The sequence below is a fragment of the Triticum urartu genome, chromosome 7A (assembly GCF_056163025.1).
Source record: "Triticum urartu cultivar PI428250 chromosome 7A, HENAU_Tu73, whole genome shotgun sequence".
In the NCBI taxonomy this organism is placed as follows: Eukaryota; Viridiplantae; Streptophyta; class Magnoliopsida; order Poales; family Poaceae; genus Triticum; species Triticum urartu.
In genome coordinates, this window is record NC_141879.1 from 355,704,360 (window position 1) to 355,776,448 (window position 72,089).

The following is a 72,089-nucleotide window of genomic DNA, read 5'->3' on the forward strand; positions in this document are numbered from 1 at the left end:
ATATCATAAGATCCAACTATAATAGCAAAGCTCGTGGTACATCAAGATCGTGCCAAATCAAGAACACGAGAGAGAGAGAGAGAGAGAGAGAGAGAGATCAAACACATAGCTACTGGTACATACCCTCATCCTCGAGGGTGAACTACTCCCTCCTCGTCATGGAGAGCGCCGGGATGATGAAGATGGCCATCGGTGATGGTTTCCCCCTTCGGCAGGGTGTCGGAACAGGGTCCCTATTGTTTTTTCGTGGTTATAGAGGCTTGCGGCGGCGGAACTCCCGATCTAGGTTCTGTTCTAGAGGTTTGGGGATATATAAGAGGTGTTGCCGTCGAGAACAAATCAGGGGGTCCACGAGTCAACCACAAGGTCGGAGGGAGCGCCTGATACGTCTCCAACGTATCTATAATTTTTGATTGCTCCATGCTATATTATCTACTGTTTTGGACATTACTGGGCCTTATTATACACTTTTATATTATTGTTGGGACTAACCTATTAACCGGAGGCCCAGCCCAGAATTTCTTTTTTTGCCTGTTTTAGGGTTTCGAAGAAAAGGAATATCAAACAGAGTCCAAACGGAATGAAACCTTCGGGAACGTGATTTTCTCAACGAACAAGACCCGGGAGAGTTGGACCCTACGTCAAGAAAGAAAAGAGGAGGCCACGAGGTAGCGGGCGTGCCTACCCCCCCCCCCCCCCCCCCGCCAGGCGCGCCCTCCACCCTCGTGGGCCCCCTGTTGCTCCACCGACGTACTCCTTCCTCCTATATATCCACGTACCCCCAAACGATCAGAACAGGAGCCAAAACCCTAATTCCACCGCCGTAACTTTTTGTATCCACGAGATCCCATCTCGGGGCCTGTTCCGGAGCTCCGCCGGAGGGGGCATCGATCACGGAGGGCTTCTACATCAACACCATAGCCCCTTCGATGAAGTGTGAGTAGTTTACCTCAGACCTACGGGTCCATAGTTAGTAGCTAGATGGCTTCTTCTCTCTTTTTGGATCTCAATACAATGTTCTCCCCCTCTCTTGTGGAGATCTATTCGATGTAATCTTCTTTTTGTGGTGTGTTTGTTGAGACCGATGAATTGTGGGTTTATGATCAAGTCTATCTATGAATAATATTTGAATCTTCTCTGAATTCTTTTATGTATGATTGGTTATCTTTGCAAGTCTCTTCGAATTATCAGTTTGGTTTGGCCTACTAGATTGATCTTTCTTGCAATGGGAGAAGTGCTTAGCTTTGGGTTCAATCTTGTGGTGTCCTTTCCCGGTGACAGTAAGGGCAGCAAGGCACATATTGTATTGTTGCCATCGAGGATAACAAGATGGGGTTTTCTTCATATTGCATGAGTCTGTCCCTCTAAATCATGTCATCTTTCTTAAGGCGTTACTCTGTTTTAACTTAATACTCTAGATGCATGCTGGATAGCGGTCGATGAGTTGAGTAATAGTAGTAGATGCAGGCAGGAGTCGGTCTACTTGTCTCGGACGTGATGCCTATATACATGATCATACCTAGATATTCTCATAACTATGGTCAATTCTGTCAATTGGTCAACAGTAATTTGTTCACCCACCGTAGAATACTTATGCTCTTGAGAGAAGCCACTAGTGAAACCTATGGCCCCCGGGTCTATCTTTATCATATTGATCTCCTACTACTTAGTTATTTCCTTTGCCTTTATTTTACTTTGCATCTTTATCATAAAAATACCAAAAATATTATCTTATCATATCTATCAGATCTCACTCTCGTAAGTGGCCCTATAGGGATTGACAACCCCTATTTGCGTTGGTTGCGAGGATTTATTTGTTTTGTGCAGGTGCTAGGGACTCACGCGTAGCCTCCTACTGGATTGATACCTTGGTTCTCAAAAACTGAGGCGAAATACTTACGCTACTTTGTTGCATCATCCCTTCCTCTTCAGGGAAAACCAACGAAGTGCTCAAGAGGTAGCAAAAAGGATTTCTGGCGCCATTGCTGGGGAGGTCTACGCAAAAGTCAACATACCAAGTACACATCCCATACCCTTATCTCCAGCATTACATTATTTGCCATTTTCCTCTTGTTTTCCTCTCCCCCACTTCACCCTTGCCTTTTTATTCGCCCTATCTCTCCCTATCCTCCCTCTCTATTTGCCTCTTTTGTTCACTTGCTTTTTGTTTCCTTGTGTGTTAGTTTGCTTGCTTGTCACGATGGCTCAAGATAATACTAAATTGTGTGACTTCACCAATACCAACAACAATGGTTTTATTACCACTCCGATTGCTCCTCTTACCGATGCTGAATCTTGTGAAATTAATGCTGCTTTGTTGAATCTTGTCATGAAAGATCTGTTTTCCGACCTTCCTAGTGAAGATGCCGCTACCCATCTAAATAGCTTCCTTGATTTGTGTGACATGCAAAAGAAGAAAGATGTGGATAATGATATTGTTAAATTGAAGCTATTTCCTTTTTCGCTTAGAGATCGTGCTAAAGCTTGGTTTTCGTATTTGCCTAAAAATAGTATTGATTCATGGAACAAGTGCAAAGATGCTTTTATCTCTAAGTATTTTCCTCCCGCTAAGATCATCTCTCTTAGAGACGATATTATGAATTTTAAGCAACTTGATCATGAACATGTTGCACAAGCTTGGGAGAGAATGAAATTAATGATACGTAATTGCCCTACTCATGGTTCAAATTTGTGGATGATTATACAAATTTTTATGCCGGATTGAATTTTGCTTCTAGAAATCATTTAGATTCGGCCGCGGGAGGCACTTTTATGGAAATCACTTTAGGAGAAGCTACTAAACTTCTAGATAATATTATGGTTAATTATTCTCAATGGCATACTGAAAGATCTACTAATAGAAGGTGCATGCGATAGAAGAAATTAATGTTTTGAGTGGAAAGATGGATGAACTTATGAAATTATTTGCTAATAAGAGTGTTTCTTATGATCGTAATGATATGCCCTTGTCTACTTTGATAATAATAATGACTCTATGGATGTGAATTTTGTTGGTAGGAACAATTTTGGTAACAACGCGTATAGAGGAAATTTCAATCCTAGGCCTTACCCTAGTAATCCCTCTAATAATTATGGTAATTCCTACAAAAATTCTTATGGAAATTATAATAAGATTCCCTCTGATTTTGAATCTAATATTAAAGAATTTATTACTTCGCAAAATAATTTTAATGCTATGATTGAAGAAAAATTGCTTAAGATTGATGATTTGGCTAGGAACGTTGATAGAATTGCTCTTGATGTTGATTCTTTGAAACCTAGATCTATTCCACCTAAGCATGATATCAATGAGTCTCTCAAATCCATGAGAATTTCCATTGATGAGTGCAAAGAAAGAACCGCTAAGATGCGTGCTAAGAAAGATGCCTTTATAAGAGTGTGTTCTTCTAGTTGCTATGAAAATAAAGATGAAGATCTAGAAGTTATTTATGTGTCCCCTATTAAATCTTTGTGTTTCAATATGAATCTTGATAATGATGGGACTGAACATGATCCACCTTTACCTAGAAGGCGTTCCAAGAATTCGGAATTTGTTGATCTTGATGCTAAATTTGATAAAAGTGGGATTGAAGAAATTAAAACCCTAGATGTTGCTAAACCCACTATTATGGATTTAAAGGAATTTAACTATGAAAATTGCTCTTTGATTGATCGTATTTCCTTGTTGCAATCCGTGCTAAATTCCCCTCATGCTTATAGTCAAAATAAAGCGTTTACTGAACATATCGTTGATGCCTTGATGCAATCTTATGAAGAAAAACTAGAATTGGAAGTTTCTATCCCTAGAAAACTTTATGATGAGTGGGAACCAACTATTAAAATTAAAATGAAAGATCATGAATGCTATGCTTTATGTGATTTGGGTGCTAGTGTTTCCACGATTCCAAAGACTTTGTGTGATTTGTTAGGTTTCCGTAATTTTGATGATTGCTCTCTAAACTTGCACCTTGCGGATTCCACTATTAAGAAACCTATGGGAAGAATTAATGATGTTCTTATTGCTGCAAATAGGAATTATGTGCCCGTAGATTTTATTTTTCTTGACATAGATTGCAATCCTTCATGACCTATTATTCTTGGTAGACCTTTCCTTAGAACGATTGGTGCAATTATTGATATGAAGGAAGGAAATATTAGATTCCAATTTCCATTAAGTAAAGGAATGTAACACTTTCATAGAAATAAGATTAAATTACCTTATGAATCTATTATGAGAGCCACTTATGGATTGCCTACCAAAGATGGCAATACCTAGATCTATTCGTGATTATTATGCCTAGCTAGGGGCGTTAAACGATAGCGCTTGTTGGGAGGCAACCCAATTTTATTTTTATTCCTTGCTTTTTTCTCCTATTTAGTAATAAATAATTTATATAGCCTCTGTATTGGTTGTGTTTTTTTGTATTTAATTAGTTTTTGTGCCAAGTAGAACCGTTGGGAAGACTTGGGGAAAGTCTTGTTGAACTTGCTGTAAAAAACAGAAACTTTAGCGCTCACGAGAACTGCTGTCATTTTTATTTGGAGAGTGATATTTAGTTAATTATTTTTGCAGATGATTAATAGATAAATTGCTCACGTCCAGCAATTTATTTTAGAATTTTTGGGGTTCCATATCTTGCGCTAGCTACAGATTACTACAGACTGTTCTGTTTTTGATAGATTCTGTTTTTCGTGTGTTGTTTGCTTATTTTGATGAATCTATGGCTAGTAAAATAGTTTATAAACCATAGAGAAGTTGGAATAAAGTAGGTATAACACCAATATAAATAAAGAATGAGTTCATTACAGTACCTTGAAGTGATCTTTTGTTTTCATTCGCTAACGGAGCTCATGAGATTCTCTACTTTAAGTTTTGTGTTCTGAAGTTTTCAAGTTTTCGGTAAAGATTTGATGGATTATGGAACAAGGAGTGGCAAGAGGCTAAGCTTGGGGATGCCCATGGCACCCCCAAGATAATCTAAGGACACCTAAAAGCCAAAGCTTGGGGATGCCCCGGAAGGCATCCCCTCTTTCGTCTACTTCTATCGGTAACTTTACTTGGAGCTATATTTTTATTCGCCACATGATATGTGTTTTGCTTGGAGCGTGTTGTATTATTTGAGTCTTTGATTGTTAGTTTACCACAATAATCCTTGCTGTACACACCTTTTGAGAGAGCCATACATGATTTGGAATTTGTTAGAATACTCTATGTGCTTCGCTTATATCTTTTGAGTTATATAATTTTGCTCTAGTACTTCACTTATATCTTTTAGAGCACGGTGGTGGATTTGTTTTATAGAAACTATTGATCTCTCATGCTTCACTTAGATTATTTTGAGAGTATTAATAGCATGGTAATTTCCTTAAAATCATAATATGCTAGGTATTCAAGATTAGTAAAATTTTCTTAAGAGTGTTTTGAATACTAAGAGAAGTTTGATGCTTGATGATTGTTTTGATATATGGAGGTAATAATATCAAAGTCGTGCTAGTTGAGTAGTTGTGAAATTGAGAAATGCTTGTGATGAAGTTTGCAAGTCCCGTAGCATGCACGTATGGTAAATGTTATGCAACAAATTTGAAACATGAGGTGTTATTTGATTGTCTTCCTCATGAGTGGCGGTCGGGGATGAGCGATGGTCTTTTCCTACCAATCTATCCCCCTAGGAGCATGCGCGTAGTACCGAGGTTTTTGATGACTTGTAGATTATTGCAATAAGTATGTGAGTTCTTTATGACTAATTTTGAGTCCATGGATTATACGCACTCTCACCCTTCCATCCTTGCTAGCCTCTTCGGTACCGTGCATTGCCCTTTCGCACATTGAGAGTTGGCGCAAACTTCACCGGTGCATCCAAACCCCGTGATATGATACGCTCTTTCACACATAAACCCCCTTATATCTTCCTCAAAATAGCCACCATACCGACCTATTATGGCATTTCCATAGCCATTCTGAGATATATTTCCATGCAACTTTCGACCATTCCGTTCATCATGACACATTCATCATTGTCATATTGCTTAGCATGATCATGTAGTTGACATAGTATTTGTGGCAAAGCCACCATTCATAATCCTTTCATACATGTCACTCTTGGTCCATTGCATATCCTGGTACACCGCCGGAGGCATTCATATAGAGTCATACTTTGTTCTAGTATCAAGTTGTAATCATTGAGTTGTAAATAAATAGAAGTGTGATGATCATCATTTTATAGAGCATTGTCCCAAGTGAGGAATATAAAAAAAAGAGAAAGGCCATAAAAAAGAGAAAGGCCATAAAAAATAAAAAATAGAAAGGCCATAAAAAAAGAAAAGGCCCAAAAAATGAGAGAAAAAGAGAGAAGGGACAATGTTACTCTCCTTTGCCACACTTGTGCTTCAAAGTAGCACCATAATCTTCATGTTAGGGAGTCTCTTGTTTTGTCACTTTCATATACTAGTGGGAATTTTCATTAGAGAGTCTCTTGTTTTGTCACTTTCATATACGAGAGAGTCTCTTGTTTTGCCTCCTCAAGTGCCCTAGGTCTTCGTAAGCAAGTTGGATGCACACCCACTAGTTTCTTTTGTTGTGCTTTCATACATTTATAGCTCTAGTGCATCTGTTGCATGGCAATCCCTACTCCTTGCATTAACATCAACCGGTGGGCATCTCCATAGCCCATTGATTAGCCTCGTTGATGTGAGACTTTCTCCTGTTTTGTCTTCTCCACATAACCCCCCTCATTATATTCTATTCCACCTATAGTGCTATGTCCATGGCTCGCGCTCATATATTGCGTGAAAGTTTATAGGTTTGAGATTAATAAAGTATGAAACAATTGCTTGGCTTGTCATCGGGGTTGAGCATGATGAGAGCATTCTTGTGTGACGAAAATGAAACATGACTAAACCATATGATTTTGTAGGGATGAACTTTCTTTGGCCATGTTATTTTGAGAAGACATAATTGCTTTGTTAGTATGCTTGAAGTATTATTATTTTTATGTCAATATGAACTTTTGTCTTGAATCTTTCGGATATGAATATTCATGCCACAATTAAGAAGAATTACATTAAAATTATGCCAAGTAGCACTCCGCATCAAAAATTCTGTTTTTATCATTTACCTACTCGAGGACGAGCAGGAATTAAGCTTGGGGATGCTTGATACGTCTCCAACGTATCTATAATTTTTGATTGCTCCATGCTATATTATCTACTGTTTTGGACATTATTGGGCTTTATTATCCACTTTTATATTATTTTTGGGACTAACCTATTAACCGGAGGCCCAGCCCAGAATTGCTTTTTTTTGCTTGTTTTAGGGTTTCGAAGAAAAGGAATATCAAACGGAGTCCAAACGGAATGAAACCTTCGGGAACGTGATTTTCTCAACGAACAAGACCCGGGAGACTTGGACCCTACGTCAAGAAAGAAAAGAGGAGGCCACGAGGTAGGGGGCGCGCCTACCCCCCAGGCGCGCCCTCGACCCTCGTGGGCCCCTGTTGCTCCATCAACGTACTCCTTCCTCCTATATATATCCACGTACCTCCAAACGATCAGAACAGGAGCCAAAACCCTAATTCCACAGCCGTAACTTTCTGTATCCATGAGATCCCATCTTGGGGCCTATTCCGGAGCTCCGCCGAAGGGGGCATCGATCACGGAGGGCTTCTACATCAACACCATAGCCCCTCTAATGAAGTGTGAGTAGTTTACCTCAGACCTACGGGTCCATAGTTAGTAGCTAGATGGCTTCTTCTCTCTTTTTGGATCTCAATACAATGTTCTCACCCTCTCTTGTGGAGATCTATTGTAGCAACCCGACCTCAAACGGTCAAGTCTCTGTGCTTAAGTGTCATCCCTGGATCGGTAATGCAGACACACACAGTACTCGAGGATTTATAACAGAGTAGAAATCACACACTTCTTACATCGAATGTCTCCAAAGAGAACTTATTACAATAAATATGGCTTAAGGCCATCTAATACGATAACAACGGAAAGCTTGGAAGATAAAGTGAGTCCATCAACTCCAACGACATAGCTGAGCTGCACGGCAATGACCTAACGAACCTTACTCCTCGTCTGAAAAGTCTGCAACATAATACGTTGCAGCCCAAAATGGGTCAGCACATGGAATATGCTGGCAAAATAACACAGTAGAGCAAGAACAGAATAATGCTATCACTACATGGATATTTGGCTGGTGGAAAGCTCTATGGTTATAGTTTTTGCGAAAAGCCAATTTTTCCCTACAACAAAGGAATAGAATTTATTTTAACTATCATGGTAGTTGAAACATCATTGAGAAGGTTCCTCCAACTCAATCCCAATTAAGGTAATTATCAACCCAACAATATTAATTTAGAGTTATGAGATACATAAGATACTCCAAGTACTAGATACTCAAGATTTGTCCATAACCGGGGACACGGCTAACCATGATTAGTTTTTACACTCTGCAGAGGTTTGCGCACTTTTCCCCACGAGACTCGATCTCCTTCATTGGATTTCTCGCACTACATGGTGTTTGAGAAACGAATGACCGAGACAAAGTCTTTCAGAAACATTAACTCTCTACTCTGGGTAGACCATACCAAACCTACAATCCCACTACCTGCTGATCCACCTCTTCAAGAGCTTCACGTAACTTACTCAACTATGATAGAGCCCATAATAGCTTGTGGTTGCACATGGAAGTTTCTGGCATGAATAATCTCAGTTACCTTTGAGCCTGGGTGGCGGTCCATAGGAAGATCAGACGGGTACTCCGGGATTTCCAAAAATACAGGCAACACTGGGTACTCTAGGTGCCTCAATCCACCCAGATATGTATTTAAGTTGCCACCTTAAGTTGAACCATTAATTAACAATCTCACATCTGTCATGGATTTCACTAACCCAAACCACGTCTACGAGCATAGCACAGCAATATAAGCAACACGTAGAAGTAACTCCTAAGGGTTTGAATATAACAGGGTAATAGGTTCTATCTCATCAACTACTTCCCAACCCACATGTTAATGACATCCTAACCATGCAATGTTTGAGGATTGGAACTAATGCATAAAAACTGGGTGATAAAGGGGTATGATCAAAGTGTTACTTGCCTTGCTGATGATCCGCATAACCTAGAGACTCCAAATAACACGCTTCACACTCTGGGAATTCTATCGCAAACAAACAATATCATACATAAGCAATCAAGCTAAGAAACACGGGTAAAACTAAAATAAAAGGATTTAACCAGAAAGTTCAACTTAAGAACTCCGGTTTGCAAAAAGAATCAAATCGAACGGAGCAACAAAACTCAAACGGCGAAAGAAACAAGATCCGTTTACTAATCTAGACCTAGGTCAAATTTTACAGTAGCAAAAACTTGTGCAAGTTGGTTAAGAGGAAAGAGGGTCTCGAGACGAAGATCTCGGCGCTTGAATCGCCTGATTCAGACTAACGAGTGAAAAGATAAACTAGAACAAAAATCGGATCAGAAATCACGATCAGAAATAATCGCGGATTAATCCGATAAAAAAAAACTGACGAACAGGCTAACGAACGAGCGTTCTTTATGTGTAACTAACGAGCAAAAACCGTTCCTTAAAATGAATGTACGGACGAACGTCCGCTAAAAAGAAAAACCGGGAAAAACCGGCGAACCAAAGAAAAGAACGAACTAGGGTTTTCTTTAAAAAAACCGGGTCAGTTTTTCTTTCAAAAAAAAAACGGCGGCTACCTCGTCGGTCCGGCGAGACGCGGCGACGACGGCAGAGCGAGGCGCGGCAGCGGCGCGGCAGTGGCGAGGCGACGCAGCACGGGCGGCGAGGTGCTGCAGCGGGCGGGGCGGCGCAGCGCGGGCGGGGCTGCGAGCGGTGGGTGGTGGTGGCGGGGTGAGGTGGGTATATAAGGAGGGGGTGGTGCCTTGGGGGAGGGGCAAGGCGGCGGCGGAGGAGTCCGGCTCGGACTCGTGTCCGAGTCGGCGCCGGCGCCAGCGCGGTCTCCGCGCAGGAGACGGCAGCGGGGAGGTGGGCCGGCGGCTGGGCTTCGACCCAGCTAGGCCTTGGCGCGTTTTTTTTAATAATTCTACCGAAACTCAGAAAAATCCTAGAAAATAAAATAAAATTTTAAAAATGCCAAAACAAATTTTCCCCGTCTAAATAAAATATTTAGAACGAGATGAACATTTTCTTGGCCCTAAAATGCAATTTTGAAAAACGTGCAATTTTTCTAATGCAAACAAAATGGCAATAAAATCCAAATAAAAACAAAAATTGATTTTAATATTTTTCCTCCAGTATTTCATTTATTTTGGAGAAGTCATATTATATCCTCTCATATATATTAATATGAAATATTTTCAGAGAGAAAAATAATTAAAACCAAAACCCTCGTTTTCAAAATTTGATAAAATCAAATTTGAAAACCGTGGAAATCCCCAACTCTCTCCGAGGGTCCTTGAGTTGCTTAGGATTTCGAGGATCACGAGACGAAATGCAATAAAATATGATATGCAAGAATGATCGATGTATAACATTCCAAATTGAAAATTTGGGATGTTACAAACCTACCCCCCTTGAGATGAATCTCGCCCTCGAGATTCGGGTTGGCTAGGAAATAGGTGTGGGTGGTCTTTACAAAGATCATCCTCTCGTTCCCATGTGGCTTCGTCCTCGGTATGGTGGCTCCACTAAACCTCGCAAAACTTGATGACCTTGCCATGGGTGACTCGACTAGCAAACTCCAAAATCTTGACTAGCTTCTCCTCATAAGTCAAGTCATTGTCCAACTGAATCGCCTCCAAGGGTACGGTATCTCTTAGTGGTATGTCGGCCATCTCAGCATGGCACTTCTTCAACTGGGAAACGTGAAACACATCGTGAACTCCTGACAGTCCTTCAGGTAACTCCAACTTGTAGGCAACTTCTCCCATCCGTTCCAAAACACGATATGGTCCTACAAATCTCGGGGCTAACTTTCCCTTAACTCCAAAACGTTTCACTCCTCGCAAAGGTGATACTTGCAGATATGCTCGATCTCCAATTTCATAGGTTACCTCCTTGCGTTTCAAATCTGCATAACTCTTCTGCCTGGACTGAGCTATCTTTAGTCTTTCCCGAATTAGTTTAACCTTCTCCTCAGACTCTTTGATCAAGTCTGGTCCAAACAACTGTCAGTCTCCAATTTCATCCCACATCAATGGTGTTCTGCACCTTCGTCCATACAGGGCTTCGAACGGTGCCATCTTCAAACTGGCTTGGTAACTATTGTTGTATGAGAACTCTGCGTATGGCAGATTGTCATCCCAACTAGATCCGTAATCTAGCGCACAGGCTCTCAACATGTCCTCCAGAATCTGATTGACTCTCTCGGTCTGTCCATCTGTCTACGGGTGAAATGCTGTACTGAACTCTAATCTTGTTCCCAAAGTCTGGTGCAGCTGATGCCAAAACTTTGAAGTAAAATGTGTTCCTCTATCCGATACGATGGTCCTCGGAACTCCATGCAGGCATATGCTCCTGGTCATATATATCTTGGCCAACTTTGTACTAGTATAAGTTGTTTTCACTGGGATAAAGTGTGCCACTTTGGTCAAACGGTCAACTACTACCCATATTGAATCATATCCTGATTTGGTCCTAGGCAATCCGGTGATAAAATCCATGCCAAGTTTATCCCACTTCCATTTGGGTATCGGCATAGGTTGTAACAATCCTGCTGGCTTTTGATGCTCTGCCTTCACTCTCTGATATACATCACATATGGCCACATACTCGGCGATATCCTTCTTCATCCCTGTCCACCAGAAACGTTCCTTCAAATCCAAGTACATCTTGGTGTTTCCGGGGTGTATCGAGTATGGTGAGTCATGTGCCTCCTGAAGTATTAACTTCCTGATCTCTATGTTATTGGGCACATAAACACGGTCCTCAAACCACAAGATGTCGTGCTCATCCTCACGAAAACCTTTGGCCTTTCCTTCGCTCATTTTCTCCTTTATCTCGGCAATCTCTTTGTCATCCTTCTGAGCTTCTCGAATTTTTCCCAACAATGTAGACTGCACCTCCATTGTTGCAACAAAACCTCTAGGAACAATCTCCAATTGAAGTTCTCGGGGATCCTCTGCTAACTCCTTCGGCAATCCTGTGCTTATCAGGATATTAGCATAGCTCTTCCGGCTCAAAGTGTCGGCTACAACATTGGCCTTTCCTGGATGAAAGTGCAGCTTCATGTCATAATCCTATATAAGCTCCAACCATCTCCTCTGCCTAAGGTTCAGCTCCTTCTGGGTGAAAATGTACTTCAAACTCTTATGATACGTGTACACATCGCAATGGTTTCCAATAAGGTAATGTCTCCAAGTCTTCAATGCATGCACTACGGCTGCTAACTCCAGATCATGCGTGGCATAATTCAACTCGTGTGGTTTTAGTTGTCGTGAGGCATACGAAACAACTCTTCCGTCCTGCATAAGCACACTTCCAAGTCCTAGGCGAGAGGCGTCGCGATACACTTGAAAATCCTTACGTATATCTGGCAGTGTCAGCACTGGGGCTGTAGTCAAACGTTTCTTCAGCTCCTGGAAACTTGCCTCGCAATCTTCCGTCCATTTAAACTTGGTATCCTTCTTCAATAATTTCGTAATGGGCTTTGCAGTCTTTGAAAAATTCTCAATGAATCTACGGTAGTACCTGCGAGCCCAAGAAAACTGCGGATCTCGCTAACTGAAGTGGGTGCCAACCATTCAGTGACTGACTAGACCTTGGTGGGGTCTACTGCTATACCTTCTCCTGATATAACATGTCCAAGTAATCCGACTTCCTTCAACCAAAACTCGCATTTGCTGAACTTGGCATACAACTGGTGTTCCCTGAGTTTCTCGAGAACTAAACACAAATGCTCCTTGTGTTCCTCTTCATTCTTCGAATATACCACTATATCATCAATGAACACCACAACAAACTGATCCAAATATTCCATGAACACCTTGTTCATCATGCTCATGAAATAGGCAGGGGCGTTAGTCAGTCCAAATGACATGACCGTATATTCGTATAGCTCGTACCGTGTGGTGAAGGCTGTCTTTGGTATATCCTTCTCTCGTATCTTCAACTGATGATATCCTGATCGCAGATCGATCTTCAAAAACACCTTAGCTCCTTGCAGCTGGTCAAACAGATCATTGATCATCGGCAATGGGTACTTGTTCTTAATCGTCACTTCATTCAATGCCCGATAGTCAACAACCATTCTTAGGGATTTATCTTTCTTTTCAACCAATAGCACTGGGGCTCCCCATGGTGATGAACTCCGTCGAATGTAACCTTTCTCCAATAACTCCTTGATATGTTTCTTAATCTCCTCGAGATCATTTGCGGACATCCTATAGGGTCTCTTGGATATTGGCCCTATGCCTGGCAATAGCTCTATCAAAAACTCAATATCTCGATCCGGTGGCATGCCTGGTAACTCCTCTGGGAAAACATCTGGGTAATCCTTTACTACAGGCACTTCTTCCTGAACAACTCCCGTGAGGGTATTTACTTGGCTACTTCATGGCGCATGCCTAGATATATACTTGATCCTTTTTCCCTCCGGGGTGGTGAGATAAATTGACTTACTAACACAGTCAATGTTTCCTCCGTACTTTGACATCCAGTCCATTCCTAATATCACATCCAATCCTTGTGACTCCAAGATAATTAGGTCGGACGGAAAAACATGGCTACCAATGGTTAAGGGTATCTGGTCGCACCATCGACTAGCCATATACTCTGCTCCAGGTGAACTTACTAACAGAGGGGTCCTAAGGGTTTGGGTCGGTAGTTTAAACTTATCCACGAATTCCCTTGATATGTATGAATGCGATGCACCAGTATCAAAAAGAACAAGATAGGTAAATGACTTAACCAAAAACTTACCTATAACCGCGTATGGCTGCTCTTCAACCTCCTCCACGTTAATTTGATTCACTTGTCCTTTGTTGAATGGATTGGGCTTCTTCCCAGCGCTCCCATTTCTGTTACCATTCTTCCCTTCAGGGCACTCCGTGGCATAGTGTCCAGTCTTCCCGCACTTGAAACACGTAACGTGGCTTAGGTCCCTCTTGGTGGGTGTGGCTAGATTTGGGCGGTTCTGATTGTTGCTTGCTCCATTCCCATTCCTAGGGCCAGTATGATTATGGTTACTCCCTCCATTATGGGTGTGGCCTCCATGGTTATGAACAAGTCCTCCCGAGTCCGGGGTTAGGCGAGGCTTCTGCTGAGCTCCTGAGTTATACCTCCCTTGTCCATACTTCCTCTTACGGCTCTCAATCTGCTGTTGCTTCCTTTCAATCATAAGAGCTTTATCTACCAACTCCTGGTAGTTGGTGAATGTTGCCACCATCAACTGCATACTCATCTCATCATTCAGCCCTTCCATAAAGTTCTCCTGCTTTGCGGCATCTGTGGCCACATCATCAGGGGCATAACGGGATAACTTGCTAAACTCATCTGCGTACTGAGCCACAGTACGGTTCCCCTGGCGTAAGTTGCAAAACTCACGCTTCTTGAAATTCATGGCTCCAATTGAGACATGGGCTGTATGGAAGGCTTGCTGAAACTGGTCCCATATCACTGTGGCTATAGGGTAGGTGACAGTGTAATTCTCCCACCATGATGCTGCTGGTCCATCCAACTGATGTGCGGCAAAACGCACCTTCTCAGCATCAGTACATCCTGCAATGGTTAACTCCCTTCCAATCATGCGGAGCCAATCATCTGCGACTATAGGCTCGGTGCTACTGGAAAGCACCAGCGGCTGCAACCTCAGAAAATGGGCTAAGTTGTCAACTGGTGGTGGTGGTGGTGGATTGTTGTTGTTGTTGTTGTTGCCTCGGTTCTGAACTAACAACTGCATCAGGGTATTCTGCTGCTGGATCAACTGAGTGAGCTCCGGTGGGAATGCAAATCCAGGGTCACGTCTCGGAGGCATCTGATGGGTTTAGAGGGAAGAGATTAGAACAGAATGAGGTCTAATGAGAAAGCACTACCCATAGGCACATGAGACAAACACAAACATTTCACTCAATCAATCAAGCAAGGCATACAATCGGTCTAACTGTTGTAAAAGTGCTTGGACTATACTATTTACATGGTGGAATACTACTCCTGATGTGGTGGTCTACTAAAAATATTCCTCGGTTGCAGACTCCATGATATCTTCTCCAGCTTCGTCTTTAAAGTCATCATCGCTCAGGTCCGAGTCGGTGCCGCCGATGATGATGTAGTCCTCCCGGCGAATCTCCTTGGGTTCTTCGTCTTCTTCTACTGGTGTGCGGTCTCCATGAATATTCCGATCTTCTTAATCAGGTCGTCATTCTTCTCCACTAGTAGACCCGACCTCAGACCTACGGGTCCATAGTTAGTAGCTAGATGGCTTCTTCTCTCTTTTTGGATCTCAATAAAATGTTCTCCCCCTCTCTTGTGGAGATCTATTGTAGCGACCCGACCTCAAACGGTTAAGTCTATGTGCTTCAGTGTCATCCCTGGATCGGTAATGCTGACACACACAGTACTCGAGGATTTATAACAGAGTAGCAATCACACACTTATTACATCGAATGTCTCCAAAGAGAACTTATTACAATAAATATGGCTTAAGGCCATCTAATACGATAACAGCGGAAAGCTTGGAAGATAAAGTGAGTCCATCAACTCCAACGGCATAGCTGAGCTGCACGGCAACGACCTAACGAACCTTACTCCTCGTCTGAAAAGTCTGCAACATAATACGCTGCAGCCCGAAACGGGTCAGCACATGGAATATGCTGGCAAAATAACACAGTAGAGCAAGAACAGAATAATGCTATCACTACATGCATATTTGGCTGGTGGAAAGCTCTATGGTTATAGTTTTTGCGAAAAGCCAATTTTTTCCTACAACAAAGGAATATAATTTATTTTAACTATCATGGTAGTTGAAACATCATTGAGAAGGTTCCTTCAACTCAATCCCAATTAAGGTAATTATCAACCCAACAATATTAATTTAGAGTGATGAGATACATAAGATACTCCAAGTACTAGATACTCAAGATTTATCCATAACCGGGGACACGACTAACCATGATTAGTTTTTACACTCTGGAGAGGTTTGCACACTTTTCCCCACAAGACTCGATCTCCTTCATTGGATTTCTCGCACTACATGGTGTTTGAGAAACGAATGACCGAGACAAAGTCTTTCAGAAACATTAACTCTCTACTCCGGGCAGACCATACCAAACCTACAATCCCACTACCTGCCGATCCACCTCTTCAAGAGCTTCACGTAACTTACTCAACTATGCTAGAGCCCATAATAGCTTGTGGTTGCACACGGAAGTTTCTGGCATGAATAATCTCAGTTACCTTTGAGCCTGGGTGGCGGTCCATAGGAAGATCACACGGGTACTCCGGGATTTCCAAAAATACAGGCAACACTGGGTACTCCAGGTGCCTCAATCCACCCAGATGTGTATTTAAGTAGGCACATTAAGTTGAACCATTAATTAACAATCTCACATCTGTCATGGATTTCACTCACCCAAACCACGTCTACGAGCATAGCACAGCAATATAAGCAACACGTAGAAGTAACTCCCAAGGGTTTGAATATAACAGGGTAATAGGTTCTATCTCATCAACTACTTCCCAACCCACATGTTAATGACATCCTAACCATGCAATGTTTGAGGATTGGAACTAATGCATAAAAACTGGGTGATAAAGGGGTATGATCAAAGTGTTACTTGCCTTGCTGACGATCCGCGTAACCTAAAGACTCCAAATAACACGCTTCGCACTCCGGGAATTCTATCGCAAACAAACAATAGCATACATAAGCAATCAAGCTAAGAAACATGGGTAAAAATCAAATAAAAGTATTTAACCAGAAAGTTCAATTTAAGAACTCCGGTTTGCAAAAAGAATCAAATCGAACAGAGCAACGAAACTCAAACGGCGAAAGAAACAGGATCCGTTTACTAATCTAGACCTAGGTCAAATTTTACAGTAGCAAAAACTTGTGCAAGTTGGTTAAGCGGAAAGAGGGTCTCGAGACGAAGATCTAGGCACTTGAATCGCCTGATTCCGACTATCGAGCGAAAAGATAAACTAGAACGAAAATCGGATCAGAAATCGCAATCAGAAATAATCGCGGATTAATCCGATAAAAGAAAATTGACGAACAGGCTAACGAACGAGCGTTCGTTGTCTGTAACTAACGAGCGAAAACTGTTCGCTAAAACGAACGTACGGATGAACGTCCGCTAAAAAGAAAAACCGGGAAAACCGGCGAACCGAAGAAAAAAACGAACTAGGGTTTTCTTTAAAAAAGACCAGATTGGTTTTCGTTTAAAAAAACCAGTGGCTACCTCGTCGGTCCGGCGAGACGCGGCGGCGATGGCAGGGCGAGGCGTGGCAGCGGGCGGGGAGGTTTCCCCCGGTGAGCGCCGGGATGACGAAGATGGCTACCGGTGATGGTTTCCCCCTCCGGCAGGGTGTCGGAACAGGGTCCCGATTGTTTTTTCGTGGTTACAGAGGCTTGCGGCGGCGGAACTCCCGATCTAGGTTCTGTTCTGGAGGTTTGGGGATATATAAGAGGTGTTGCCGTCGAGAACAATTCAGGGGTCCACGAGTCAACCACAAGGTCGGAGGGAGCGCCTGATACGTCTCCAACATATATATAATTTTTGATTGCTCCATGCTATATTATCTTCTGTTTTGGACATTATTGGGCTTTATTATCCACTTTTATATTACTTTTGGGACTAACCTATTAACCGGAGGCCCGGCCCAGAATTGCTTTTTTTTTGCCTGTTTTAGGGTTTCGAAGAAAAGGAATATCAAACGGAGTCCAAACGGAATGAAACCTTCGGGAACGTGATTTTCTCAACGAACAAGACCCGGGAGACGTGGACCCTACGTCAAGAAAGAAAAGAGGAGGTCACGAGGTAGGGGGTGCGCCTACCCCCCCAGGGGCGCCCTCCACCCTCGTGGGCCCCCTGTTGCTCCACCGACGTACTCCTTCCTCCTATATATATCCACGTACCCCCAAACGATCAGAACAGGAGCCAAAACCCTAATTCTACCGCCGTAACTTTCTGTATCCATGAGATCCCATCTTGGGGCCTGTTCCGGAGCTCCGCCGGAGGGGGCATCGATCACGGAGGGCTTCTACATCAACACCATAGCCCCTCCGATGAAGTGTGAGTAGTTTACCTCAGACCTACGAGTCCATTGTTAGTAGCTAGATGGCTTCTTCTCTCTTTTTGGATCTCAATACAATGTTCTCGCCTCTCTTGTGGAGGTCTATTCGATGTAATCTTCTTTTTGCGGTGTGTTTGTTGAGATCGATGAATTGTGGGTTTATGATCAAGTCTATCTATGAATAATATTTGAATCTTCTCTGAATTCTTTTATGTATGATTTGTTATCTTTGCAAGTCTCTTCGAATTATCAGTTTGGTTTGGCCTACTAGATTGATCTTTCTTGCAATGGGAGAAGTGCTTAGCTTTGGGTTCAGTATTGCGGTGTCCTTTCCCGGTGAGAGTAATGGCAGCTAGGCATGTATTGTATTGTTGCCATCGAGGATAACAAGATGGGGTTTTCTTCATATTGCATGAGTCTATCCCTCTAAATCATGTCATCTTTCTTAAGGCGTTACTCTGTTTTAACTTAGTACTCTAGATGCATGTTGGACAGCGGTCAATGAGTGGAGTAATAGTAGTAGATGCAGGCAGGAGTCGGTCTACTTGTATCGAACGTGATGCCTATATACATGATCATACCTAGATATTCTCAATTCTGTCAATTGCTCAGCAGTAATTTGTTCACCCACCGTAGAATAGTTATGCTCTTGAGAGAAGCCACTAGTGAAACCTATGGCCCCCGGGTCTATCTTTATCATATTGATCTCCTACTACCTAGTTATTTCCTTTGCTATTTACTTTGCCTTTATTTTACTTTGCATCTTTATCATAAAAATACCAAAAATATTATCTTATCATATCTATGAGATCTCACTCTCGTAAGTGGCCCTATAGGGATTGAAAACCCCTATTTGTGTTGGTTGCGAGGATTTATTTGTTTTGTGCAGGTGCTAGGGACTCGCGCGTAGCCTCCTACTGGATTGATTCCTTGGTTCTCAAAAACTGAGGGAAATACTGACGCTGCTTTGCTGCATCATCCCTTCCTCTTCGGGGAAAACCAAGGCAGTGCTCAAGAGGTAGCAGCGCTCTCCACCTTTGTGGAGGCCTCGTGGCTCTTCTGGCCCAACTCTTTTGCTTCGGGGGCTTCTTCTGGTCCAAAAACAATGTCGTGAAGTTTCAGGTCAATTGGACTCCGTTTGATATTCCTTTTCTAGGAAACTCAAAAACAAGGAAAAAACTAAAACTGACATTGGGCTCTAGGTTAATAGGTTAGTCGCAAAAATCATATAAAATGGCATATAAATGCATATAAAACATCCAAGATTGATAATATAATAGCATGGAACAATTAAAAATTATAGATAAGTTGGAGATGTATCAAGCATCCCCAAGCTTAATTCCTGCTCGTCCTCGAGTAGGTAAATAATAAAAACAGAATTTTTGATGTGGAATGCTACCTAACGTATTTATCCATGTAATTTTCTTTATTGTCGCAAGAATGTTCAGCTCCGTAAGATTCAAACCAAAAGTTTAATATTGACATAAAAACAATAATACTTCAAGCATAATAACAAGACAATTATGTCTTCTCAAAATAACATGGCCAAAGTAAGTTATCCCTACAAAATCATATAGTCTGGCTATGCTCCATCTTCATCACACAAAATATTCAAATCATGCACAACCCTGATGACAAGACAAACAATTGTTTCATACATTTGATGTTCTCAAACCTTTTCAACTTTATGCAATACATGAGCGTGAGCCATGGACATAGCACTATAGGTGGAATAGAAGGTGTTTGTGGAGAAGATAAAAAGAAGGAGATAGTCTAACATCAACTAGGCATATCAACGGGCTATGGAGATGCCCACCAATAGATATTGATGTGAGTGAGTAGGGATTGCCATGCAATGGACACTAGAGCTATAGGTCTATGAAAGTTCAAAAAGAAACTAAGTGGGTGTGCATCCAACTTGCTTGCTCACGAAGACCTAGAACATTTGAGGAAGGCCATCATTGGAATATACAAGCCAAGTTCTATAATGAAAAATTCCCACTATTATATGAAAGTGACAACATAGGAGACTCTTATCATGAAGATCATGGTGCTACTTTGAAGCATAAGTGTGGTAAAAGGATAGTAGCATTGCCCCTTCTCTTTTTTTGGCCTTCTCTTTTTTCGGCCTTCTCTTTTTTGGGCCTCTTTTTTTATTTTTCATCGGGAGTCTCATCCCGACTTGTGGGGGAATCATAGTCTCCGTCATCCTTTCCTCACTGGGACAATGCTCTAATAATGAAGATCATCACACTTTTATTTACTTACAACTCAGGAATTACAACTCGATACTTAGAACAAAATATGACTCTATATGAATGTCTCCGGCAGAGTACCGGTATGTGCAATGAATCAAGAGTGACATGTATGGAAGAGTTATGAATGGTGGCTTTGCCACAAATACAATGTCAACTACATGATCATGCAAAGCAATATGACAATGATGGAGTGTGTCATAATAAATGGAACAGTGGAAAGTTGCATGGCAATATATCTCGGAATGGCTATGGAAATGCCATAATAGGTAGGTATGGTGGCTGTTTTGAGGAACGTATATGGTGGGTGTATGGCACTAGTGAAAGTTTCGTGACACTAGAGAGGCTAGCAGTGGTGAAAGGGTGAGAGTGCGTATAATCCATGGACTCAACATTAGTCATAAAGAACTCACATACTTATTGCAAAAATCTATTAGTCATCGAAACAAAGTACTACGTGCATGCTCCTAGGAGGATAGATTGGTAGGAAAAGACCATCACCCGTCCCCGACCGCCACTCATAAGGAAAACAATCAATAAATAAATCATGCTCTGACTTCATCACATAACAGTTCACCATACGTGCATGCTACGGGAAACACAAACGTTAACACAAGTATTTCTCAAATTGACAACTACTCACTAGCATGACTCTAATATCACCATCTTCATATCTCAAAACAATCATAAGGAATCAAACTTCTCATAGTATTCAATGCACTTTATATGAAAGTTTTTATTATATCCCTCTTGGATGCCCATCATATTAGGACTAATTTCATAACCTAAGCAAATTACCATGCTGTTTAAGAACTCACAAAATAATATAAGTGAAGCATGAGAGTTCATCAATTTCTTCAAAATAAAACCATCTCAGTGCTCTAAAAATATATAAGTGAAGCACTAGAGCAAATGACAAACTACTCCAAAAGATATAAGCGAAGCACAATGAGTAGTTGAATAATTATGTAACTATGTGAAGACTCCTTCTCATAAATAAAATTTCAGATTTTAAGTACTCTATTCAAACAGCAAGCAAATACTAATAAAATAAAATGAAGTTCCAAGCAAAACACATATCATGTGGTAAATAAAAATATAGCTCCAAGTAAAGTTACCGACGAACGAAGATGAAAGAGGGGATGCCATATGGGGCATCCCCAAGCTTAGTTGCTTGGATCTTCCTTGAATATTAACTTGGGGTACCTTGGGCATCCCAAAGCTTAGGCTCTTGCCACTCCTTATTCCGTAGTCCATCGAACCTTTCCCCAAAACTTGAAAACTTCACAACACAAAACTCAACAGAAAATCTCATAAGCTCCATTAGTATAAGAAAATAAATCACCACTTTTGGTACTGTTGTGAATTGATTCTTTATTTATATTGGTGTATTATCTACTGTATTCCAACTTCTCCATGTTTCATACCCTCCGATACTACTCACAGATTTATCAAAATAAGCAAACAACACATAGAAAACAGAATCTGTCAAAAACAGAATAGTCTGTAGTAATCTGTAACTCACGAATACTTCTGTAACTCCAAAAATCCTGAGAAATTAGGAAGTCCTAGGGAATTTGTTTATTAATCTTCTTCAAAAATAATCAGTATTTTATCACGCTTCTGTTAAAAATGAGATTTTCTTTCCTGAGCGCAAAAGTTTCTGTTTTTCAGCAAGTTCAAATCAACTATCACCATAGATCATCCCAAAGGTCTTACTTGGCACTTTATTGAAACAAAAGCTATAAAACATGATTACTACAGTAGCCTAATCATGTAAACACACAAAAACAGTAGGTATAAATGTTGGGTTGACTCCCAACAAGCGCTTTTCTTTAATGCCTTTTTAGCTAGGCATTAGGATTTCAATGATGCTCACATAAAAGAAAGGAATTGAAACATAATGGGAGCATCATGAAGCATATTACAAGCACATTTAAGCCTAACCCACTTCCTATGCATAGGGATTTTATGAGCAAACAATTCATGGGAACAAGAATCATTGAGCATAGGAAGGCAAAACAAGTGCAACTTCAACATTTTCAACACATAGAGAAGAAACTTGATATTATTGCAACTCCTACAAGCATATATTCCTCCCTCATGATAATTTTCAGTAGCATCATGTATGAATTCAATAATATAACTATCACATAAAGCATTATTTTCATGATCTACAAGCATAGAAATTTTACTACTCTCCACATAAGCTAAATTCTTCTCATTCGGAATAGTGGGAGTATCATATGAAACTTGAATACTATAAATTGTTTCTACATTAAAAGAATAATGTTCAGAAAAAGGGTAATAATAAGTATGAAAAGCTTTATAAATATAATCATCACTACTTTTTATAACATAAGTGACATCACAATAATCATCATAAGTAGCAACTTTGTTCTCATCATAATCAGTTGAAACCTCTTCCAAGATAGTGGAATCATTACTAAATAAACTCATGACCTCTCCAAATCCACTTTTATCATTAAAATAAGATTCAACACCCTCCAAAATAGTGGGAACACTACTTCCTAAAGTTGACACTCTTTGAAACCCACTTTCATAAATATTGCTATCATCAAAAATAGGAGGCATGCTATCATCATAATAAATTTGCTCATCAAAACTTGGAGGACTAAAAATATCATCTTCATTAAACATAGCATCCCCAAGCTTGGGCCTTTGCATATCACTAGCATCATGGATATTCAAAGAATGCATACTAACAACATTGCAATCATGCTCATCATTCAAAGAATAGGAAGCATTATTCTTCTAACACTTTGGCACAATTTTCCTTTCCATCATTTTCATGAAAGACATTAAAAACATGAAGCATATGAGGCAACCTCAATTCCATTTTTTGTAGTTTTCTTTTATAGACTAAACTAGTGATAAAACAAGAAACTAAAAGATTCGATTGCAAGATCTAAAGATATACCTTCAAGCGCCAACCTCCCCGGCAACGGCGCCAGAAAAGAGCTTGATGTCTACTACGCAATCTTCTTCTTGTAGACTCGTGTTGGGCCTCCAAGCGCAGAGTTATGTAGAACAGTAGCAAATTTCCCTCAAGTGGATGACCTAAGGTTTATCAATCCGTGGGAGGCATAGGATGAAGATGGTCTCTCTCAAACAACCCTGCAACTAAATAACAAAGAGTCTCTTGTGTCCCCAACACACCCAATACAATGGTAAATTGTATAGGTGCACTAGTTCGGCGAAGAGATGGTGAGACAAGCGTAATATGGATGGTAGATATAGGTTTTTGTAATCTGAAACTATAAAACAACAAGGTAACTAATGATAAAAGTGAGCAAAAACGGTATTGCAATGCTTAGAAAGAAGGCCTAGGGTTCATACTTTCACTAGTGCAAGTTCTCTCAACAATGATAACATAATTAGATCATATAACAATCCCTCAACATGCAACAAAGAGTCACTCCAAAGTCACTAATAGCGGACAACAAACGAAGAGATTGTTGTAGGGTATGAAACCACCTCAAAGTTATTCTTTCTGATCGATCTATTGGGCTATTCCTATAAGTGTCACAAACAGCCCTAGAGTTCGTACTAAAATAACACCTTAAGACACACATCAACCAAAACCCTAATGTCACCTGGATACTCCAATGTCACCACAAGTATCCACGGGTTTGATTATATGATATGCATCACACAGTCTCAGATTCATCTATTCAAACCAACACAAAGAACTTCAAAGAGTGCCCAAAAGTTTCTGTCGGAGAGTCAAGACGAAAACGTGTGCCAACCCCTATGCATAAGTTCACAAGGTCATAGAACACGCAAGTTGATCACCAAAACGTACATCAAGTAGATCATGTGAATATCCCATTGTCACCCTAGATAAGCACATGCAAGACATACATCAAGTGTTCCGAAATCCTTAGACTCAATCCGATAAGATAACTTCAAACGGAAAACTTGATCCATCACAAGAAGGTAGAGGGGGAGAAATATCATAAGATCCAACTATAATAGCAAAGCTCGCGGTACATCAAGATCGTGCCAAATCAAGAAAACGAGAGAGAGAGAGAGAGAGAGAGAGAGATCAAACACATAGCTACTGGTACATACCCTCATCGCCGAGGGTGAACTACTCCCTCCTCGTCATGGAGAGCGCCAGGATGATGAAGATGGCCACCGGTGATGGTTTCCCCCTCCGTCAGGGTGTCAGAACAGGGTCCCAATTGGTTTTTCGTGGCTGTAGAGGCTTACGGCGGCGAAACTCCCGGTCTAGGTTCTGTTCTGGAGGTTTGGGATATATAATAGGTGTTGGCGTCGAGAACAAGTCAGGGGGGTCCACGAGTCAACCACACGGTCGGAGGTAGGGCGCGCCGTCCACCACTGTGGAGGCCTTGTGGCACTTCTGGCCCAATACTTTTGCTTCGGGAGCTTCTTTTGGTCCAAAAACAATCATCGTGAAGTCTCTGGTCAATTGGACTCCGTTTAATATTCCTTTTTTGTTAAACTCAAAAACAAGGAAAAAACAAAAACTGGCACTGGGCTCTAGGTTAATAGGTTAGTCCCAAAATCATATAAATGCATAAAAATCCAAGATTGATAATATAGTAGCATGGAATAATAAAAAATTATAGATACGTTGGAGACGTATCAAGCATCCCCAATCTTACTTCATGCCCGTCCTCGAGTAGGTAAATGATAAAAACAGAATTTTTGATGTGGAATGCTACCTAACATATTTGTCCATGTAATTTTCTTTATTGTGGCAAGAATGCTCAGATCCATAAGAAACAAAAGTTTAATATTGGCATAAAAACAATAATACTTCAAGCATACTAACAAGGCAATTATGTCTTCTCAAACCTTATAGTCGAAGTGCTCCATCTTCATCACACAAAATATTCAAATCATGCACAACCCTGATGACAAGCCAAGCAATTGTTTCATACTTTTGATGTTCTCAAACCTTTTCAACTTTCACGCAATACATGAGCGTGAGCCATGGACGTAGCACTATAGGTGGAATAGAAAGTGATTGTGGAGAAGACAAAAAGAAGGAGATAGTCTCATATCAACTAGTCATATCAACGGGCCATGGAGATGCCCATCAATAGATATTGATGTGAGTGAGTAGGAATTGCCATGCAGTGGATGCACTGGAGATATAAGTCTATGAAAGCTCAAAAAGAAACTAAGTGGGTGTGCATCCAACTTGCGTGCTCACGAAGACCTAGGGTATTTGAGAAAGCCCATCATTTGAATATACAAGCCAAGTTCTATAATGAAAAATTCCCACTAGTATGTGAAAGTGACAACATAGGAGACTCTCTATCATGAAGATCATGGTGCTACTTTGAAGCACAAGTGTGGTAATAGGATAGTGCCATGGGTCTTGATGACCGATGTGCTGTGCGGCTTGATGAGGCCGCCCTGTACTTCGGCTGCTAGGGCCGTGGTGTGCTCCTCAGTATGGAGGGAGCGCTGATATCGCCATTTACTATAATGACGCCATGAGATCCAGGCATTTTTAGCTTTAGATAGGCATAGTGCGGGACTGCGTTAAAGCAGGCGAAAGAAGTTCGTCCGAGTAGTGCATGATAACCACTGCGAAAAGGGACGATGTCGAAGATCAATTCTTCGCTTCGAAAGTTGTCTAGAGAGTCGAATACTACTTCCAGTGTTAAGGAGCTCGTGTAGTGGGCCTCCACGCCGGGTATCACTCCTTTATAGGTAGTGTTGCTAGACTTGATTCTTGACGGGTCGATACCCATCTTATGGACAGTATCCTAGTAGATCAAGTTGAGGCTACTGCCTCTATCCATAAGGACTCTAGTAAGATGGTACCCATTGATGATAGGATCGAGTACTAGGGCCGCCAAACCTCCGTGACGGATACTAGTTGGGTGGTCCCTGCGATGAAAGTTGACCGGACAAGACAGCCATGGATTAAATTTTGGGGAGATAGGTTGTACGGCGTAGACGTCCCATGCGCGTTTGCGCTCCCTTTCGGGGATGTGAGTGACATAGATCATGTTCACCGTTTTCACTTTGGGGGGGGGGGGAATTGTTTCTGTCCCCCAGTGTTCGGTGGGCGAGGTTCGTCATCGTCCTCGCTTTGAGGTACTTTCCCCTTATGCTCGGCATTTAACTTACCGGCCTGCTTGAAAACCCAGCAATTTCTGTTGGTGTGGTTGGCAGGCTTGTCAGGGGTGCCATGAATCTAGCAAGGTCTCTCTAGTATTTTGTCCAAGTTGGATGGACCGTCCCTATTGCCTTTGAACGGTTTCTTCCGCTGACCAGTTTTGGAGCCACTGAATCCGGCGTTTACTGTCATGTCCTCTGTTTCTTTGTTATTGTTCTGACGCTTGTTTTTGTTGCGTCGTGGCCTGCCATTGTTGTCCCTGGCCTTAGAAGTGTCGGGGTCGCTGGTACTGTTACTTCTACGAGCCAACCAGCTATCTTCGCCCACACAGAAGCGGGTCATAAGTGCTGTAAGAGCCACCATAGTTTCCGGCTTTTCCTGATCGAGGTGTCGAGCGAGCAATTCATCACGGACGCTATGCTTAAATGCCGCTAAGGCTTCGGCATCCGGATAGTCCTTGATTTGGTTCTTTTCAATTAAGAACCGATTCCAAAGTTTGCGAGCTGACTCTCCGGGTTGCTGGGTTATGTGACTCATGTCGTCAGCATCCGGTGACCGGACATAAGTGCCCTGAAAGTTGGCCCAAAAAGCAACCTCTAAGTCTTCCCAACTTCCAATGGAGTTCTCTGGGAGGCTGTTCAACCAGTATCGTGCTGGTCCTTTCAGCTTTAGATGGAGGTATTTAATGGCGTGGAGATCATCTCCGTGAGCCATGTGAATGTGGAGAAGAAAATCTTCAATCCATACGGCGGGATCCGCCGTTCCATCTTACTGCTCGATGTTCACGGGTTTAAACCCTTCCAGAAATTGGTGCTGCATTACCTCATCGGTAAAGCACATGGGGTGTGTGGCGCCTCTGTATCGGGCGACATCGTGGCAAAGTTCGGACAACATCTGTGTTCGGTGCTGACCCCGGAGTTGATTGTATCTGTCGTTCCAGGCTTGATAGCCGTCATCTCACGTGGGCGCATGTCCTCTTGATCCACAGATTGATCTTGTCTGGCCGGCTCTATTGGTCAGGTCCTGACATAGGTCATATGTGTAGCCCGGAGTCGATGTCTCCTTGCCTCTATGGTGAGGGGGCGCGGGCCGGTGTTTGGCATAATTAGCAGTTTTGTCCCGTCCACATGGTGGTCTGTCCTGTTGATCAGCCTGATTCCATTTTGACAGTATTGGTGCAAGGGCCTCGTCGTCAAATTATGGCAATAGCATGCGCTTTGGGTAACTCTTTGTCGGGCGCTCAAAGCCATATCCTTCTTCGGCGGCTAGGACCTTAGTCCATCTATCATTGAGTGTGTCCTGTTCGGCTTTAATCTGCCGCTGTTTCTTTTTCAGGCTTCGCGCGGTGGCGATGAGCTATTGCTTGAAGCATTCTTGTTCGAGGGGTTCCTCTGGGACGATGAAATCTTCGTCATCGAGGCTGACATCCTCTTCGAAGACAGGTAAGTAGTTACTATCTTCCGAATCTTTGTGATCGGTGAGTTCTTCGGGGCTGAATTGACCCTCTTCCCTTTCATCCTGCTCGAACGCAGGTTGTATGGGGTTTTCGGGGTCTTTGGCATTATCCAGAGTGTCATTGTCTCCGGTGCCGGTGTTGCTTTCCCTTTCTCGACATGATCCTGAGCGGCGCCACTGACGACGACATTTTGGTGGTTCATCGACGGGCTTATCCTCATTTCGATCCTGAGTTCCATCGTCGTCCTTCTTCTCAGGGGTGTCCACCATGTATACATCGTAAGTAGAAGTGGCCGTCCCACGCCTGGTGATGGGCGGGTTTTGACCTGGTTCGGTTTCGACATCGTCATCCACATCATCGATGTCTTCAGAAGCGTAGTCTAGCATGTCGGTTAAATCCTCGATAGTGGCTATTAAGTGGGTGGTGGGTGGGAGGTAAAATTCCCTAGTTTCAGCCCCCAGCTCGAACTGGGCGTAGTTCGAAGGTGACACCTCCGAGATGGCGAGAGATTGCATTAAGTCCGGCACCTCGTTTAAGTGCGAGAGTTGGACGTGTGTCTGAGGATCTGCGGAACTAGGTTGGGCAATAATCGCTAGACCGAGCTCGAAGGACGCAGACCTCGAGAGTACGGAGTTGGTTCCCAGCGGCGAGTCCGGCTTCCCGATGATGGGGAGAGTCCTGTTTGATTCTGGGTCCACCGACGGCGTAGTCGCCTCTGGGTCTCCAGCTAGAAGCTCCATGATGGGAGAGAGTCTGGCGGGGTTCACCTTCCCGTTTTCGGACGAAGTAGTCTGGCCCACATCTTAGGCCGAGGCGGACACAAGCATCGACCCCTGGATGGGATCTGGTAGTAGATCTGACGGGCCTCCTTTGTGCAGGTGTGGAGCGGCGGTCGAAGCCGTGAACCCCTCGAAGATCAGGTCTCCTCAGATATCAGTGACGTAGCTCAAAATTCCAAACCTGACTCGGTGACCGGGGGCGTAGCTGTCGACCTGCTGAAGGTGACCAGTCGAGTTGGCACGTAGCATGAAGCTGCCAAACATGAAAAGCTGACCTGGGAGGAAGGTCTCCCCGCAGACAGCACCATCGTTGATGAAGAGGCGAGCCATCGATTCTTCTGTTGACAACACAATGGAACTCTCAATGAAAGCACCAATGTTGGTGTCAAAACCGGTGGATCTCGGGTAGGGGTCCCAAGATGTGTGTTTGAGGACCGATGGTAACAAGGGACACAATGTTTTACCCAGGTCTGGTCCCTCTTAAAGGAGGTAAAACCCTATGTCCTGCTAGATTATATTTGATGGGTATACGGGTTACAAGAGTTGATCGCCCTCGAGATCATAATGGCTAAACCCTAGCCGATCGCAATGGTTATTCTGATAGCCCCTATGGACTAAACCCTCCGTTTTATATACACACACCGGAGGGGTCTAGGGTTGTAAAGAGTCGGTTTACAGAGGAAGGAAACAATACACCCAGACACCAAACTTGCCATCCACGCATATAGGAGTCCTACCCGGACACGGGGGATAGTCTTCTGCTTTATCTTCACGGCCCATCAGTCCAGCCCATATCAAATAGACTGGACACCTGAGGACCCCCTAATCCAGGACTCCCTTGGTCACCGCAGAAATCGAACGAAGCTTCTCCGACAAGGTCGGCAACCCACGGCCGAAGAGTTGGCAATCGCCGAGAGTGTTTGAGCAGTCGTCCGTTCCTCCGCCGCATACCTTGCCACGACGGAGCCCGTCCAAGCCCAGATCGTGGCCGCCCATGCCCAGCTCGTGGTGGCCTTTTCCAAAGAGATGGCGGGCGTGGATGGCGAGATGCTTGCCGAGTATGGTGTGATGGATGCCGTGGAGCCCCTTCCCCAGGAGACCGCCGGGCACGAGCTGGACATTGAGGAGGCGGCGGAGATCGACGAGCACCAGCTGTAGTAGTACTCTTTGTTTTGTTTAATTAAGAGTGACAGTCTTTAATTTGTTAGAGTAATGTTTAGGTCAGCTAGCTCTGTTTAATTGCTGAACTTGCTCGATTAAGAAGTGTGGGTGTGTTGTAGTCTCCTTTGTGTACCCAAATTATGCAATGACGTGGATGACCACTATAACCAGGAAAATTCTAACCAAAAATTTTGGCGTTCAAACTCATCACACATGGGTTGAGCTATCTGAATCGTTTGTGATGTTCACATATCGTACACAGTTCTGAATAAGGGACCATGTCCGATGACACTTTGCGCACTAGTTTTTTCGCTGAACCGGTTCAAAATTTTTGGCTTCCGCGGAAATATCTACCTCCCCGTCCCTCCCCCTTACCAAAAGCCACATTTTCCTTGTTTCTGCCTTCCTTTCCAAGTTGAAACCTTCACTCCTTGCTTGCAGCGCTGCCTCCTCGCTAGCGACCCTCCTTCACATTATTCGGCCTCGTCTATCCAGGCAAGTAATCCACACCTGATACGCCTCTATCGTATCTATAATTTATGACGTATTCATGTCGTTATATTATCATTCTTGGATGTTTTACAATCATTTTATCACAACTTTATATCAGTTTTTGGGACTAACCTATTGACACAGTGCCCAGTGCCAGTTGTTTTTTACATCACAGAAAATCAATACCAAATTGAGTCCAAACGCAGTGAAACTCTTTGGAAATTTTTTTCTGGACCAGAAGACATCTGTTGGGCCAAAGAAGTACCGGAGGGGAGCTTCGAGGAGAGCACAACACACCAGGGCGCGCCTGGGAGCCCAGGCGCGCCCAGGTGGGTTGTGCCCACCTCGCTGGCCTCCCACACCGCCTCTTCGCCCTATAAATTGCCAAATATTCTAAAACCCACGAAGATAACCCTAGATCAGAATATCCACCGTTGCAAGCCTCTATAGCCACGAAAAACCAATCGGGAGCCCGTTCCGGCACCTTGCCGGAGGGGGAGATCATCACCGAAGGCCATCTTCATATCCCTATGATCTCCATAATGAGGAGGGAGTAGTCCACCCTCAGGGTTGAGGGTTTGTCCCAGTAGCTATGTGTTCATTCTCTCTCTCTCTCTCTCTCGTGTTCTTGAGATGGCACGATCTTGATGTATCGGGCTTTGTTAATATAGTTGTATCATATGGTGTTTTCCCCTCTCTATCTTGTTGTGATGAATTGAGTTTTCCCTTTGAGAATTCGTTTTACCGGATTGAATACTTTTATGGATTTGAGAGCACTTGATATATGTCTTGCATAAGAATACCCGTGGTGACAATGGGGTACTATATTGATTCACCTGAGATATGTTTTGGCACTCAACTCGCGGATTCCCAAGGTGACATTAGGGTAATCTATGCCTAGGGGTTGATGCATGTTCTCGTCTTTGTTTCTCTAGTAGAAAATTTTGGACACTCTTTGAGGTTCTTTGTGTTGGATTGCGTATTATGAATCTAAAATTATTTGGTGTTATTTTAGTACGAACTCTTGGATAGATCGATCGGAAAGAATAGCTTTGAGGTGGTTTCGTACCCTACAAACAATTTCTTCTTATGTTCTCCGCTATATAGGAACTTTGGGGTGATTCTTCATCGCACTTTGAGGGATGGTTATATGATCCAATTAGATTAGCATTGTTGAGAGATTGCACTAGTGAAAGTACGGACCATAGGCCTTGTTTTCAAGCATTGCAATACCGTTTGTGCTCACTTTTGTTACATGCTACCTTGCTGTTTTTTATTGTCACTATCACCAAAATCAATATCTACTATCATTAATACACTTGTATTACCATCTCTTCGCCGAACTAGTGCACCAATACAAATTCCCATTGTATTTGGTGTGTTGGGGACACAAGAGACTTTTTATTATTTGGTTGCAGAGTTGTTTGAGAGAGACCATCATCATCCTACACCTCCCATGGATTGATAAACCTTAGGTCATCCACTTGAGGGAAAAATTTTACTGTCCTACAAAACTCTGCGCTTGGAGGCCCAACACAAGTCTACAAGAACAAGTTGTGTAGTAGACATCAACACCCGACCCCCATCCTCCTTCTTCCACATCCCACATACCCCGACTGCCAGCGCGACACCTTCCACCCAAATCACCGACCCCTCCACCAAATAAGCTCCGCCCTAAGCCATGGTGCATGCAATATAGCCAGGAGCTCAAGGAGCATTTGGCAGTGGAGAAGCAAATCACGGCCGCACACGCGTACGAGTTCGCAATGGCTGCCATTCGTGCCGACCCCCGGATCTTGGACGAGCACCTTGCCATTTGCTAGCTATGCCAGTTAAGCATGCTCAGTTTACCTGTTGCGTGTGCTGCTCCTGCCTTTTCTTAACAAATTCTAGTGAATTGTGCTATCTAAGTTTACCATGCAATTTTTTGCTCTAGTTTATATGTTCTATACGTCATGCAGTGTGGTGCTTACTTATTAACTGTTTGGTTAATTAGTTGTCGTCTTCAGTTAACTGTTTGGTTCAATTCTGCAAATGTGATGTTAAATTCTTCAGGCTACAATTTTGTATTGTCTTCCACGTGATAAATAAATCGAATTTATCTTTACAAAATACATGAGAAACGAATACAATTGCTATATTTCCAAGTTGCCAAGCATGCTTGGTTTGGTTATACATTATACAATGTGGTGCTCAGTTAATGTTTGGTTCATTTGTTGTGGTGTTTAGTTAATAGTTTGGTTCAATTATACAATGCGATGTTCAATAGTTTTGGGTGCATTTTGTTATTGTATACCATGTGAGAAGTAAATCGAATTTGGATGTACTAAATACATGAGAAACAAATACAATTGCTATATTTCCAAGTTGTCAAGCATGCTTGGTTTGGTTAACTGTCTGGTCTTCTATTAAGACTATGTTATATTGTGCAATGTGGTGTTCAGTTAACGTTTGGTTCATTTGTTGTGGTGTTTAGTTAGCTGTTTGGTTCAATTCTTCAATGTGATGTTCAATTGTTGTGGGTGCATTCTGTTATTGTATACCATGTGAGGAATAAATTGAATTTGGTTGTACTAAATACATGAGAAACAAATACAATTGATATATTTCCAAGTTATTAAGCATACTTGGCTTGGTTAACTGTCTCATCTTCTATTAGAAGTATGTTATATTGTGCAATGCGGTGCTTAGTTAATGTTTGGTTCATTTGTTGTGGTGATTAGTTAACTGATTGGTTCAATTCTGCAATGCGATGTCCAATTGTCGTGGGTAGAATTTTGTATTGTTGTGCATGTGAGGAATAAATCGAATTTGGCTGCACTTAATACATGAGAAACATATACAAGTGCTATATTTCCTAGTTCTTAATCATGCTTGGTTTGGATAAAGGGGTTTTCCATGTGGCTTGAATTAATCTGATGAATCTGCAATGTGCTTATTTTTCATCAACATATTTTACTGATAGCATGTGAACCCTTACTTAACGTGATGACTAACTACCTTATATGTGTTGCAGGGAAACAATGGGAAGCACTGAGGTTTACAATCGAGGTTAGCACATGCATGGTCCATTGTCTAATAGCACATTATTGTGCAATTGCAGGAACCATTCTAATATTTAGGTTTTTAACAATTTGGTCTTGCACATGTAGGTCCTGCTGTCAGAGGTTTTGACCCACTGTTCGACCCTTTTTGCATATGGGGAAATGAGTTGTCCATGAATATCAATCAAGTCAAGAAACTTAGAAAGATTGTTAGGATAAAGAAATTAGCGACAAAAATAACAAGATATTTGTCTACACAATGTAATAGACATTAGTTCACTACAAGATGGTACTAACTATTATACCTTGTGTCGGTGTCAAAACCGGCGGATCTCGGGTAGGGGGTCCCGAACTGTGCGTCTAGGCCGGATGGTAACAGGAGGAAAGGGACACGAAGTTTTACCCAGGTTCGGGCCCTCTCGATGGAGGTAAAACCCTACGTCCTGCTTGATTAATATTGATGATATGGGTAGTACAAGAGTAGATCTACCACGAGATAGAAGAGGCTAAACCCTAGAAGCTAGCCTATGGCATGATTGTTGATGTCTACGTTGTCATACGGACTAAAACCCTCCGGTTTATATAGACACCGGAGAGGGTTAGAGTTACACAAAGTCGGTTACAATGGTAGGAGATCTTCATATCCGTATCGCCAAGATTGCCTTCCACGCCAAGGAAAGTCCCTTCCGGACATGGCGGAGTCTTCAATCTTGTATCTTCATAGTCCAGGAGTTCGGCTGAAGGTATAGTCCGGCTATCCGAACACCCCCTAATCCAGGACTCCCTCAGTAGCCCCTGAACCAGGCTTCAATGACGACGAGTCCGGCGCGCAGATTGTCTTCGGCATTGCAAGGCGGGTTCCTCCTCCAAGTACTTCATAGAAGATTTTGAACACAAAGATAGTGTCCGGCTCTGCAAAATAAGTTTCCACATATTGCCATAGAGAGAATAATATTTACACCAATTTAATCTGCTGACGTATTCCGTAGTGTGACACACCACGGCCAAGCCTTTATCCGAGTCGTTTCATTATCCCACCTCAGCGCCTCATGCGAGGCGGTTTCCTTGGCACGTCTTGTTAAAGCAGAGATCATGTCCCCTTATCCCGGGATTCTCATCAATATGGGCGTGGGTAACCCAACCGCCCCATTGATTACGGCGCTTGGAGATAAGCGAGTTTTACCAGGCTGGTGGGGACATGTAGTTGCGTCCACCCATATAAGGGGATAAGGATCCACCTTTTCACCTATGCCTTCTTCCTCCTTCGCCTATCCATTCTTGCGCACTCGAGCTCCAGCGCCCAAGTCCGCACTCCCCACCTCAACCTTCTCCAGCCATGTTCGGAGCGGGAGGCAAGTGGATGGTCTCCTCCGTCATAGAGGGACACATCAAAAAGCTGAGGAAGGCCGGATACCTGTCTAACGACATCGCGTACCGGCTTCCCGAAAAGGGGCAGCTCATCCCCACCCCTAGGCCCCATGAGAGGGTGGTGTTCCTCCCCCATTTCCTCCGCGGACTGGGCTTCCCTCTCCACCCATTTGTCCGGGGGCTCATGTTCTACTACGGCTTGGATTTCCATGATCTGGCCCCGAACTTTGTCCTCAACATCTCGGCGTTTATCGTCGTGTGCGAGGCTTTCCTCCACATCCGCCCCCATTTCGGCCTATGGCTCAAGACTTTCAACGTCAAGCCGAAGGTGGTGCGCGGCAACCAGGCGGAGTGCGGAGGCGCCATGGTGGGCAAGATGGCCAATGTCCTATGGATCGAGGGCTCCTTTGTGGAGACCCTAAAGGGGTGGCAATTGGGGTGGTTTTATATCACCGAGCCGCGCGACACCGAATGGGTCGCACCCCCCGAGTTTCGATCCGGACCCCCTACGCGGCTCACCTCCTGGAAGGAGACGGGCCTGTCGTGGGGTAAGAAAGGAGAGCTGACCGGACTCCAAACATGCATCCAAACCTTGGTGGACAAGAAGCTCAAACTTGTCAACGTAGTCCAGGTTATGCTCATCCGCCTGATCCTCCCGTGTCAACAACGGGCTTTCAACCTGTGGGAGTTTGACCCGGCGCGGCACCAAACTCTGAGCAGGCTCTTCGAAACAACGTACGAAGATGCCTGGAAGGTGCTTTTCAAGGGCGCCGAGGCTCCCGCATCCGCTACCGAGGATCAGGGATTCAGTGCGCAGCGTCATGCTCTCACGGTAAGCTGTTTTTTCCTTTTACAGGGTATCAGTTTTTCATAGTTTAACTCCATGCGGGATCTAAGCTCCCTGACCTTTGACAGGATTGGTAGGTGATGTTCCGGACAGATCAACTGTCCGGCTCCTTTGCCCGAAGGCCCAGCGGATGCTCGCTTGGCGAAGCTGCTGGTTCCGGCACCCTATGTGGTGCCGGAGAAGAAGGCCGCGAAAAAGGCCACGGGGACTCGAAAGAGTGCCCGGCGCCAGGAGGTGTCGGATCCATCATCCGACGATTCTGAGGCGCATTCGTCCCGTGAAGACGAGGAGGAATAAGAAGAGACCTCTCCCCCTCCAGCGGGAGGAGAGAAGAAAAGGAAGGCCGCCCTCTCTGGGGAGGCCGGAGGGTCCAAGAAGGGGAAAACCCTTCCTCCGGACTACTCCACCGACGCCGATGACGGTGGAGAGGAGTGGCAGCCCAGGGCCAAGCCCCTGGCAAAATCGTAAGTATCCGGATACCAGAGTAATTCATAGTATTCGTTTATTGCACAACTTTCCCTTATGTAGAATATGTTTATGCAGCCCACCCAAAGACCGGCTCGACGCGTCGTCAATCAGTTCACTAGACTCGTCGGATGTGAACTCGCTTCCGACGGCTTCCTCCCCCCGCCCTACGGACGACACCGAAGTGTTGTCCCAGCAGGTTCCAAGCCGGGAGGAGGTGGTCCTGGAGGCGCTGCAAGGCGACCTCCCGGACTCCAGGAGTAAAGGGGATGAGACCCCCCAGGGCTCCAAGTCCGGCCCTAGCTCGGACGCTACTCCGGAACCTTCAAAGGTTCCAGAGTCCGGCGAGCGACCTCCTTCCAAGAGGAGCCAGCCCACTGTGCCGGCGACCCAACCGGAGGCGCCTGACAATCTATTGGAGGCGCTCCAAGGCGCCTCCATCGACGAGAGGCACCGCACTATTATGAGTGCGGTGATCCAGAAGGTTCAGTCCGCCAAAAGCGGGCTGACTGAAGCTTGTACTAGCCTGTTAACAGGCTTTGAGGTAAGTAAAGAATGAATAAATAATATTACCGCATAGACAGTAGCCCCTGATGCTCTGTTTGGTGTTCAGAAAGAAAAGCCGAATAGAGGATCAAATAAAATTCGCAGGAGTCTATCAAAAATGAGTCAATATGCGTATGCAGGCTTCTCTGCTTGCGTACGCCGCACTGACTGCAGAGGTGGACACGCTAAGGCAGAACCTCGAGTGGTCCGAGCAAGAGCTTGGGCGTGCCAAGAAGCAGCTCGAGGACAATGAAGGTAAGAAATACCTTGTTTAAATATATATAAAAATGTGCAATTGCAAAAAATGACAGGATTATCGTGGCTATTGTAGGGACCACGTCTGAGGTGGCGACCCTTAAGCAAGCGCCGGTCGAGGCCGAGAAGAGGGCGGCCTCGGAGTGCACCGAGCGGGAGAAGTATGAGGCTGAGGTTGGCAAGGTACGGCAAGAGCTCCAGGCTCTCATGGAAAAACATGAGAGTTTGGAGCTTGACTCAAAGATGCGAGCGTCCGAGCTCGCGGTGGCTATTGAAAATGCCAAGTCTGCCAAGGCCGAATCCCAGAAGACCCTCCAGGAGTTGGATGAGGTGAAGAAGATAGCAGTGGGTAAGGCATTCTTTATGCAAAGCAAACACATAAACGTGAGTTACTTGTTACTTACCTGAATTCGGAGCTCTCCAGGAGCGTTCGCAGATCTTCCCCGGAGTGTGTTCGATGCCGCCGCATTCTATCGAGCCGGGGAGGGCAGCTCGACAGAGAAGGTGTTCTTGTCTCAGTATGCTGAGGCCGGACATCCCGTGCCCCTGAAGCAACTGGTCGAGCTCCACAAGGCGGCCGAACAGGCCATGAAGGGCCTCATTGTTCGGCTGTGGCCTGGAGGGGCTCTGCCTGGGAGCTATTTCGGGCTAGTGTGGCGGCTGGTGGAGGCCTGTCCAAGGCTCAAAGTCATCAAGTGCTCCGTCTACGTTGAAGGTGCCCGTAGGGCCCTTGCCCGTGCTAAGGTGCACTGGGGAAAGCTGGATGCTGAGAAGCTTGTGAAGGACGGGGCACTGTCGGGGAAAGAGCATCGCAAGCCCGAGAATTACTATAAGGATGTTCTGAAGGGTGCCTGCCTTGTGGCGGATGAATGTTCTAGGGATGTAATTTTTGAGTGAAACTTGCTCGTTTTGTCCTGTGCGCTGAAAACTTGTTCATATGCGCTAAGCAATGCTGTTGGAATTTAAAATATTACCTTCTGTGCAGCTGTTTATCAATTCTGAGAGATGGCGAGTCGTCGGCTTCTGCCCCCGTGCCGCTAGTGCTGGGGTGTTCGGGGATAAACCTGAGCGCTCTTTTTCCCATGTTTGGGTCCTTCGAGGGAGGCACTCAGCCCAACGAACAAGGCAATCGGACTATAATGCATGAACACTCTCACTTAGCCATAGAATTCTATAATTTTAAATTTCGGCGAAGCCCCTGGTATTCGGAAGACCGAGTTCAGGGCGCTATCCACGCCTTGGCCGGACAGAGCCGGCTCCTCGCCCTAAGCGGCATAAGTCTTTAGGGACTCGAAAAACCTCTCGAACAGCGACCAGCTCTCGCTTCATCATGACAGTCAGTTTTAGCTTTCTCCGCTGAGGTGCTCGACCCAGCTCAACTGGGGCACAATCGCAGTGGTTCTCCTAGTGCTACCTTAGCCAATATAGCGGAACGTAAGGCACCAAACATAGGAGCCGGGCAAACCCAACTATTGACCCAAGACATGATTCGAAGCTGATGCTATAATGCTATAAGTTCGGGGTGCAGCACTTGTTAAAGTGTTCGGACTTCTCACACCATATTGAGGGGTACTAAAGCCCCTGGCGTATTTTGGCCGTACCAACGTGTACGGGTGCAACATGCCGTTAAGGAACATATATAAAGAAAAAAGGTAATGCAAAAATAGATGAAAGCCATGCATTGTTTATTAAAAAGGGCTGCGATCAAAGCAGAACGATACAAATAATGTGATAATTGGAAGGTCGGACTAGTTAACATGTCCGTTCCAGGGGCAAGCTGCGGAATAGTATGCGGAACAGGTATACTGCTCGTGATAGAGACCACCTGGGAGTTCCGTAATGCGGCGTGGCTTGTCTGCTTCCCTGGTTCTTGCATTGTTTGTGCGGCAATTGAACTGCCTAACAGGCCTTCCGAAGGATGGAGTCCTGAAAGTAAGAGAAAATTAAAAAATCGGCAGCCCCTGGTACGGTTTAAGCCATGTTTTGGGCGTGCCGTGATGGTGACCCTCCCCCTGTACCCATGGTATCTCTATAGCGTAGTTATGTACGCGAAGTACTGGTGTCGCCTTTTTATGAGGGTTGGGGTTCGGGCCGCATTGCTACGCCTGCTCGGATCGTGCCAGGCGGTCTTGTTGTAGGTTACTCTGGGCGCGCTTGACGGTGTCCGGTCGTTTAGTGGCCGGACTGGAGAACTACCTAGAGAGGCTGCTTTGTACTTCCGCTACAAGGGCCGCCGTGTGCTCCTCCGTTCGGAGGGAGCGTTCGGTGTTTCCATTGACCGTAATAACTCCTCGAGGGCCTGGCATCTTGAGCTTAAGGTATGCGTAGTGCGGTACCGCATTGAACTTAGCGAATGCGGTTCGCCCGAGCAGTGCGTTATAACCACTGCGAAACGGGAGTATGTCGAAGATTAACTCCTTGCTTCGGAAATTATCCGGAGATCCGAAGACCACTTCAAGTGTGACTGAGCCTGTACAGTTGGCCTCTACACCTGGTATTACGCCTTTAAAGGTCGTTTTGGTGGGCTTAACCCTCGAGGGATCTATGCCCATTTTCCGCACTGTATCCTGGTAAAGCAGGTTCAGGCGTCTGCCGCCGTCCATAAGGACTCTGGTGAGATGAAATCCGTCAATAATTGGGTCTAGAACCAATGCGGCGAATCCGCCATGACGGATGCTAGTGGGATGGTCCCTTCGATCAAAGGTGATCGGGCAGGAGGACCATGGGTTGAACTTTGGGGCGACTGGCTCTACCACGTATACGTCCCTTAACGCGCGCTTCCGCTCCCTTTTGGGGACGTGGGTTGCGTATATCATGTTCACCGTCCGCACTTGTGGGGGAAAACCCTTCTGTCCACTGTTGTTCGGCGGCCGGGGCTCCTCGTAGTCATCGCTATGCAGCCCCTTGTCTTCATTTTCGGCGTTTAACTTGCCTGCCTACTTGAACACCCAACAATCCCTGTTGGTGTGATTGGCCGGCTTTTCGGGGGTGCCATGTATCTGGCACAAGCAGTTGAGTATTCGGTCCAAACTGGACGGGCCCCTAGGATTCCTTTTGAATGGCTTTTTCCGCTGACCGGATTTAGAGCCTCTGAATCCGGCATTAACTGTCGTATCCTCGGCATTGTCGCCGTTAATGCGGCGCTTCTGCTTGTTGCGACGCGACCTGCCACCACTGTCCCTGGTGTCTGAATTACCAGGGTTCTTGGTCATATTGTTGCTACGAGAAAGCCAGCTGTCTTCTCCCGCACAAAAGCGGGTCATGAGTGTCGTGAGTGCTGCCATAGATTTCGGCTTTTCCTGTCCAAGGTGCCGGGCCAGCCACTCGTCACGGATATTGTGCTTGAAGGCTGCTAGGGCCTCAGCGTCCGGACAGTCGACTATTTGATTTTTCTTTGTTAGGAACCATGTCCAGAATTGCCTGGCCGATTCCACTGGCTGCTGAATTACGTGACTTAGGTCATCGGCGTCTGGGGGTCGCACATAAGTGCCCTGGAAATTGTCGAGGAATGCGGCTTCCAGGTCCTCCCAACAACTGATTGATCCTGTTGGCAAGCTGTTAAGCCAATGCCGAGCTGGTCCTTTAAGCTTGAGTGGGAGGTATTTGATGGCGTGGAAATCATCGCCGCAGGCCATGTGGATATGAAGGAGATAATCCTCGATCCATACCGCAGGATCTGTTGTGTCATCATATGATTCGATGTTTATGGGTTTGAAACCCTCAGGTATTTGATGATCCATTGTTTCGTCTGTAAATCATAGTGGGTGTGCGGCGCCTCTGTACTGGGCTATATCATGACGTAGCTCCAATGAGCTTTGTCTACTGTGTTCGGCCCTGCCGAATTTGTGGTCGGCATGAAGGTTACCGTCTCGAGCCGTGGGGCGCCCACGCGATCCGTAGATCGATCTTGTTTGCCTTGCCTTGTCCTCCAACATGTCTCGTAAGTCCAGCACATATTCCCGTGCCTTGGTATGGGGTGTGGCTTGAGTGGAGGGCCGGGAGGCCTCTCTATCGCGGACACGAGGTGGCCGGTCGGCCGCATCAAGTGCTTCCTCCTCTAATCGGGGTAGCAACCTGCTCTTTGGGTAGCTCTTGGAGGGGCGTTCGAGTTTATGCTCTTCGGCCGCAAGGACTTTAGTCCATCTGTCGGCTAGCAAATCTTGATCAGCTCTAAGTTGTTGCTATTTTTTCTTGAGGCTTCTTGCCGTAGCCATAAGCCTGCTTTGAAAACGCTCTTGCTCGACGGGATCCTCTGGCACGATGAATTCGTCGTCGTCGAGGCTTGCCTCGTCTTCGGAGGGAGGCATATAATTATCGTCCTCGACCTCTCTGTCTGCCGCTCTCTCATGAGGGCTGTTTTCTCCATCCTCCTGTGCTAAATCTTGCTGGAGGGGGTTTTCTTCAGCACTTTCCGGAGTATTATTATCTCCTGTGCTGGAATCACCATATTTTTTTGGCGGGATTTTGAGCGGCGCCGCTGACGCCGGCGCTTAGGCTGTTTCTTGGAGGGGTCATCCTCCGCTGTTCCATCGCCATCTCCCTCTTTTAGGGTGTCCACCATGTATATGTCATATGACGAGGTGGCTTTCCAGGGCCTGGTAGGCGTTGGTTCTTCATCATCTCCTTCATCGGCGTCCATATCGTCGATGTCTTCGGAGTCGAAGTCGAGCATGTCGGTTAAGTCGTCGACAGTGGCTACAAAGTGGGTGGTGGGTGGGTTTTGAATTTCTTCATCATCTGTACCCCAACCCTGCTGACTGTAGTCCGGCCAGGGCTCTCCTGATAAAGAGAGAGACTTCAGTGTCTTCAGGATATCGCCGAAAGGCGAGTGCTGAAAGATGTCTGCGGCAGTAAACTCCATGATCGGCGCCCAATCGGATTCGATCGGCAGTGGCGCGGAGGGTTCGGAGTCCGGAGAGGAGTCCGGCTCCTTGGAGTCACGAGTCTCGCAGAGTACGGGGCTGGTGTTTGGCTCAATCACCGTTGGGATCGCAGCCCCCGAGGTGGCGTCCAACCACCCATCCTCGATCGGCGCAGTTGGCTCCGAATTAAGGGTCAGAGCTGATGCGGGTGCGGCCTCCAGGGCACTGTTCGGCGGTAGAGCTAGATCATGCTCGCCGGGACAGTGCGGCGCGCTCGGCAGTGGCTCGAATCCGTCGAAGATCAAGTCCCCGCGGATGTCGGCCGTGTAGTTTAAACTTCCAAATCTGACCTGACGGCCAGGGGCATAGCTTTCGATCTGCTCCAGACGGCCAAGTGAATTGGCCCGCAGTGCGAAGCCGCCGAAGATGAAGATATGTCCAGGGAGGAAGGTCTCACCCTGGACTGCATCGTTATTGATGATCGTAGGAGCCATCGAGCCTGACGGCGACGACACAGAGGAACTCTCAATGAAAGCACCAATGTCAGTGTCAAAACCGGCGGATCTCGGGTAGGGGGTCCCGAACTATGCATCTAGGTCGGATGGTAATAGGAGGCAAGGGACACGAAGTTTTACCCAGGTTCGGGCCCTCTCGATGGAGGTAAAACCCTACGTCCTGCTTGATTAATATTGATGATATGGGTAGTACAAGAGTAGATCTACCACGAGATCGAAGAGGCTAAACCCTAGAAGCTAGCCTATGGTATGATTGTTGATGTCTATGTTGTCCTACAGACTAAAACCCTCCGGTTTATATAGACACCGGAGAGGGTTAGGGTTACACAAAGTCGGTTACAATGGTAGGAGATCTGCATATCCGTATCGCCAAGCTTGCCTTCCACGCCAAGGAAAGTCCCTTCCGGACACGGGACGGAGTCTTCAATCTTGTATCTTCATAGTCTAGGAGTCCGGCTGAAGGTATAGTCCGGCTATCCGAACACCCCCTAATCCAGGACTCCCTCACCTTGCCTTTTTTATTCCTTTGCCTCATTTCCAATATAGAGAAGATATTTATGCACATCCTTATTTTCAGGCCTTCCCAAAGTAGTTCATTGATGATTACCTCTCAAACCACCTCTATGGTCAGGAGGCGAGGAAGGTTTTTATAGAACACCCACGGTTCAATATTGAAGTGTTCCTGAAGAGGACGAAGGATGGATGGTCAATCATCCACAGGCACTGGCCTAAAGTTGCAAAGACCTTCAACATGAATGAAGGCTCAATATTCGCATTCCACTTCAGCAGTTTTCCAGATGATATGCATCTATCTATGTATCGTCTATGTTGCTAATTTTGAAAGGTTCAAGATGTTGCATGTGAAACTTGGTGTTGGTGCAGTTGTGTAATGGGGAAGCTGAGTGCTGAAGCTATATCATGTTGTACTCTGATGTATTTCAATTATGAAATCCTGCATCCTTAATATGGAAACGAAATATATTATGTGCTTAATATGAATGTCAATTAGATTAATAAATGGATTATTAATAATAGGGCAATTAGCCCGCTAATGGCTAATTAGCATGCTAATTGGGGTTTTCTATTGCAAACGGTTATTGAGAAAACACCGTGAGCGATGACCTCACGCAACGCACACAGTTTCTAGGAATAAACCGTGTTGGATCAATGAACAATCACACACGACATTCTCTTGAAAACTGTTTGCGTTAGGCCACCTTGCGCAAACGTTTACCACATAAAAACTATGTGTGATGGATAGCCTTTGCCACACAGTTTCTTCTACGCACCATGTGTGATGCATTCAATAACGCAAATGATAAAATTGTTAATATCGTGTGCAATGGCAAAGCTAGCATAAATGATTTAATAGGGAAAATTGTGTATGATGTACTTGCGAACGGAAACGTTTTCCTTGGAGAAACTGTGTCGGATGTATATACGAACGGAAACGTTTAGCAGGGACAGACTATGTGGGATGTACTTACGACCAGAAATGATTTCGCCTGTATAATTGTATTTTTAGCACTACTATACGTATAACCGTATTTGATCACTCGCCGGTCACACATGACCTCATTTTGCCGAGCGTGTGTGCCAGGAGGGCACATCCCCGACGGTTTCTGGGTCGTGTGGGAAAGACCACCCTATCATAGTCACTCACTAGGTGACGGTTCAGAACGCGGTCGCGGAAAGGGGTTAAAAACCGTTTGCATAGCACCTCGCTATACCAGTGTGAGTTGTCATTTGATAACGAGATCACATCATTAGGAGAATGATGTGACGGACAAGACCCATATGTTAGCTTACAATAATGAATGTTCAGTTTTATTGATATTGCTTTCTTCTTGTCAAATACATATTCCTTCGACTATGAGATTATGCAACTCCCGGATACCAAAGGAATGCCTTGTGTGCTATCAAACGTCACAACATAACTGGGTGGTTATAAAGATGCTCTACAGGTATCTCCGAAGGTGTTTGTTGAGTTGGCATAGATCGAGATTAGGATTTGTCACTCCGAGTATCAGAGAGGTATGTCTGGGCCCTCTCGGTAATACACATCATAAGCTTGCAAGCAAACGACTAAGGAGTTGGTCACGAGGTGATGTATTATGGAACGAGTAAAGAGACTTGCCGGTAACGAGATTGAACTAGGTATGAAGATACCGATGATCGAATCTCGGGCAAGTAACATACCGATAGACAAAGGGAATTACGTATGTTGTCATAACGGTTCAACCAGTAAAGATCTTCGTAGAATATGTAGGAGCCAATATGGGAATCCAGGCTCCGCTATTGGTTATTGACTGGAGAGGTGTATCAGTCATGTCTACATAGTTCTTGAACCCGTAGGGTCCACACTCTTAACGTTCGCTGACGATGTAGTATTATATGAGTTATGTGATTTGGTAACCGAATGTTGTTCGGAGTCCCAATGAGATCACGGACATGACGAGGAGTCTCGAAATGGTCGGGAGGTAAAGATTGTTATATATAGGACGATGGTATTCGGACACCGGAAGTGTTTCGGGGGGTACCGGGTATTTATCAGGGCACCGGAAGGGGTTCCGGGCACCCCCGGCAAAAGATATGGGCCTTATGGGCCAAGAGAGGGAATGCACCAGCCACAAGGGGCTGGTGTGCCCCCCATAGCAGGTTGGCCTAAGGGGAGAAGGGAAAGGGGGAGGGAAATGGAAGTGTAGATTAGGATTCCCACTTCCTTCCCTCTCTCCCCCGCCCTCTTTCTTTCCCCCTCAGTTATATATGGCAGGGTGTGTGTGGCTTTGGAGGGACTCCAAGTAGGATTCGTCCTCCTTAGGCGCCTCCAATGGCTGCTCCTGCCTTCCTATATATACATATACATACATACATACATACATACATACATACATACATACATACATACATACATACATACATACATACATACATATATATAGGACAACCCTATTCTGATCCTAGGATTAGAATAGTTATTTGGATCACGACGCGCCCTATATAGGCCCAATGGGATGTTTCCGAACTTCCGAAAAGACACACAAAAACCGAACGGCCCATGCCCAACCCCCACCCCACCTCCCGCACTGTCCGATCCCCCGACCACCTCCCGCCACCACCCCCCCAACCCCGATGCACCTCCTGCCGCCGGCCACCGGAGCCGCCGCCTCCACTCGCGAGCTCCGCCGCCTCCTCCTTCCCGCGCTCGGCCTCCTCCTCCCGGGTCGCCGCCACCCCCGCATTGTCCCGGGTCGCCGCCAAGGTTCCCAGTCCCCTCCACCTGCTGCAGCTTCCGACGACGACCACGCCGCCGCTCCTCGACCACCGACGGCGGCACGCATCCATCCTCCCTCAGCCGTCGCGACCTTCTTCCTCTGCCGCTGGGACCTTCCTCCTCTCCCATCGCGGCCTTCTTCCCTCCAGTGCCTCCCAGATCGGCTACTCGATGCATGTTCCCCTACCGGTGGCCCTCCCCTGTGCTCACTTTCTTCCCTCCACCACCGGCGTGAGAGTCGCCCACTCCACCCTGCACTGCCACATTCCTCCTCCCGGCCGGCCTCCCGGCTCCGCTATGCGAAACAGAGCCGCCGTGCACCACCTAGTCATCAATACCGCCTCTCTTCCTCCATGCTACCGCCGCCCCTCTTCCTCCATGCTACTGCTGCCCCTCTTCCTCCATGCTACTGCCGCCTTTGACTCTGCTCCCCACGCCCCAGGGTGTCCGCATCGAGCTTTCCTATCTTCTACTAGTAGTGCACACAAGCTGTTTGTGTATATGCCTTGAACGAAAAAAATCCTCTCTTTGGTTATAGGAGAAGTTCGTGTACAGCGACAACAACAAAGTTCATGTTGTTAGAGAATTGAAGTCCATTTATATGGAAGTTGATGATTGTTGTGTGTATGCAGGGGAGCACAAAAAAAACCTATGGCTGACAAATTTTCTTGTTATCTAGCCACAACAATATTTGTTGACCTCTTTGACAATCTTTTACCTTGTTATATCTTACACATGGTCGATTGAAGGGTGTTTTCCTTGAGAGTGGAACCTGAGAGGTAATAAAATATGGACAACAACTTCAACATGGCAATATCTTCTTGCAACTTCTACTGAACTTAATACCAAGATAGTAGCCATTCTTTTGACTTCCGTACTTCATTTGTAAGAACCATTCTGGATTCCTAACAACATCTCTGCAATATTTTAGGAATTATCGCTTCTTCTTCCATAGCTCGCGAGATCAAAGGCCATTGTCGACAAAGCTAAGCTCAAGAGTGCAACTTCAGTCGAAGATATGCATTAGAGATTGCGAGAAGCTCTCACTAGTCTTGCTCTTCTGTTTAACTTGTGTCAACACATATGGTCTCTTCAGTTTGGGACTATAGCTTCTTTTGAAAAGTCACGACTACGATGACAAATAATGCAGCCATAGTATCTGTTCTATGTGTGGTTTGTAATTTTCTTAGATGCCCCTTGGCCGTTAACACATAAACTTTGGTACTTAGCATATTATTTGTTATAACTAAGTCTGATCAGCTTGTTTCTTCCCAGCATCTCCTTGGTTGCTGTAATGTAGCTTCATTTTGGTTGTAAAATATATGCGGTCTAATGTTTGCTGTGTTATCCTACTTGATGAAAAAAGGGAGCATGTCGTTTCATTTCACCTGAAGTGCCAACATAAAAAATCAGTTTTGGTTCTCCTGTAGTTATTTCCCCAAGCTTGAGGGAGCATCGACCATCCCCCAAAAATGTGTTTTCTACCTTTTTTGTTCTGTGTGGTGAAAAATAAGAGATACAACATGTCTTTGTTGGTATGGCAACAAGCCGAGAGAATAATTGAAAATATGTTTCTTCTTGTTCCATTGTTTCTGTATTAGGCATATGAAAAAATTGACTTGGCATACGTCCAGACATCCCTTGTTTGCAAAAAGCCGAGTAAATAATTAATTTTCAACTTTTCTTGAAGTTCAAATTGGTGAACCCAGGCCGTTCAAGTCCCATGATCTCCCTCATATATAAAAAGGATTTTCCCCATCTTAAATTTGAAGTTATAAAAAATAATTCTTCCATTTCTAAAAAAACCTAGAAGGTCAAATTAAAATAAGGGAGTGGTTCAATGTTTTTAATTTATTACAAAACCTGGATTTTTGTCGTTAATGGAAAATAAAACAAGCAGTCCAAATTATAAGATAGAGCAATTTAATGTTTATAAAAAACACAGATTTTCCACATTACTAAAGAATAAAACCAAGAAGTCCAAAAGGATTTTCTTCAACACTAAAGAATAAAACCATGAAGTTCAAATTTGAAAAATGAAGTAGTTCAACCTATATAGGCTCACTTTCTCTGCCGGCGTGGCCTTCTTCCCTTCCTGGTTTAGGGTTTAGGGCCTGGGCAATTTTATAAAAAAGGATTTTCTCTGTTAAAATAAACCTAGAAGTTCAAATTTAAAAATGGAGCGGCTCGATGTCTATGAAAAAGTTGGATTTTTTTCATTACTAAAAGAAATAAAACCAGGAAGTCCAAATTAAGAAGATGGAGAAGTTCGATGATTATAGAAAACTCAGATTTTCCTCGCTATTAAAGAATGGAAACAATAAGTTCAAAAATTAAATAACAAGAAGTTCAACTTTTAAAAATAAAGCGCTTCAAAATTTCATAAAAAGATTAAGAAATAAAACCAGGAAGTCCAAATTAAAAAAATGGAGAAGTTCGATGATTATGGAAAACTCATATTTTCCTCATTATTAAATAATGGAAACAAGAAGTTCAACTTTTAAAAATAGAGCGCTTCAAATTTTCTTAAAAAGGACTAAGAAATAAACCAGGAAGTCCAAATTAAAAAGATGGAGAAGTTTGATGATTATAGAAAACTCAGATTTTCCACGTTATTAAAGAATGGAAACAAGAAGTTCAAAAATTAAATAATAAGAAGTTCAACTTTTAAAAATAGAGCACTTCAAAATTTCATAAAAAAGTTTAAGAAATTCAGATTAATATTCATAAAAAACTCAGATATTTTCACATACCCGAGAGAAGTTCAGCTTGATATCTGCCAGAAGTTCACGTACTACACAGTGTGCATTTTGTATTAAAAAGAATAAAAAAAGCAAAGACTAAAAGTTTGTTGATATAAGTTCAAGTCCTCCGTCGGAGAAAGTTAAAAAAATATTGTGAGAGAGGTTTATATAAAAGAAATACCATTTGTGTAACACTTAACGAATGGATGAGAAAATTACAAATGAAAAATACGTCACAGAAGTTCAACGTGAAAACAGCAGGAAGTTCACCTACTACATTGAATGAATATCAAATGAAAAACTTTTAAAATCGTCGCGAGTATGAAAAAATGATCAACACGGGAAAGTTGCGTGTTTACAACAGCTTTCCATTGGTATATCACTTGCTCAATTTCGGTGAGTGGATGGAGAGCTACGAGCAGTGGATGGAGATCTACAAGCAAAAAAAGCACGTGAAAGCCAGAGTGAAGTTCAAGTAGACATGTCGAGAAGTTCAGGTTCTTCATGTGGTGCATTTTCGAAGGATCTATTTCGCGATAAAGACAGAACGAATGATCTCGCCATTTTTGAAATTACTTGAAAATGGCTAGGAATCACAGAAAACCATCAATACGAAATTTTTTCGCATTTTTCATAGCTTTTCAACGGTATATTATTTGCCCCATTCCGATAAAGTTTATAGAAATTATGTTGAAAATACGTTTTTAGCCATTTTCAAAATTGACTTAAAAAATAAGGAATTGGGATAAACAGTATATACCAAAAAGTTTCGCATTTCCTCAAGCTTTCTAACGCCATATCATTTGCTGCATTCGGACATACGGTTAAAAATTAGATCGAAAATATGAACTCGGTGGAACTTGTACCGTTTTCTAAATTACTCTTAAACCGTTCAAAATTAGAAAAACCTTTCTACATGAAAAAGTAGCGCATTTTCATAAAATTTACAATGCCATATCATTTGCCTCAATTGGGTTAGCCGTTTAGAAATGACATCAAAAATATGAACTCGGCTGTTCAGTTTGCGAAATTTTACGATTTTCTAAATTACTCTTTAACCGTAGGGAATTAGAGAAAACTTTCAACATGTGGAAGGAGTGGTTTTGCAGCAGCTTTCCAGCGCCACATTATTTGCCTCAATCCGATAAACGCTTTAGAAATGCGATCAAAAATACGATTCATGTTTTTTGTATGTAGAAAAAACGGTTTTCAAAACTGCTCTTAAATCGCTTGCATTTTGCCAAAAATTTAACTTGGGTCATGATACTGGTGTCCATTGCTTTCCAACGGTATATCGCAAGCCCCATTTGGGCAATGTTGGTGTAGGTTCAACCTAGCACTGGGAGAAATTCTGATGCGGAGCATCCTATGATCATCCCCATGACACGAGCACGAGCTAGAGCTCTCGAGAACGAGGTGACTTCTTTCCTTAGTGATATCCCATTTCATCCTCTCGAGGCATGGCTACTACCTAAGTCCGGAATGTTATGCATGATTAGGTATCAAGAGGAACCTCCTGAAGATGCACGTGAAGTCGGACAAACCGCCAAGTCCACGGATGAAGAGAAATGATGAAAGGAGAAGAAGGCAGCTCCAGGACCCGGACATCCGGCCGCTGGAGACGACCACTACATCAACAGCCGCCCAGCCGCCAAGTGCCATAGGCCCCGGACATCCGGCGCCTCGCCAAGTCCCGGACATCTGGCCTCGCCCCCGGAAATCCGGCACCCTCCAAACAGAGAGCAACAAAGTCAGCTCCTCTAGCCCGGACATCTGTCTTGCCAGCCCAGACATCCGGCTCTCCGTGAAGCCCCAGACATCCGGCCTCCCCTGCCTGCGTGCAGTTCATCTGGGCCAAGGCCCATGTACCCCTTCACCCCTTAGACTATATATACTCCCCCTCCACCTACGGTTTAGAGTCGGCGTTGTGTTAGCTCATTTGTGAGATAGAGCTTCGCTCATCCATATCGGATCTACTCCTTGAGAGAGACCGCGACCCCTCTTCGGAGAAGATCCACCTTGGATTCAAGACCCCTTTACGGGAAGATCCCCTTGTGGATTCAAGACCTCCTCACGGAGAAGAACCGGCTACCCTTTGTATCGTCCCTTGTTGGATTTGGATCGTGTATCTCCTTGTGTTTCGAGGATCTAGCACATGTGTGATTGTTCTTGTTGGTTTGAGTGATTCTCTCGTGTTTCCCGTCGTGTTCTTCGTATTCTTCGCGGGATCCGCTCCTTTCGTGAAAGATCGAGCCACTAGGGTTGTACCCTACATCATCTTGGTTCATGAGCCACGTTGATCACGATTTCGGAGCCTCCACGTTGTGTTTTCTAGCCTAATTTTGTTGATTTCATCCAAAATTCGAAAATCCCCACCAAAATAGCCCCAATTTTTTTTGTGATTTGTTGGTTTGAGGAAGTTTTTTTTATTTTTGATCCATGGATTTGCTTGGTTTAGAGTGGATCTAGCATATCCCCAAGTTTCCCCACTTTCCATCCACGAAATCTCATCAAATTTTGCCCTTGGAATCATCAATTTCCGCCCCCAATTCGAAAATTCCCGCCCCAAACGAGATCTGGATTCGTCGGGCCAGACATCCGGGCCATCAAGCCGGACATCCGGCTCCTGGAGCGCCAAATCTGCACTATTCTGGACATCAGGTCCCGGATTTCCGGTCCATGACATCTCAGCCATCCCCGTTTCACCGTTTTGTTCATAACTAATTCATCCGGAGTCCGATTTTCGCGTTCTTTAGCTCGTTGAAAAGCTCTTGACATCCCCCTTCCAACAAAAATACTACCATAACCATTTGACTCCATCAAAGTTTTGGAACTTTGGCATCTTTGCCTAGGGCTTCCACCACAACCTCCGCATAACCACCACCGACTTCCGCAACGTAACCAATTTTGTTCCCCATCGCATTAGTGGTTGCTTGAGGAGTGATTTGAGTCTCCTAAGTTGTCTAGGCTACTTAGGGACGGTTGCTTCTTCATCAACCACCACCACCACTTCCGCATAGGCTTACCAACCATACACTTCCACCATCCCAACTTATCCCAATTTTGTTAGTGTTGTGAGTTGTGTCTCCTAAGGTGTTTCGGCTACTTAAGGACCGTGCTTTCAACTCCGACACTGTGTACAGACAACCTTACCCTCCACTTCCGCATTGCCTACTCGTATAACCCATCGTTGCACTTCCACAAAACCACCACTGCATTCCCGCTACCACCATTTGACGTTTGAGATTTTGAGTTCGCGGTTTTTCCATTTCCAAAGGTGTTTCAGCTACTTAGGGATGAGTCTCCATCATCTTGGTATCTCCATCAAGATCACCGCCACTCATCATCACCGCGGACGGTAATCTCCATATCATCTTGGTATCGTGGTATCCCTCCATTGTATATTTCATTGCCATTGCATTGATAACCCCTAGCCCATTTTGCGTCACTTGCCTATCGAGGCTAGCCATTCGAGTATTGTCGGCAACGTTAATTGTGCACATTAGTGATCTAGACCATATATTGCATACGTAACATATCATATTGGTATCATATTATCCCTTGTGTCACAAGATTGTTCCCGTATATGCCCAATTGCTACCTTGGTTTGTGCATTCCGCATTGTGGCATTACAAAAAAAGAATAAAGCTTTTAAGCAAAGAAAAGGAGTAAACAAAGAGCTTGTAAGAAAGCGCCATAGCATCATACCACATTGTCATATCCGATCATCTTGGATCATACCACCGGAATATCATATACATAGTATACTTGGGATAGAAGTTCATACATTTTGCATCTTATAGGTTGTGCACAAGTGTCGTATCCGCCTATTGAGCAATCGTGCTAGCGTCTCTCTTGAGTTGTGCAACACGAGCGTTTTCCGTGGATTCCACATTTTGTGCTCATCCTTGCTTGCACGACCCCATTTATCTATCCGTGTGTGCGTTTCCGTGTGCCACCCATATTGCTATTGGTCTACTTGTTACACTTGCGAATTTGTGAATCTCTTTCAACATTATTGACTCTTGCTAACATTTCGCATCAATTTTTTGTGCCACTATCCTCACTGAGCTCCACCATAAGCCTTATTTGTGTAGGTGTGAGAAACCGACAAGAATTGGTACCAATTGTGCTATTTCCTTGTCCACATTGGAGTGATCATTGATCCACTTTCAACTTCGGTCAAGGTACATTTGGTATTCATTCTTCTCTTTCTACCACTCACATTTTTCTCTTGGAGTGATGGATAGGCAAGGCATTTCATCTCCGGTCTTCCACAACAACAACGGCGTGAACAACTACATCACCAAAGCGTCAATCTTCGATCTACAACGACAAATGCAAGGCGCACAATCAAGATTGCGAGAGCGCATCGAGAACCTCTCCATTGACATCCGCCACTCCGAAGCGAGGAAAAGGGACTACATCGACAACAAGCTTTCCGCACAAAAGGAGGAACAAGATGCAAGGATGGAGGATATTAGGACCTTGTTGATCAACCATTCTTCCCCTTCATCATCCTCAAGGAGGCAACATTCCAATCAAAAGTCTTCGGAGCACAAAAATGATGCAAGCGCAAGTCATCCACGTCCACATCTCCATGGCGATCACCATCACATTCGTGATCAACCTTGTCATGAAGGGCAAGTCACCTCCAAGCAACATGTGCACGACGACGATGAACAACATCTACAACAAGCTCAAGTGCGACAACGCCAACATAATCATGATGATGCTCACTGAGGGAGTCCTGGATTAGGGGGTCTCCGGATAGCCGGACTATATCCTTTGGTCGGACTGTTAGACTATGAAGATACAAGATTAAAGACTTCGTCTCGTGTCCGGATGGGACTCTACTTGGCATGGAAGGCAAGCTAGGCAGTACGGATATGGATATCTCCTCCTTTGTAACTGACCTTGTGTAACCCTAACCCTCTCTGGTGCCTATATAAACCGGAGGGTTTTAGTCCGTAGGACACAACAACAACAATCATACCATAGGCTAGCTTCTAGGGTTTAGCCTCTCCGATCTCGTGGTAGATCAACTCTTCTAATACTCATATCATCAAGAATAAATCAAGCAGGACATAGGGTTTTACCTCCATCAAGAGGGCCCGAACATAGGTAAAACATCGTGTCCCCTGCCTCCTGTTACCATCCGCCTTAGACGCATAGTTTGGGACCCCCTACCCGAGATCCGCCGGTTTTGACACCGACATTGGTGCTTTCATTGAGAGTTCCTCTGTGTCGTCACCGTTAGGCTTGATGGCTCCTTCGATCATCGTTAGTGATGCCGTCCAGGGTGAGACTTTTCTCCCCAGACAGATTTTTGTATTCGGCGGCTTTGCACTACAGGCCAATTCGCTTGGCCATCTAGAGCAGATTGAAAGCTACGCCCCTGGCCATCAGGTCAGGTTTGGAAGCTTAAACTACACGGCCGATATCCGCAGAGACTTGATCTTCGACGGATTCGAGCCCCTGCCGAGTGTGCCGCACTATCACGATGGGCATGATTTAGCTCTGCCGCCGAACAGCGCCCTGGAGGCCGCACCCGCATCCACTCCGACCTTTAATTCGGAGCCAACTGCGCCGATCGAGGGCGGGTTGCTAGACCCCGCCGCAGAGGCTGCAGCCTCAACGGAGATCGAACGGAACACCAACCTTATCCTTCGCGAGGCCCGTGAATCCCCATCGCCGAACTCTCCTCCGGACTCTGGACCATCTGCGCCCCTGCCAATCGAATCCGATTGGGCGCCGATCATGGAGTTCACTGCCGCGGATATCTTTCAGCACTCGCCCTTCGGCGACATACTGAGTTCACTAAGGTCTCTCTCTTTGTTAGTAGAGTCCTGGACAGATTATGACCGGCAGGATTGGGATGCGGACGATGAAGAAATTCGACGCCCACCCACCACCCACTTCATAGCCACTATCGATGACTTGACCGACATGCTCGACTTCGACTCCGAAGACATCGACGGTATGGACGATGATGCAGGAGACGAACAGGAACCAGCGCCTACAGGGCACTAGAAAGCCACCTCGTCGTATGACAGATATATGGTGGACACACCCAAAGAAGGCAATGGCTACGGAACAGCGGAGGATGACCCCTCCAAGAAGCAACCTAAGCGCCGGCATCAGCGGCGCCGCTCTAAGTCCCGCCAAAGCAAAAACGGTGATTCCGACACAGGAGATAATAACACCCCGGACAGTGCCGAAGACAACCCCCTCCAGCAAGATTCAGCACAGGAGGATGGAGAAGCCAGCCCTCATGAGAGAGCGGCAGATAGAGAGGAAGAGGATGATAATTACATACCTCCCTCCGAAGACGAGGCAAGCCTCGCCGACGATGAATTTGTCGTGCCTGAGGACCCCATTGAGCAAGAGCGCTTCAAGCGCCGGCTTATAGCCACGGCAAATAGCCTTAAGAAAAAGCAGCAGCAGCTTCAAGCTGATCAAGATCTGCTAGCTGACAGATGGACTGAAGTCCTCGCAGCCGAGGAATATAAACTCGAACGCCCGTCCAAGAGTTACCCAAAATGCAGGTTGCTACCCCGACTGGAGGAAGAAGCGTATGACGCGGCTGATCGGCCACCTCGTGGCCGCGATAGAGAGGCATTCCAGCCAAAAGCTCAGCCTGCACCCCGACGCCATTCAAATAAAAAGGCATGGGGAAATATGCCAGACCTGCGAGACGTATTGGAGGACAAAGCAAAACATGCAAGATCGTTCAACGGATCGCGTGGGCGCCCCATGACATAGGACGATAACCGTCATGCCGGATACAGCAAAAGTAAATCCAGTCGGGCCGAACACAACAGACAAAACTCATTTGAGCTACGTCGTGATATAGCCCAGTATAGAGGCGCCGCACACCTGTTATGCTTCATAGATGAAGTAATGGATCATCAAATCCAGAGGGTTTCAAGCCCGTGAATATCGAATCATATGATGGTACGATAGATCCCCCGGTATGGATCGAGGACTATCTCCTTCATATCCACATGGCCCGCGGTGACGATCTACACGCCATCAAATACCTCCCACTCAAGCTTAAAGGACCATCTCGACATTGGCTTAACAGCTTTCCAGCAGAATCCATAGGTTGTTGGGAGGACCTGGAAGCCGCATTCCTCAAAAACTTCCAGGGCACCTATGTGCGACCACCAGATGCCGATGACTTGAGCCACATAATTCAACAGCCAAAGGAATCGTCCAGGCAATTCTGGACACGGTTCCTAACTAAGAAAAATCAAATCGTCGACTGTCCGGATGCAGAGGCCCTAGCAGCTTTCAAGCATAACATCCGTGATGAGTGGCTTGCCCGGCACCTTGGACAGGAAAAGCTGAAATCTATGGCAGCCCTCACGACACTCATGACCCGCTTTTGTGCGGGAGATGACAGCTGGTTGACTCGCAGTAACAATATATCAAAGAACCATGGTACTTCGGATACCAAGGACGGCAGTAGCAGGTCACGTCGCAACAGACATAAGCGCCGCATCAACAGCGACAATACCGAGGATACGTCAGTCAATGCCGGATTCAAAAGCTCTAAACCCGGTCAGCGGAAAAAGCCATTCAAAATAAGCACTCCAGGCCTGTCCAGTTTGGACCGTATACTCGATCGCTTGTGTCAAATACATGGCACCCCCGACAAGCCAGCCAACCACACCAACAGGGATTGTTGGGTGTTCAAGCAGGCCGGCAAATTAATTGCTGAAAACAAAGATAAGGGGCCACATAGCGATGATGAGGAGGAGCCCCGGCAGCCGAATACCGGAGGACAGAAGAGGTTCCTCCCACAAGTGCGGACGGTGAACATGATATACGCAACCCACATCCCCAAGAGGGAGCGGAAGCGTGCGCTCAGGGACGTATATGCATTGGAGCCAGTCGCCCCAAAGTTCAACCCATGGTCCTCCTGTCCGATCACCTTCGATCGCAGGGACCACCCCACTAGTATCCGTCATGGCAGATTCGCCGCACTGGTCTTAGACCCAATTATTGACGGATTTCACCTCACTCGAGTCCTTATGGATGGCGGCAACAGCCTGAACCTGCTTTACCAGGATACGGTGCGCAAAATGGGTATAGACCCCTCAAGGATCAAACCCACGAAAACGACCTTTAAAGGCATCATACCAAGTGTAGAGGCCCATTGCACAGGGTCACACTAGAAGTGGTCTTCGAATCCCCGGATAACTTCCGAAGCAAAGAGTTAATCTTCGATATAGTCCCGTTCCGCAGTGGTTATCATGCATTGCTCGGGCGAACCGCATTCGCGAGATTCAGTGCGGTACTGCATTATGCATACCTCAAGCTTAAGATGCTAGGACCTCAGGGGGTCATTACAGTTAATGGAAACACAGAGCGCTCTCTCCGAACGGAGGAGCACACTGCGGCCCTCGTAGCGGAAGCGTAAAGCAGCCTCTTAAGGCAATCCACTAGTTCGGCGTTTAAGGACCCGAACACCTTCAAGCGCGCCCGGAGTAATCGGCAACAGGACCGCCTGGCACGTTCCGAGCTCGCATAGCAATGCGGCCCCCACCCCGGCCCAAGCCAAAAAGCGAAACTCGTGCCACGCGTACATAATTACGCACTAAAAATACCATGGGCATAGGTAGGGAGGGGCACGACTACGGCACGCTCCAAGACATGGCTTAAACCGCACTAGGGGCTTCCTGCTTTGTTATTTTTCTCTTTCAGGACCTTAATCTCTGGAAACCCTGTCCGGCAGCATGATTGCCGAACACATGATGCAGCAACCAAGGAGGCACAAAGCTACGTCACACCACGGAACTCCCAGGTGGATTACGATAACGAGTAAAATACTTGCTTTAATATTATTCCTCAGCTTGCCCTTGGAGGGGACATAGTCCTACTTTTTGCTTATTGCACTACATGTATCATTCTGCTCTAACGCACGTTTTTTATGCATTGTATTAAGGCTTTTATTGCATTCTTCTTTATGTATATATATATATGTTCATTCATGACATCCAGCACCCGTACACTCTCGTACGCCCAATACGCTAGGGGCTTAAGCATACCCCACAATACGGCGTGAGAAGTCCGAACACTTTTGACAGTGCGGCACCCCGAACTTATATCATTATATGCATCAGCTCCGAATCATGTCTTGGGTCAATAGTTGGGTTTTCCCGGCTCCCATGTTTTGGTACCTTACGTTCCGCTATATCGGCTAAGGTAGCACTAGGAGAACTACTGCGATTGTGCCCCGGTTCTGCTGGGCTAAGCACCTCAGTAGAGAAAGCTAAAAGTGACTGTCATGATAAGGCGAGAGACTGGTCACTATTCGAGAGGTTTTTGAGTCCTTAAAGACTTATGCCGCTTAGAGCGAGGAGTCGGCCCTGTCCGGCTTAAGGCGTGTATCGCACCCCAGATTCGGCCTTCCGAATACTAGGGGCTTCGCCGAAATTTAAAATTATAGAATTCTATGGCTAAGTGAGAGTGATAACACATTATAGTCTGATTGCCTTGTTCGTTGTGCTGAGCACCTCCCTCGAAGGATCCAAAAATGCGAACAAGAGTGCTCAGGTTTATCCCGAACACCCCAGCACTCGTGGCATGGGGGCAGAAGCCGACGACTAGCCATCTCTCAGATTTGATAAACAGCCGAACAGAAGGTAATATTTTAAATTCAAACAAGCGTTGCATAGCGCATATGAACAAGTTTTCATAACTACAGGATTACACGAGCGAGTTCACTCAAATATTATATCTTTCGTACACTCGTCCACTACGAGACGAGCACCCTTCAGGACACCCTCATAGTACATCTCGGGGTGGCGATGCTCCTTGCCCTCTGGTGGCCCTTCCTTAATCAGCTTCACGGCATCCAGCTTGGCCCATTGCACCTTCACACGGGCGAAAGCCCGGCATGCACCTTCGATGCAGACGAATCGCTTGACGACCTCCAGCCGTGGGCAGGCATCCACAAGCCGCCTCACCAGGCCGAAGTAGCTGTTCGGAAGGGCGTCGCCAGGCCACAGCCGGACTATAAAGCCCTTCATGGCTTGTTTGGCCGCCTTGTGTAGCTCGACTAGCTCCTTTAGTTGGTCGCTCATAGGCACCGGGTGTTCGGTCCCAGTATATTGGGCCCAGAACAACTTCTCCGTTGAGCTTCCCTCCTTGGCCTGGTAAAACGTTGCGGCATCCGACACGCTGCGGGGCAAATCTGCGAATGCTCCTGGAGAGCTCCGGATTCGGGTAAGTAACAAGTAATTTCCTTTCACATGCTTGCTTTGCATATAGAATGCCTTACCTGCCGCTATCTTCTTCATCGCATCAATCTCCTAGAGGACCTTTTGGGCTTAGGCCTTAGCACTCTTTGCGCTCTCGAGGGCCACGGCAAGCTCAGACTCTCGCGTCTTCAAGTCAAGCTCCAACGCCTCGTGCTTCGTCACGAGAGCGTGGAGCTTTTGCTGCACCTCGCCCACCCATGCCTCATGCCTTTTCCGCTCGGTGCGCTCCTTGGCCGCTTTGTTTTCGGCCTCGGATAGCGCTTGCTTCAGGGTCGCCACCTCGGTCGTGGCCCCTGGCAAATTTATGATGATCCTGTCATTTTGCAATCACATTCTTTTTATACATATCCATAGACTAGGTACTACTTACCTTTGTTCTCCTCGATCTGCCTCTTGGCAAGGCCGAGCTCATCCTTGGACCCTTTAAGGTCCTGCTTCAGTGCGGCGACCTCCGCAGTCAGTGCGGCAGATGCCGACAGCGAAGCCTGCATACGCATATTGACATACTTATATTAGACTCATGCGATATTGTTTGATCCTCTGTTCGGATTTTCTTTGTGAACACCGAACAGAGCATCAGGGGCTACTGTATATGCGGTAATATTTCTCCTATATTTCAAAAACTTACCCCAAAGCCAATTAGAAGGGTGGCACAGGCTTCAGTCAGTCCACTCTTGGCGGACTGAACCTTCTGGACCACCGCACTCATAATAGTGCGGTGCTCTTCGTCAATGGAAGCGCTGTGAAGCGCTCCCAGCAGATTGTCCGATGCCTCTGGATGGGCAGAGGTCACCGGCACAAGCGTCTTGCCCCTCTTGGAAGGAGGCCGCCTGCCCGAGTCCGGAACCACTTGAGGTTCCGGCATGGTGTTCGGCTACGGGCCGAACTCGGAGCCCTCGGGGGCTTTGCTCCCCCTGCTCTCGGAGTCCGGAAGGTCGCTTTGAGGCACCTCCAGGACTGTCTCCCCTCGACCTAGTGCCTCTTGAGACAACACATCGGCGTTGTCCATAGGGCAAGGGGAGGTGGCGGTCGGAAGTGGATCGCTATCCATATCCGACGAGCCCAGGGAGCCGTCCGACGAGGATACGTCGATACGGGTTCGGGGCGGTCTGCACAATCATAATTCAGCGTTAGGGGAAGCAATGCGATAAAGGAATGCTATGAGTTGCTCTGGTATCCAAATACTTACGACTTCGCTAGGGGCTTGGCCCTGAGCAGCCACTCGTCTTCGCCTTCGGCGGCGGTGGTGGAGTAGTCTGGAAGGAGAGTCCTTCCCTTCTTGGACCCTTCGGCCCCCAGTAGGGGCGGCCTTCCTTTTCTTGTATCCCCCGGCTGGAGGGGGAACATCTTCATCTTCCTCCTTGATGAGGACATCAATACCATTGTTACACCCACAGCCCCTGCTGCTATACATACTGGACCAATTACTAGAGCTCGCGCACGCCAATTGAATTATCAGGTACTTTCGTTTCTTGGTAACGATTCTAATGTTCATGAGAATATGATGCTGCCTAAATTGGATACATTTGTTTCGCTTACAAATGAAGGGCCTATCTTGGACAAGAAAGATGAACCTTGGAACAAGTCCAAGCATGGAGATGATGGCATGCGCAAGGGGATCCAGAACGGAGTTACAAGTGATGATTTCAGGACTTTGAAGCCACCATAAGGAGTGCATGAAGCCTTGGACGAAATATACAAGATGCCAATTCATAAATTTCGTCCAGAGGCTATTTTAGGTGTTGCGTCACCTTATTATTGGGCTAGGCCCATGTATTTTCGAAATACTTAAGTATAGGCTGTTTTTAGAGTCTGTATGTGTGGGGAAACAAGAGTTAGGGTTGGTTTCGGACCCCTCCTCCAAGGGCCACGAAATCCCCCCCTCCCCCCTCTTCCTCCATATATACAACCCTTAGGGCGTCGTTTAGACTTTGGGTTTTGTTTAGATTAAAGTTCGCCATAGCTGCAACTTCGCGTACTTCGTTTGTGTTCAACGACCAGACAAAGGCGTCACAGAACCCCACCTTGATCAATAAAGCTTTCATATTATATTCGCAATATCCAAATTGCAATCTCAGTTTCTTGCTTGTTCTTCGTTTGGTCGCAGGAAATAGACCCTCGTGGTCAGGTTGATCATGCTCCGGCGTGGTCAATAACCCTCGAAAGTTGGTTTACCGATTGCTAAGGCGCGACGTCTTCGCACATTCGTAGTTGGATCGTCAAAGTCGACTCCCACAGAAAAGGATATCTATCTCATCGAAACATCGGGACACCTTTGCCTCTATCACTCCTCGACTTTGGGGGAGGAGTGCGTCGCGGAGTTATCGGGCGATGAGTCTGATAACACCTGGCGCCGGGAGCTCTTTCGGGTTCCCTTGGCCTTCTTGGTCTTCTCCGGCACCTTGTAAGGAGCCGGAGTCAGCATCTCCGTCAGGAGAGCATCCGTAGTGTGTTCGGGCAGAGGGGCCGGGCAGTTAATCTTCCCCGACGTCTCCACCCAGTCATGTCAAAGGCATGGAGATCAGACCCCACACATGGTTAAGCTAGGGGAAATAAATATCCTACCGGATGTATAGAACTCACCGAATGCGCTCGGCGCTTCGCGCTTAGCCCGCGGTCCTCGTGAGAGAGGGAGGGACCTCGGCGCCCTTGAATAGCACCTTCCAGACGTTCTTGTGCATCGTGTCGAAGAGCTCTCTCAGAGTCTGGTGCTGGGGCGGGTCGAACTCCCACAAGTTGAAGTCCTGTTGTTGGCACGGGAGGATCCGGCGGATGAGCATGACCTGGACTATGTTGACAAGCTTGAGCTTCTTGCTTGTCATGTTCAGGATACATTTCTGGAGTCCGTCCAGCTCCACCGATGAACCCCACGACAGTCCCTTCTCTTTCCAGGAAGTGAGCCGTGTAGGGAATCTAGATCAAAACTTGGGGGCAGCCACCCATTTGGTGTCGCGTGGCTCGGTGATGTAGAACCACGCCGATTGCCACCCCTTTATGGTCTCCACGAAAGAGCCTTCAAGCCATATAACGTTGGGCATCTTGCCCACCATGGCTCTGCCGCATTCTACTTGTTGGCCTCCCACCACCTTTGGCTTGATGTTAAAGGTCTTTAGCCACAGGCCGAAGTGGGGCCAGACGCGGAGGAAAGCCTCACAGATGACGATGAACGCCGAAATGTTGAGGATGAAGTTCGGGGCCAGATCATGAAAGTCCAGCCCATAGTAGAACATGATACCACGGACGAATGGATGAAGGGGAAACCCCAGTCCGCGGAGGAAGTGGTGGAGGAAAACTACCCTCTCATGGGGTTCTGGGGTAGGGACGATCTGCCCCGCAGCAGGCATCCGATGCGCGATATTCGCGGCTAAGTATCCGGCGCCGCGCAGCTTTTTGATGTGCCCCTCCATAACGGAGGAAGCCATCCATTTCCCCCCCCCCCCGCTCCAGACATGTTTGGAGAAGGTTGAGGGGAAGGATGTGGACTTGGTCGTTGGAGCTCGAGTGCGCAAGAACGGATAGGCAAGGAGGAAGAAGGCGTGGGTAGAAAAAGGTTAAACCTTATCCCTTTATAAGGGCGGTCGAAGCCATGCGCCCCCACTAGCCTGGTAAAACTCGCTTATCCCCCAAGCGTCGTGATCGATGGCGCGGTTGGGTTACCCACGCCCATATTGATGAGAATCCCGTAATAAGGGGGACACGATCTCTGCTTTGACAAGACGTGTCAAAAAACTGTCTCGCGTTATGTGCGGGGCTAGTTAAAGGAAACGGTTTGAATAATCACCGGTCCATGGCATAATGTCGTGTTGCCAAAACAAGTCAGCAAATTAGATTTGTGGAAATATTATTCTCTCTACGGTGGTATGTGGAACTTATTTTGCAGGGTCGGACACTATCCTTGTATTCAAATTCTTCCGTGGTGTATTCGGAGGAGGAACCCGCCTTGCAATGCCTAAGACAACACTGCGCGCCGGACTCATCGTCAATGAAGCCTGTTTCAGGGGCTACTAAGGGAGTCCTGGATTAGGGGGTCTCCGGACATCCAGACTATATCCTTTGGCCGGACTGTTAGACTATGAAGATACAAGATTGAAGACTCCGTCTCGTGTCTGGATGGGACTCTACTTGGCGTGGAAGGCAAGCTAGGCAGTACGGATATGGATATCTCCTCCTTTGTAACCGACCTTGTGTAACCCTAACCCTCTCCGGTGCCTATATAAACCGGAGGTTTTTAGTCCGTAGGACACAACAACAACAATCATGCCGTAGGCTAGCTTCTAGGGTTTAGCCTCTCCAATCTCGTGGTAGATCAACTCTTGTAATACTCATATCATCAAGAATAAATCAAGCAGGACGTAGGGTTTTACCTCCATCAAGAGGGCCCAAACCTGAGTAAAACATCGTGTCCCCTGCCTCATGTTACCATCCGCCTTAGACGCATAGTTCGAGACCCCCTACCCGAGATCCGCCGGTTTTGACACCGACACTCACCAAGCGCAAATGTACAAGTCCCAACAAGCCCTACTTCACGCCAAGTCCATACTTCATGAGCAAAAGAGAAGACCACGAGACGACCACAACCAAGACGGCGCTACGGCTACTACCACCACCACTTTGGCATCTTCGCCAAGTGCTACCAATGCATCTTCGCCTTTGGGCGTACGGCATCTTCGCCTACTTCCCACAAGTACGCCTACAACGACTTCATCAAGTCCAAGGCAACCACCTACGAGCGAGGGCGACACTTCCATCTTCGGAAGCCTCCCAAGGAAGATGGCCGAGCATGGAACATTCCCTTCGGTCATGGAGACGAGCTACGAGGTGCCACATCATATGGGCCTCCTGCAACAAGATGGCGACAAGAAGGTCGAGCAAGGGCCATCCCCTTCGACCACGGTGATGAGCATGAACCTCTTCAACTACATGAAGATGGTGCCCCAAAAGGACTCATTCTTCGAGTCAAGCTACGAGACCGCACATGAGACCTTATCTTTGGTCTTGGAGGAGAGTGATGATGTGCCATCTTCGGCCTTCATCCACGGCTACGACAACGACATGATTAAGCATGGAGACATTTGCACCTACATCTCTCTGACACCCACATATAAAGAGATGCCCCAATTGCCATGTGAGGAAAGCCACCAACACATGAGTGACATGAGTGACTCCACCATACGTGACATTGAGAGCATTTCCTATGAGAGGATGAGTGTGACCACCACTAGCCCCACACTTGAGAGCATGCCACACATCATATGTGAGGGTGAGAGCCATTTGAGTGACTCCACCAACCATATGAGTGAGAGCATCCGAGAGGGAGTGAGTGAGCCACAACACTTAGTGAGTGAGGTAGTTGACATGGCATGTGAGGCCACTTTGATTTCTAATGACTTAACCTCTACTCCTAGTCTGTTTTCTTCTTTGGTGCTAGGTCTCCTACATGATGACATGCCTACCCTCGACGAGTCCATACCTACAACGAAGACGATGGCCATGATGGATGATGATGCACCCCCCACATGGTTCCATCAAGATGAAGATGACCATGACTTGGTCTTCGACACCTCACCTACAACGCATGAGCGACGCTCCAAAGGTAACATAGGTGATGGTGCTTCTCTTGTCCCACTAGTGGACTATCTCACCAATGATTGCTTGCATGATGTTGATACACCTATTCCCATGGTTCATGCTAGTGCAACTTCTTCGTGTCATGATTTACCTATTTATGATGAATATGATGATGAGCATGTTGAATTGCCTAGTTGTGATGCTATGCTACATAGGATATCATGTGAAAATTCTATTGGTCACATCATGTTTGATCATCCATTAACCTTGTCATATGCTATGAGTTAGATATCCGATATTGCATCATTTCAATCTCAACATAGTGACTATGCATGCCCCATTCACATAAATCCCATTTGCACTTATGGCATAGATGACGAGATGATGGTCATTGGCTTTTGTTTTTCATGTGATGATATTGCCATGCTTCCTTTACATGATTTGCGCAATTCATCTACTATGCCATGCCATGATCACATTGTTCCAAATATGCCTTGTTTTGGATGTTGTCAATATTCTCCATGTGATGTTTCCATTAATGCTCATGAGGAGACCCCATAGTTTCCTCATACATATTAGGAGATTTTGATGCATTCCATACTTTGCATGATTCCCATAATTGCTTGCACCATATGCATTCCATGAATAACAATGCTCTACATATTTCCCATGATGCATTACACAATTTGGGTCTCCATTATGCTATACATAACAACAAACCTATCACGATGGATGACATGTTTCTCTATCATGCATCACATTTATTTGAGCATTGGCTATTTTGTGCTAACCAACACTTGCACATGCGCATCATGATGGATGATGTGTACATCTACCATGCACACACAATTTTCCCTTTGTCTTTGTTTTGTGTAGGTACTCACGTATACTAGTCAACCTCTCAATCCCAAGAGTTGACGAAACGAGCTCTTGAGAACAAAGATGACTTGGGATCCCGTGAACTATCCTTCCCACCGCTCTCTTCGCACAACGACTACGCGCATCTCTCTCACTCGGCTCTCACACGGCTATGGGCTATATACCGCTTGTCGCTTCATGCTCATTTTACCGTGTACACTTTGCATGCTATGCTTACTTCTATGCCTTTGCCATGCAATTGTGACCCTTGCATGCATCTACCCATGATTCACCATTATGCTACTCCTATGTGTATTTGCATGCTTGGTGGAGATCCTTGTTGCTATTGCCATATTTATCATGTGCCTCATGCTATTGATGCTATTTTGCTCATATCATCCTTTCATGCTTGTGCTATGTCATGTGAATTATTCATGCACACTATTTACACCCATGACATGCTTGCTATGATTCCTTCTAGTACGTTGCATCTTCGCACTACTAGATTGCTTGCCTTGATTCACATGATTGCTTGTTTTGTCGCATCACCCATGTTCCACTATTACTCGCTTTCTTGGATTGATGACATATATTCTCTTGCCTCTCACATGATTTGTCTTGATCATTGTCTCTTGTCCCCATTAGTTGCATCCCTCATATCACCTTGTATTGAGTGCCAACTTGCTATGCTTGATCATGGAGACTTGGGCATATTACTTGTGATGCATGCTTGTTCAATTGAGCCTATTGTATTTGGTTGTTCTCGCATCATATGACTCCATACTATGAAATGCTCCCTTGTCCTTTCTTATGATGAGCATGATGCATACACTTGTTGGGTATCTTACCACATGAATGATAGGTTTTGCACTTCCGCTAACCTCATTTGTTTTCCAAGTGTTTGTCATGTTCTTTCGTTTTGGATGATTCACAAGGCAGTGCCGTCATGAGACAATTTGGTCATGTGAAGGCATACACGATGTGCAACACCAACATTTGCGAGAATCTCCTAAAGGTGAACTCCTTCCCTTTGAGCCATCTTCAATTACGCATATTGGATGGGTCACTCTTTCATTGTTATCTCCTTCTTATTGTCTACATGATACATCTTGCAAACGAAGGAGCGACAGGGGAGATTGGCTCTATGGACCTTCAAATTGAGGAGCGCTCAGACTTATTGGATGCACCTTCGAACCGCCACTCATGCCACGACATCGAGCATTGGTACACCAACAGCTCCATATTTGTTGATTGTGCTCACACATGTCATGCTCGATGGGCATATCATACACATGAAAAATTTGCATCTTATGCATGGATTGACTCATATTATGATTGCCTTGTTGCATCTTGTCTTTCTATGTCATCCATGATATATGAGCTTGTGCATTTCCTTAGCAAATTTGTTGTGATATACCTTGGTGGCATATTCATACATCATGATCATATTGCCTACCATCAATTGCATGATAACTTATTCATCTTGAGCATCCATTGCCATATTCATGCTATTGATAAACCATCTCTCTATGACATCATTTTGCACCGTGGTTTCATTGATCACATTCACAATACATTTGTGTGCACAATGAATGCTTTTGCTCCCGTGAATGCTTTACATCTCATTCCATATCATCTTGCTAAGCTTCATGTATCTTGTCACGAACATTGTTGCCGCACGAACTCATACTTCCTTGATGGACACTTTGTGTGCGCTAACCATTGTATTTTCGAGTGTCGTTTGTGTTTGCTTTTCTTGCATGTATACCACTCCGGCGACACCTTGGAGTACTTGGATTGCGCGATGTCTTCAACTCCGTCCAACTACAAGTCCATACACAACAACCGTTTCCATGGTGATGAGGATCACGATCTGAGGTCGGATCTTTCCCAAGGGAGGGGACATGATGCGGAGCATCCTACGATCATCCCCATGACACGAGCACGAGCTAGAGCTCTCGAGAATGAGGTGACTTCTTTCCTTAGTGATATCCCATTTGATCCTCTCGAGGCATGGCTACTACCTAAGTCCGGAATGTTATGCATGATTAGGTATCAAGAGGACCCTCCCAAAGATGCACGTGAAGTCGGACAAATCGCCAAGTCCACGGATGAAGAGAAACGCCAAAAGGAGAAGAAGGCAGCTCCAGGACCCGGACATCCGGCCCCAGGCCCGGACATCGGGCCGCTGGAGACGACCACTACAGCAACAGCTGCCCAGCCGCCAAGTGCCACAGGCCCCGGACATCCGACGTCAACCCCGGACATCCGGCGCCTCGCCAAGTCCCGGACATCCGGCCTCGCCCCCGGAAATCCGGCACCCTCCAAACAGAGAGCAACAGAGTCAGCTCCTCTAGCCCGGACATCCGGCTCTCCGTGAAGCCCCGGGCATCCGGCCTGTCGCCCAGACGTCCGGCCTCCCCTGCCCGCGTGCAGTGCATCTGGGCCAAGGCCCATGTACCCCTTCGCCCCTTAGACTATATATACTTCCCCTCCACCTACGTTTTAGGGTCAGTGTTGTGTTAGCTCATTTGTGAGATAGAGCTTCGCTCATCCATATCGGATCTACTCCTTGAGAGAGACCGCGGCCCCTCTTCGGAGAAGATCCACCTTGGATTCAAGACCCCTTTACGGGAAGATCCCCTTGTGGATTCAAGACCTCCTCACGGAGAAGAACCGGCTACCCTTTGTATCGTCCCTTGTTGGATTTGGATCGTGTATCTACTTCTCTTTCGAGGATCTAGCACATGTGTGATTGTTCTTGTTGGTTTGAGTGATTCTCTCATGTTTCCCCTCATGTTTCTCCTCGTGATTCCCCTTGTGTTCTGCGTGTTCTTCGCGGGATCCGCTCCTTTCGTGAAAGATCGGGCCACTAGGGTTCTACCCTACATCAAGTTTAGGTCGAACAACTCAGGCAGTAAAATTGCAAAAAATGCAATTTCATCACGACCCGAGAGCAAAATCCGCCAACGAGCGAGATTCCTATTTAAAACCGATATTTAGTTGCTAAAAACATTTCTAGATTACACTAACATCATATAGAACACGACTAACAAGAACAATTCGCGAGGGAAGCCACGGTTACGAAGATAACCCGAAGGTCGGGTTCATACAAAGGGAAGTTCAGGCGCGTTACTTAGGTAGTTCAGGTTGTGATCAGAATATTGTTCTAATCCCGTGATCAGAATAGTGTTTGTGTGTGTGTATGTGTGTGTGTGTGGGCGCCTAGCACACACAAGATCAATTGTTAGCCATGTGCAGCACCCCCCTCCACCGTTTACACCCCCGGTCATATTTGTCGGATTTCAGGTTCCGGCAGACCCTTGAGGTTCGAACACTTGGGTGCGCGCGGAGATTTCACCTTCTACCTACCTGCACGCCTCCGCCTCGCTAAGATCTAAGCTATGGAAAGAATAGCACAAGAGACACAGGGTTTATACTGGTTCGGGCCACCGTTGTGGTGTAATACCCTACTCCAGTGTGTGGTGTGGTGGATTGCCTCTTGGGCTGATGATGATGAGCAATACAAGGAAGAACAGCCTCGCGAGGGTCTGTTCTTGGCTGGGGGGATGAACTGCTAGGAGGAGTTCAGTCACCCTTCTCTCTCTCTCTCTGTGTATGATGCTACTCGGTCCAATCCTAGCTAGTTTCTCTCTTGGCTTCTAGATTCTCCCTTCTTGATTGCGATCCGATCTCCGATCTCCGATCTCCCCCCTACCCTGTGGGTGGCTAGTCCTATTTATAGGCAAAGGCCTTGGGCCTCTTCCCAAATATTGAGCGGGAAGGGCGCCAACAATTGGCCATTTTGAAGGGGAACATCTGGAACACTTATTCTGACTAAAGTTGGTCCTCGCCTGCCAAAGGCTCTGGTGGTGACGCTGGCATGGGCTCCACAATGACTTCCTCCCTGCCGTTGGACTGGTCTTGGTCTCGTTTCACCGAAACGGGTGCCTTTGCTTGATGCTCTCGCCTGCGCTTGCTCCCTTTGCACCAAAGAGGAAAGGAGGACACTGCGCGGGCTGGCGCCCGCCTGGCACCCTTGGTCGTCATGGCTTGCGTCACGGGCACCTCGTGAGGTACCCCGCCTTGATCTCTCCGCTTCCTCGCGAGCCAGCCTGATGAGGCCGTGCCTGAGGAAGCTCCATGTCGTCCACCCCGCGAGGCTTGGCCCCTCGCGAGGGTCTTGGGTCTGTGTTGATGAAGATGGGCCGTGCTGGGCCCCCATTTGAGCCACGCCGCAGGCCGCAGGCAGGCAAGTCTGGGGACCCCCGTTCCCAGAACGCCGACAGTAGCCCCCGGGCCCAAGGCGCGCCCGAACTTGGCCGTGCAGGGAGGCGAAAGGGCAAGGGCGAAGCGCCGCGGGCCCTAACAGCCTGCGGCCTTGGGCGCCGCGTGGCGGTTGATTGGGCGTGGGCGTCTCCACTTCCCCACGGCGCCTCAGCAACTGCACGGATTGGACAAGTCCCTGCATGCAAAGCGGGTCATGATTACCTGCGATCGTGGAGGTCGGCGGTTGGCCTTTGCCGGCCATAAGTACGGAACGGCGCGCGCCCTTCTAGTCCATCCCTTCTTGCTTCTCCTTCTTCCCGGTCCTTGCTCCGTCTTGCTGCGATGGCTCCGATCCGCCGGTTCTCGACGGCAGAGAAGGGAAAGGCTCCCCGAGAGGAACCAGACCCGCTCCCGCCAAAGAAACGGCTCGCCCTCCGCGGCCGGGACGAGGGGGCCCATCAGGTGGTGTCGAGGCCCTGGTGCGAGCGGCCACCGCCGGGGTTCCCGCTTCCCTTGTACGCCCACATCGAGGGCTCTGAAGGAGTCGATGCCGATCGCCACGGGCGGCGCCGCCGTTGGCGCCGACGGGTCACGAAGGTGTGGGTCGTCCCCCCTGGGGTCCACACCGAGGGCTCCTCCCGAGAGTTCATGCTCCACGCCGCCATGCCTCCTTAGTCTAGGATTCTCCTTCCTCCCTTCTTCGCCTCCATCATCCCGCAGGGAGAACTCCTGGAGCTTTGGCTGCAGCAAGCCGGCTGCAGCACCCTCGCGACCGAGGCAGAGGTCGCGGTCGTTGCGCCGGGCGAGGTCTTCATGACTCGACGCTGGAGCGAGATCGCCCGGGTTTGCAGGACAAGAGGCACCTTCGCGATCCACTTTGAGTACGACGATGCTTCGATGATGTTCTTCAAGGTCTTCGATGCGAACGGGCGCCGGCTGGAGTGCTGCCCCGGGAGAGGTGGTCGGGACCCTGCTACGGCGAGGACTGGGCCCGCCGACCGCTACCTTGGCGGCTGCTCAGGCGGCGGAGGGTCCAGCTACTCCGGCGAGCTCTTCGCGACTCCGGAGACGAGCGATGACAGCTACGAGCCCCCGAGCCGGCGCCGCTCCTGGAGCAGGGCGGGCTCGTCAGGCCGTCACCGACTCTAATCTGGATGGGGTTGGTGCCGGTGCTTGATGGCCCGCTGTTGACGATGGTGTCTTTCGCAGGGGCGCGTGTAGTTAGCGTCCTTTTAGGATCTGTTCCCTGCAAGGAATCAAAGACGCGTCCCGTGAGGGCTTGTAAGGTGCCTGTGATCCTGTTTGTTAATATAACCCTTGTCATAGAATTGTGCGAGTTGCACATTCCGTCTTAGCTCAGTTCTCCCTTTCGAACCTCACGAGGGCTTGGTGCTCTACGCCGACAGGTCCCAGTCCCAAGGCAGCTTCAGCCGTCACTGGTATGCCAGGTCGCGATGCCGTGGTCAAGGCCAGGAGGTGAGCGACCCGGGGTCCGGTAAGAGCCCCTGAGTCGCGATGCTCATGAGGTCCCCTTTGGCGCTCAAGCAGCTGTCGTTTGGTGAGAAAGGAGAGCGGCGTCGCTAACACGAGATTGCATTAGGTGCGGGGATGGTGCCACGGTAGCTGGTGCTTTCGGGTGGTGACTTATCTCGAGAATCAGGGGCCGCTCTCTGGTGTGTCGCCGGGTCCATGCATCGGCAGGCGTGAGGTTGCTCGGCGAGGTCCTCGCGTGTCCCTCCCCTCTCGCCTTTGCTCCCCTTTCTGCTCTACGTCCTCGGGTCCCGGCCCTCGAGCGAGTCTCAGCCGTCGCTGGTATGCCAGGTCGCGATGCCGTGGACAGCCGCGTTCAGCAAGCCGTAAGGCATGCGAACGTAGCTGTGGGGTGGACCTTTGCAGCGCCCCACTCGCGAGGGCCAGAGGCGCTCTAGAGAGGCGACTCGATTGAGCCCTGGTATGTCGATGCAGACGCGCAGCCCACCATCCTCGCCTGGATGGGGAGCCACAGCTGGTAGGCGGCGGCTGCCTTTCATGACTCTTGACTCCTGTAGCTCCTGAATGGCCTTGCTGATGAACTCCTGAGGGTCTGGCTCTCCTTGCCTTACTCCTTCTTGAGGGAAACGTGCTTCGAAACACGCCTCCATGTGGTGCCCAAGCGCCTCCCTCGTGACCTTAGCCAGGTCGGTGGCCCTCCAGGGGAGAGCCCCCGAGCCCTGCCTGAGGAGGGCGCCGGGCGCGCTTTCCTATGCGATGGAAGGAGGTTCCCCCTAGGCAGGCACGGGCCCTGAGGGGCCTTCCTCCTGAGGGGCCGGGCCGGATGATGTCTTCTTCTTCTTGGGGGAGGTCTCGGGAAGCCTCCAGCTTCCGCGATCCGGGTCTTCCAGTGATGCGGCCTGAAAGGCTCGTTCCAGGGAACACACCGCGTCCTTCTCTTCACAGGGCACCGTGATGACTCCGCCACTTCCTGGCATCTTGAGGACGTTGTAGCCGTGGTGAGTTACGGCCATGAACTTGGCCAGTGCTGGATATCCAAGGATGGCGTTGTACGGCAGGCGAATGTGAGCGACGTCGAAGTCGATGAGCTCGGTGCGGTAGTTGTCGCGTGCCCCGAAGGTGACAGGGAGGCAGACCTGCCCAATCGGGACCGTGGAGCCATCGGTGACTCCGGAGAAAGGCTTGGTTGGCTGAAGCTGGTTGTAGGGCACTTGGAGATTGTTGAAT